The sequence below is a fragment of the Stegastes partitus genome, unplaced genomic scaffold (genome assembly GCF_000690725.1).
Source record: "Stegastes partitus isolate 25-593 unplaced genomic scaffold, Stegastes_partitus-1.0.2 Scaffold109, whole genome shotgun sequence".
Taxonomy (NCBI): domain Eukaryota; kingdom Metazoa; phylum Chordata; class Actinopteri; family Pomacentridae; genus Stegastes; species Stegastes partitus.
The window spans coordinates 751,356-814,037 of record NW_007577840.1 but is presented as its reverse complement, the minus strand read 5'-3'; the positions used below and the strand labels follow the sequence as shown (position 1 = coordinate 814,037).

Sequence of the window (62,682 nt, the reverse complement as noted above, 5' to 3'; positions counted from 1 at the left end):
CCTTGAATAAATCCCTCTTTTCTACACACCTAACCCTTTGTTGCATTTTTGGATCCCTATCAGACTGATCCGTAGCACTTTTCTATTTTCTGTTAGAAATACACTTTGCTTTCTACAACACAGAAACCATGAAACAACAATGCCTGGATCAGCGTCACATTTTCTTATATTAACAGTTTTGATTCTATCACAAAATTTCAGTTCTTCTTTTACTGAAAATGTTATTCTATAATACTGGAGAAGTTAATATCTGTACCACACTGTGCAAAAATTTTAGGCACTTCACATGTTTAGATATTTATCCATCAGGGATGCAAATAACCCCAAACATACAGCCAGAGTCAGTAATAACTATCTTTACAGACAAGGTGACCATGATCGTTGTAAGAGATGGTATAGGCCCCAGAGCCCTGATTGAAACATCATTTTATGCCAGTCTGGGATCACTAAAGGGAGCAATTAAGACTAGCTGCATTTACAGAAGAACAAGTTCTACGAGATTCGTGGAACAACCTCAAATTTTGGAAAACTGTACACCTAAAAGAATTAGTCCTGTGCTAAAGGCAAACACCTTTAATACGCACTGGAAAAATAAAACTACTCATGGCAGTAGGTTTGAAAGGATATTTTCTTTATATTGGGTACCTAAAACTCTGCGTAGTACAGTAATTGTTAGCTTGCTTCAGTGGAGGGGACATAAAACCCAGTTGTTCCAAATATTCTTCACTGACAATCCTCTTTAATCAATGCTCCCTTACAACCAGCGATGAAGGACCAACCTGCTGAAAGACTGAGTGGTTGCTGCTGCTGTTTGCTGCACATCTGGAGGTGTTTCCAGAGATGGGATATGTGGTGTTTGTCAGCTGTTGCCAGAGCCTCCGGTACACGTACTGCTGCACGAGCGGATAGATGAGGAAACTGGAAAAAGCGTAGAGGGCCACCACAGGCTCCACAAGGGAAAGACGCTTCATTTTGAGGGGCTGAAAAACTCCCTGAAAGAAAGAGACGCAGAGAATTGATTTAGAGATGAACATGAACAGAGATTATATAAAATACTGCAAAGAAAAATAATAATAATAAGATTAAAGTACACACAAATGAGGTTGATCTCTAAAGTGTGACTGTACATTGATGTGGCACAGCCATTTTTGTTCTACAGTTAAAACAAATTCTGAATATCAAATAGTTCAGTAAAGATTCCTCTATTGTTGCAACCTTCAACAATTAATCATAGTGTGTAGACTGAGCAGACAGGACCACTCTACTTCGTCCTAAAAACTGCAGAATTAATAAGTAATAACAAAGAGTCTACGTGGAAGTACAGATATTTGTTTGGTTGTTTTTCTGGTGACCATCAGATAGTATGCACTAAATTATAGATGCAACATTACTTGACAAGTTGAAACATAACGCAGAATGTAAGATAAAAACCTTGTTCCTGGAAATACAGCAGTTGTCTTGCAGGATGAGCAAGGTCAGGTCAATATTTACAGAACCCACCGAAAGACAACGGCTCAGCATTCACCTTATTTATATCTAAGATGTTAGAAAGGCAACACAGTGTGGCACCTACCTATTTAAATAGTCGCATGTATCATGTTCTTTCAGTTAATTAAAACCCGGACAGTATTGTGTTTACGAGCCGGGTTGCTTCTCTTGCTTTATACCGAACTGCGCGACGTTACAAAACGACTTAGACCCCGCCTCCTGTTCATCTGATTGGACGATAGTTTCTCAAGGAAGCGCTTATTCGATCAGACCACCTGTCAATCATGAGTAAGAGTGGATGAGAACATTCTGTGACTTTCTGCATTGGGCCGGTATTACTGCTTAGTAACATGTTTTTTAAATGTGTTCCTTCAATTTCCACTGGGATCGTTATGCAGAATGTTTCATTCAGGTACTTTAAATGAATATAAAGTGTAATAAATGCTCCAGTTTTTAAATGGTATTACGGTAGCGTGAGGAAGGCGTGCTTTGCGTCGGAATGTACCATTATGCCAACACACCGGGAAGGATTTTGTTGTGACAGCGGAGTAAGAACCCGGCGGGGGAGACGGTAAGACGAGATACGCTGTCCTTCTTCTGTTTTTAATTTAAATAAAATCGGCGGTTGTAAGATAAAGCAAAAATGCAAATAAATATGCAGGTGCATATGTTTTATATGGCCGAGTTGCTCATATGTATCCGCGAGTAACTGACAGTTTATCACCCCGGACGTACAGGTAGAACCACCATCAAAATATTGTAAGCTAGCGAATCATAGCCGTCTCTGTGATTAATCTGGCTAACTTAGCTAACGTTACCAGCTAGCGTTAGATAGGTGAAAGACACTAAGCTGCTTTCGATTTGAAATTTGCATCTCTCTTGTTTTATTTGCTGGTGTCCAATCGCACAAAATGTAGTATTTGATGCTAACTGACGGTTAAGCTGGCTAGCGTTAGCTTCTCCTTCTGCAGTTGCAATATGAAGTCGTGACTGTCCGAGTCAGGATGGATGATATTTCAGTCACCCGGCCTGGCTGCTAACTGTCGTTAACGGTCGCGTTGCCCTGATGCTTATAATCTGCAGTTGCTTGCGATATTCACTTTACATTGAGATTGGTTTGTCCTAGGTGTGGGCCTTAGCTATGTCCGCAATTGATAGCGTATTAGACTTTGGATTTCGCAATGTAAGTTTCCCAGTCGTTCCGGATCACGCAAGGTATTGCTTAATTAGTTGACAGATTTCCTTATTAGTAATGCTAGTGGATTCTTTAGGAAATATTGAAATGCAATCTAAAAACCGTATTGTCTATAGTCAGAGTGGTGTGCACTTTTTTTGTCCCTAAAAATCTTTAGGAATCCAAGCTATGCAATACAATATGTATTCTGTTTTAAACCAGTCATCCAGAAAAACGCCTATTGATTGGGTTTTTCCCTTTTTGTAATCTCTCCATCAATAATAAACAGAGGATCTGACTCTGTTGTTTCCATCACATTGCAGATGTGGCATGTGATTGAGAATATCGCTTGTCTGATCTGCTGTCCATCATTGTTTTTGCTTTCCAGGTCATAACATAGTTTTTTTCATCTCGGAGCAACAATGGCCTTCAGCAAGGGATATCGCATTTACCACAAGCTGGATCCACCACCTTACAGTGTCATAGTGGAAACTAGGACCAGGGAGGAATGCCTCATGTTCGAATCAGGCGCTGTTGCTGTTTTGTGTAAGGCATCTTGTCTGATTACACTGCAACAACATGTTAAATGTTCTTTAAACCCTTACCTCAAATAAGGGTTCTGCAAAGGAGATTCACTACAGTAGACTAATTCTTGAATATTTAGTGATGAATATGAGTCTGTACAAAGATGAAGTCACAGGCTATATTTAACTTAAAGTTCAAGGGAGAACACTATCAGTAATATTCCTACATTTTGTTACTTCTGTTCATCTTCTAGCCGCAGCAGAGAAGGAGGCCATTAAAAATACATACAGCAAGATTGTTGATGCCTATGGAATTCTGGGTGTCCTTCGCTTGAACTTGGGTAAGTAAAAAAAAAAATTTTAAATTCAGTTTGTTGCCTCTTGACTAGGTCCAATCCAGGTTTTGATCTCTATGTTCATGTGACTGTGAAGACCCTCTGGTTTGTGGCCCTGTTGCTGCTTACTTCTAAGCTGCTTTTCCTGCCCTCGATACGACCTTGAAGGTTCTTGTTATCACAACAAGGAAGAAGCAGTTTAAAGACTAAAGCTCAGTGTTATAGATAGCTGAGATTTGACTGGTTACTTTCTATGAAGGAATGGCATCAAAGTTTAATGAACCTTTTTTTTTTTAATCCTGTCTTCTAATAGCTAATGTTTATTCTCTTAATGCTTTTGCGTACTACTTGCTGTCCTCCTTTTTTCTTCAGAATAAACCACACATAATCATTTTTTGTTTTTATATGGCACTTTTTTTCTGCAGGTGACTCCATGCTTCACAGTCTCGTGGTTGTAACAGGATGCAGCTCTGTGGGCAAGGTGCAGGACTCAGAGGTTTTCAGAGTCACACAGACAGACTTTATTTCTCTGAAGAATGACCCAGGAGATGAAGACCGGATTGCTGAGGTGCGAAAAGTCCTTAACTCAGGACACTTCTACTTTGCCTGGTCTTCCACTGGAGTCAGCATGGACTTGAGTCTCAATGCACATCGCAGGATCTTAGAAGACACTACAGATAACCGCTTCTTTTGGTAAGGGCATGTAATTATCACTATTCCAAGATTATATAGACACTAGTAGGCAGGATTTTGATTTAAATGGTGTCTGAAAGAGTAGATAAGAACCATGTACAGTTTTACATTTGAGAAATATTAGTTTCTCTTGAATGCGTGATGTGGGGGATTATGTGATTTGCAACTAAAATTTGTGTGTTTACTGTTGTGTCTGTCTGTATGAATCAATAGGAACCAATCTCTGCACCTGCACCTAAAACATTACGGAGTAAACTGTGATGACTGGCTGCTGAGGCTGATGTGTGGCGGTGTGGAGATCAGGACCATCTATGCAGGGCACAAACAGGCCAAGGCCTGCATCTTTTCCCGCCTCAGCTCAGAGCGAGCCGGCACTCGATTCAATGTCCGAGGAACAAATGATGACGGACAGGTGGCGAACTTTGTGGAGACTGAACAGGTGAATCACATTTTTTTACAGTTTATTTAGACCAATCGCGCTTCAAAGATGTAATGCTGCCACAGAACAGGAGGCAGTGATAAACATATTCTTCACACTAAAAAAGCTTTAGCCATTTTTTTTGTTTTTTACATAATGAATCATATATATTTATTCATAAAGTCACATTGTTAACACGGTATTGACAGTCCTAATGCCATTACAAAATTACATTCCTTCTAACACTGGAAAATGTTGCATAATATAGTAAAGGGTAATATCAGTATGGTACTGTGCAAATGTTTAGTCACTTTAGATGTTTAGATTGTCATCCATCATACAGTACCTTTTGAGAGGCGTCTGATTAGTCTTAAATTGATTTTGCGATCACACAAATAACCCCAAACAGAAAAGCCACTGTCTTTAAGTACTGTAATCAGTGACAAAAAGAACAAGGATTCACAAAACAGATGGAATTGACCTCACAGGGTCCTAAGAGTTTTTTGTAACTATAAAAAAATATATATATGGTAATGGTAATAATATATCAGTTTAAAGAATGTCTCACAGGTGAGTATTTTTTATTGCTCTGTCAGCAAATCGTCCAAAGACACGTGCTTATTTAAAAACGCAAGCTTAACTTTCAGTTCTTCATCGTGGGAAAATAACTTAGTTGACACGTTCCCTTTTTATAGTTCCCGTTTAAGTAAAAAAGGAGGGACACAATAACTGGAAATACTGCAATTATAATGCAGTTCAACTACACTATTTTGTTGTTTTTAAAATTAGCATAAAGGTCTGTAAATGTCTGAATAGAAGTTGAACGTTACTAGCTTCAGACATTTAGTGGTAATTGCAGGAAGTTTTGTATTAGAAAGTATTGTATTGTCACTGGTTAGTTTGGCCAGCCACAGTCAGACACTAACCCTAACCCTAACCCTAACCCACATCTGCATTTGACAGCCAGTTAATCTGGACCCATCCCATACCTTGTGTTATGATACAAAATATTACGATGTGCAACATTTTCTACTTTAAAATAAAATTACCTGTAGATCAATACATTTTTAGTGATGTTGAATATACAATATTGCAGGAGACTGATAACAGTGATTCTGTCCACAGATTATTGTGGTCTGTTCTGTTCCTTATTTCCCTTTTATTGACATTGCTGTCATGGCAACAGTGTTGTGTGTTGCTGCTGCAGACCTCATGCATTAAGTCATGCATGTGCTGCAAATATGTCTGAGTCAGAAATCATATGGATTAGCTGTCTGAGCTGTGTCTGCTTCAGTTTGTGCAGGCCCAGTCACAAGAGATGTGACATTTCTGGTGTATGCACAAGTTCAGAGTTCACACTGATGCAAATACCATGTCTCCCTGTAGGTTAGAATGTAATGTGACTATCCTGATTGTCTTGTACTTCAATGCATATTGCTTAAAATTTAAAAGAGCTGGTAGCTGCTCTACATATGACACAGTGCCTGTCATTACAATTTATCTTTTACATTTCCTTTTGTGTTGAAATATAGCCACAGATGCGCACATGCTGACACAGTTTGTAGCCCAGTTCTGTAATTACCCTGTATTGCATTATTCAGCCATAGAGATCGATGTTTTCCTTCTAACTCACCTGTTTAAATTGTCATTTCTTTCCTTAAAACGTGTCTTACTGATGTATAAATCAGTATTTTCGCACATTGCAAATAAACGTAACCAAGTTTTTTTGTGTTTTGAACAGGTTATTTTCCTGGATGACAGAGTTTCATCCTTCATACAGATCCGTGGGTCTATTCCTCTTTTCTGGGAACAGCCAGGAATCCAGGTAATGAAAGCTAAATCTGTCTCATACAGTTTGCCTTGAATTGTGAATGTGAGGTTTTCATATATTAAGCTACATTATATGAGAATCTGAAAGTAGTCCTGATGCTTTTGTAGAAGCCTAATTTCATTTATTCTGCAGGCATAAACGAGACTCAGTCAGCATCAGTGACCAAATGATCAACCTTTTTTTGAGAATGTGCGAGTTAAAATTTCAAGTGGTCGCATTGGTGCGAATGCATGATGATCATTAAGCTGCATTAGTGTCGCTGTAACCGATGCAGACAGTTACTCTGTTAATCACAGTAGTAGAAACAAGTACTTTTATGACTTCAGTTTACTGCAGTATTCATGCTTAAAAATGCAGTCTTCTCGTGAAAAGCAGAGCGAACCTAAATGCGCTGTTTATTCCGCTCATAGAAAAGACCGCATGTATAAAAAAAATCACTCGGTTTCATCTTGGACAAATCTGACATTAGAACGCCCTAGTTTTGAGGTCGCACACCTGTTTGAGCACACCACAGCCACCTCGCAGCAGCTACCACAGCTTGCAGTGTGCGGTGTTTAGGGAACATCGGTAAATTGTAGAGTCGATCAATAAGAAAATGTGCAGTCATATGTTTTGCCTGTGACAAGGTGGGAGGTGCGACCAAATGAGAAAGTTGGTCGCACTGGTGCTACCAGTGAAAAAGTTCATCTGGAGCCCTGTGCTGGCTCAGCGTGTGCATAAATAAGGAACAACTGATGATGCCAATGTGGTGCTTTTGCAAAAACAAGAGAAAAACTTAAAATAAACTGTACTTGGCATTGTGTCTGTTAAGAGAGTGTGAAGGGATGAAAAGTCTCCTTGTCATTACAATAGATCGCTTTGTACTAGTTTTAACTCATTTTGTTGCTGTGTTTAGAAAAAGTCCATTAAGGGTGTTTTGTTGCAACTGAATGAGAATCGGCACCCTAATGGACTGGATGAGAACCCCCACCTGGTATAACCTTTTTTTTTTTTTTTTTTTTAATGGGCTCTGCTGGTGCTGGTGCTTTCATACTGCAGCTAGAAATTTCTCTGTGCAATGCCAAAGGCTATGGCTGAAAACCAAAGGAATCTCCTTATGGGTTTTAATGTAGTCCCCCTCACAGTACCTGTGCAGGAAATACCATTTTGGTTAATTGAAGCATGAACAAGGATTCCCCTTTTAATTCACACTACAAACAACCTCACTGGTATTCTCCTGACCTTGTCCTGACATTGCACAGACTAAAAAAATTAAATCAGATGTGGGGAAGGTTAAAGATAGTAATAGTGGTTGGTAAAGGGCATTTTTCTGTTTTCCTCAGCTCCCAGACTTCTTTGGTCAGGTGAGAGCCTGGTCTGAAAACATCCCCCAGCCGCTTCCCTTCATTTAGGCTGCTGATATATCCGGGGCAACTGGATAGGTGTTGATAGATAATATGGACGACTGAGCCATTTGTTCTGTTGAGGCTTTGACAAGCCAAGACCATATTAGTCACCTATTCAGTCCACAAGGTCTGTAGTTATGTCAAATCACAGGGTAGTGGGCTCGGGGTTGTTTTCAGACAGAACCGTAGTCCTGCTTTTAAATCACTGTTTTAGCTCTTAGCCCTTTCTACCAGTTGTGGCTTGTAGGCTCTCCTCCCCATACTCTCCAATGCATTCCCTGAGCCGGATATATAATTTTGGTTTTATCCCAAAAAACAGTTAATGAATTTTCCCCAGGTAGTGTATAATATAAATAGTGACAAATTAGTGTCTGAATCATAACTGTAGTGTAGTGTCATAAAATCTTCCTGGAAAAGATGCAAATCATTTAAGAGGCAGGGCAGCACCTCTTAGTGGAATAGCTGCTGTGGTCCTGGCTGAAGATAAAATCGTTGTTTTTGTGGCTGTTTTGAGAAAAGAGCCATTGAGCTGGTTATTAGTGGGAAATGATCATTGAGTAATATTCCCAAATATGCTTTTGTCTTAAAAAACACTGACGAGATAAATCCCTCTGAAAGACTGCATTCAAACGTTAATACAGTAGTTGCAGGAATTGTGAAAACTGTTCCTTTTGTCATAGACAAAACTAGTACATGACATGATATATTTAACCTTGAAATATATTGGGGATGATCTTTTTTAATATTATTATTAGTACAGAAAAATCTAACTAAGTTGAATAGGCGAGTTGCCTCTTGAGTTGACATATTCCATTAGTAAAATGTATTTAATGCTCTAAAGTGTGAGGAGGTTTTGGTCTAGCCTGTACAGCTGTAACCTGAGCAGCTTCAGATGACATCTCAGGAAGTTATTAAATATGCATAGCTTAGACGTGCACAACAGTAGTGGAAAACAGGAGTGACAAATGGCAGCCGTATGGAGCAAAATGTTCAGCCTATTCAGACTCAGCCAAAATGGGCATATACAAAGTAAGCTGCTAAATACAGAGCAGAGGAAAAGATTAGTTGACAGTGTGAAAGAGAGGGGAAGAGGGATCTTAAAGAAGGAAAGGCTTACAAAAACACGTCAGAAGTCAAAGTGCACACGGTAGATCTTAGTAACATCCCCAGAGAAAATGCAGTCTTAATAATGAATAGCTGGTTAAGACTCAGAATGCATGCGACTTGTGGCCTGAAGTGAGGGAAAAGAGAGATTTTAAAAGCAAGAAAAGATGCAAAGTGAGAGTAGGGAACATTTGTCCACAAGCAGAGATGAGAAGGGAACACAAAGGAACAAGTAGGGGCCTGCTGTGTAGTGTGATCAGATTTCCACAGGACTAGCGTCTTGCGAAGTCTGTGCTGATGTACTCGTGTGGTCATGTTTGCTTGTAAGATTCTGACTATGGTGTTTCTCATGACTCAGCCAGTGCCAGCATACTCTCTAAGTGAGAGTGTATAAAGGAGGATCAGTGAGAGAGAAAAAAAAGAGGCTGAAATGTAGAACAATCTATGAGAAGGTGTTGGTGTGATGACAGACTCCAAGATTTCTCTGCTGCTCAGCGTCTTTGTCTTTGTATGAACAAATCTCCCTGTACTGCCCTCTCATTTCCCTATTTTCAAATGTCTCAACTTCTATCCCAAATCATCAGGTTTTCTGGCCATCTGCAACATGTGTGTGTCTGCGCAACTCTCACGTTTTTTTTTTCTTTTTTAATCTTTACCAAAGAAGGACGTTGTGACTTGTGTCTCGGCAGGTTGGTTCTCATCGCGTCAAACTCTCAAGGGGATTTGAGGCAAATGCACCAGCATTCGAAAGGTAATTAAAATGTTCTGGTAGCATGTGTGCACAAGTGTGTATGTGTGGAGCAGTCTCCTGCTGCTTTATCTGGCCTCCAACAGATTAACACACCATAATACTATGTCTCCTGCACTTACTGTCTTAGCCACAGTAGAGAACAACTCTTCAGATTTGTCAAGGAGAAGATGTTAATTGAAGTGTGTCCTCAGAGGCTGCTTTATTGCAGAGTACATAAAGCAAACATTAGTAGCCCTTGATTAGCTGTTGACCCCAATAACTTGTAGTTTATTTTCATCCCAGGCTGTTTCCATTCACTCCTTGACTTTTTGCACATCTCTTTTGAAAGACAGCTTATAGTGTGTGTTTGTGTCTATGTGCATGTGTGTTCAAGGTTTTTATAAGTCAAGTCCTGAACTTCCTAACTTTTGCATTTCATTCAAATCCAGAGCCTGTTTTGTCATTGCAAGCCAGTTGTACCTTTTGAGTAGTTGTATTCCTCCAGATTCTACTTGGAAAATTGAAAAACAGCTATGCTGTAACAATGAGTTGGATTTGTGGTTACTCCACGTACCCTTCCCTTTATATACTATTCGTTTTTTCATAAACACATGGCTGTGAAGATTTTCTCTACATTAGTGTAGCTTTATCTTAAACATTTGATTTGCAGACAACCATTGAACTTGCAGACAAATGCAGGATTGATCACAGTACAGCACCCTTTCAAGATGCTAGTTTGCTGAATGACATATAAGCCGGATGTATGGTCACTGGAGCCTAAACCCATTGAGGGGAAAGATGATCACCCTAATCACTAAGCCACACCTTGATAGTACCGACTACATCCTTATCAACCATTCAGCAGCCACCCTAACAGTCTCAAATTTGCCATGCTGTGCACTATGTTAAAAACTTTTCATGGAAAGCTATGAAGGCTATTAGTGGTTCTTTGATTCCTCAGAATGTTGGGTCCTGCATGATAGACTCAGCAAGGCTAGGCCCAATACTGCTCTCAAATTTTCAGTATGCATATATTAAGACATATCAGATATCAGATTTTACACCATGGGTATTTTAGAACAAATTAGTCATTGTTCACACCAAGTAGCTGGCAGTGCTACTCGTCTAATATATGTTCATATCAAGATGATGAGTCATCCTTTGTAATATCTGGCCTTTTTTTTTTTTTTTTCTTACTGTAACAGCCAAGTATACACTGATCAGCCACAACACGAAAACGTGATTCATCAGACCAAGACCACCTTCTTTCACTTCTCCATGGTCCAGCTGTGCAGCTTACATTGTAGGCAGTTTGGTAGACATTGGGCGCCGTGACCGATCTGCAGCTACGTTGTCCTATACATGGCAAGCTGCATGCAGTGTGTGTTTTGATACCTTTTATAGGCACTAACCATTGAACACCCCAAATGATCTGCCCTTTCAGAGGTGCTTTGACCCACTTAAAACAAATTGGCCCTTGTCAAAGTTGCTCAGATCTTTAAGCTTGCTTTAGCTTAGTTTAGTTAGTTTAGCTATTGGGACAAAGTGTGATGTTTTTTTAAATCAAATTAGACATAACTGCTGTTGGTAAACCTTAATTTATGCATGTACAGTGTTTATTATGTAAGTATATGTCTTTTTCCAGACACTTTACCGCGCTGCGGAGGTTGTATGGCAAGCAAGTGATCATCAACCTGCTTGGAAGTAAGGAAGGAGAACACATGCTCAGCAAAGCATTTCAGGTGAGGGGAACCATCTTTGTCCCTTAACACTGACAGGCATTGTAAAATATTTATCTGATGCTTCCAACAAGACAGACAGTCCAAAATAAACTGGCAGCAAGTGATGTGTGTCAAAACAGATTCCGTCTTTGTTCTCATTGTAAGCCCACACAATAATGACAGTAAGGAATTCTTTCAAGTGGGTGGACGCTGTGGCTCCAGACAGAATGCGTCACTTTCCTGCTGTATTTTCCACCGGAGGAGTCAGTGAGCAGTGTTAGAAAGCAGTGGTTTATGTTTTTCTCTTTCACTCTCTGGTTTGGTAAACATAATTTACTGTAATTTGATCTGTTATCAGTTGACCTCAAACCACATCTTCTTTTGTGGTTTTGTAACTGTCATAAAACCACAGAGGAAGATTACTATTGATGTATTAACCCACATTGTATTTATTCATCTTTAAGACAGGCTTTCTGCTTAGCCCTAGCTGGATTAGTTAAATCATCAGGTCAGGATTTAATTGTCTTGACTGCACTATACATACAGTGTAGTATAAATAAATTATACAGTGGGCATTTAATTTTTACTTTATATGCTGTATATATATATATATATAAGCTGTGTTGTTCTGTTAACATCTGCAGTGTGCTGTGGGTGTTTTTGTATCATAGTAAAATATACAATACAGTTCACTTTGTTGCTAATATTTTATTTGTTTAGAAAGTTCTTTGAATGTCAGTCTTTTCTATTAATGAGGAACATAGTTGCTAGTATTACCAGAAGTCAGCTCAGCACTTGTTCCTAAAACATGGCCTGCATGTTCGCGGGTTACTATCAAAGATATCCTTTGTATCCTTTATATTGTAGGTAACACACCACGTAAGCTCAACATTTGTAGATTCTCTTTAAATTTCTGGAAATACATGCTCTTCCTCTCTGGCACTTTCAGAGTCACTTAAAGGCGTCAGAGCATGCATCATCAGTGAAAATGGTGAACTTTGACTACCATCAAAACGTGAAGGGTGGCAAAGCAGACAAACTCCACAGTGTCCTCAAACCCCAGCTCAGCAAATTTGTAGAAGAATGTGGGTTCTTTTACTACGCTGGAGACATAGGCATTGCAAGGTGAGAAATAAGTACAAATATGTATACGAAAGGCGGAGTAAATGTTATTTTTGTTATAGCTTCTTTCTGCATTTTAACAGACTTGTGATTTTGCATGTTTCTGCAAAAAAAATTACCGTCCACCTACACCTTCCATTACTGTCAGTCATTTCCCAAAACATGCAACCACAATTTTGCTTTCATAGAAATTTTCAGTATTCTGGAAGCTCAAATGTTCAGCTGATTCACCGACCTTAACATTTAGAATTTACAAAATACACATCCTCAGTTCAACGTAATCATTATTTTGCTTGTAAAGCAATCTTCTGAACCGGGTCATGGTGGAGTTATACATTCTCTCTGTCTAGTACTATGTCCTTCCTTTGAGTAGTTTCCATTGGACTGGCTCTGTGAAGTAAACTCCATTTATAACCCAAGAATCATTGGCTGGATTGTACACACAGCTTTGCCAGGAAAAACATTCAGTCGTGGAGTGTTTTTGTGCTATCGTGTAGCTAAAACTGTTCTCCATACCGTTCACATAACACTCAATACAGCTGTAAAAATGATGACAACTTTTTGTACTGCTTGTGTCTGAAAAGTATTTTTGTCAGCAGCTCAGTCTTCACTGCAGCATGTCAGTGCATCACCATCAAGGATTTACAGATCACACAGCAATTTTTACACTAGTAAAAATTCAAAATGAACAAAAAACATTTCAAACATGTCTCATTATGAGTATTATCATAGTTGAGTTGGTTTCAAAGATCTGTGAGTAGATTTTGATGAAATGAACCATGAGCCAGTGGACTCAATTAAAAACAATAAGACCAGTTGCATTATGGTGAAATGACTGTCACTAAAGAAAGTTTTAAGTTCACAGGATTTACTGGACTGATGCAAAACTTTTTGAACGGTCCTTTACAATGTCTTTTTAGGACTCAGGGAGGGACCATCAGGACCAACTGTCTGGACTGTTTGGACAGAACCAACAGTGTCCAAGCCTTTTTTGCTCTTGAGGTAGGAGCCCATAATGCTCTTGTCTTTCTCCGTCCAAGTTTGTAGTCTGCAGTCTAATCCCCTCTTCCTCCCTACCTTAGATGCTGCCTAAGCAATTGGAACAAATGGGTTTGACAGAGAAACCGCAGCTGGTGGCCCGGTTCCAGGAGGTTTTTAGGACCATGTGGTCAGCCAACGGTGATTCTGTCAGTAAGATCTACGCAGGCACAGGTGCCCTGGATGGAAAGGCCAAGGTACACAATGTGGACAATAAATGCACACAAATTCACAAGTTCACAGTAATCCACAATTGAACCATTTATGCACATTGTAATGAACAGCTGGCTATCAAAACTTTATTTAGCATAGGATTTCTTTGAATTTGGAGGACTTTAATCAATTTTAGCACCAAAATACTGATCCATGGGTTACATGAGGACCAACACCTGTAGCTATATTGGTATGAGCTAAGGCAAAATGTGATAAAATCATTTAGATATTGAGGTTTTGCTCTCTTACAGAAAACATTTCTGCAAATTCTTTTGTTATTTTTTATATAATCCTCTTACAGTTTAACAGTGAGGCTTACAAAGGTTTAAAGTTTCTCACAAGCGTTGACCCTCACAACCTACTATTGCCTGTTGGATGACCAGTTCCTTATAGATCAGGCATGCTCACAGCAGCCTAGTATATGAGGTTATGGACAGGAAAAGATAAAAAAGTGGCACAGATGCTCCTACTGTACACTGAAGCCTGAAGCCCTCTGCTTAATGTCGACAAAATTAAATTTACTTTAATACTAAACCATAAATTGTACATTTTAACAACAATATATTGACAACTTATGCATTGTGCATGCAGTGACAGAGTTCTGCATGACCAGTTGGTCCTGTGTGTGTGTGTGTAGAACTGTGTGCTTCTGTTTCTTAACTCTTGTGTGCTATTTCTTTCGGCTGTCCTCTGGACCTCTCTACCTGTGTGGTAAGTTAGAGCGCCAGTTGATGTTGTTATAGCTGTGGGTCTATTTCCGGTGCATTGTTGATTTCAGTGTCTGTGGGTTCAGTAAGGATGATGATGGAGGATGGGATAGGTGGGAGTCGGTTTGTTTTTTGTTTTTTTTTTCCTTCTTTTTTTTGTTTTTTTAAAAATAAAATCTGGTTTTGTTTCCCTTGGGGTATCCCTGCAATGCATACTGTCTTGAAGGCTCCATGGAGATCTCACTACTGATCTGCAAAAATATATTTGTAAAGAAAACAAAGAAAAAATAGCGATTGATTAGGTGATAATTTTCTTACCATACTATCAGTTGTGATTGTTGCCTAAATTACCAGCCAGATTCTGTTGTCTTTGTTGAAAACTGGAGGAAGAAATCAGTCCAGATTATTGCCACGTGGCCACAAATCAAACCGTGCTGCACATCAATCACTGACATTTTGAATTTGCACCTTGTCAAGCAAATTTGATCGTTCTCTGCCAGTTCATAAATCTGTATCAACTGGATCTCTCTGAAGCGTTTCTTTGCTTCTCTTCATTTGCTGGAGTGGGAAGTACAGACTTTCTGTCGCACCAAGTAAAACTAATACTATGGGAGGTGTTTTTTCTAATTGTTTTTAATTGTGTTTGCATGTCTGTCTTTATTGTAGGCGGGAAAGCTAAAAGATGGAGCTCGGTCTGTGACACGGACCATCCAAAACAACTTCTTCGACAGCTCAAAGCAAGAAGCTATAGACATCCTGAGGCTGGGCTCTACACTCAACAGTGATCTGGCAGACAAAGCTCGGGCCTTGCTCACTACTTCCAGTCTTTATGGTAATTCATTAGAATATGGGCAAAATACGTATTATTTTAATGAATAAAAACGTCTTGTTTGAAATATTCTCGTGAATTGTTTAACTGAAGTTTTACGCCATATTACAAATTAAATGTTTTATATTTCTTAATTGTAATTTTGAGAATGTGACTTTGTTTTTGCTCGGTTAGTGGAAAGCAGTTTGAATATTTTGATGAGTTTGGACATGTGTCTGTTGTAGCCAGAAGCTACATTGCACAATACAAGGGTTTGCCTGCCCTTTGTCTGTAAAGCAGGGAGAGTAATCTCCGTGTGTCAGCTCGCTGTCCCAGTTAGATTAATACTGACCGACTGCTCTGCTAGCATTATCTGTTAAAGCACTGGTTAACCCTCCCTTCTCTCCCTTCTCTCCTCCCTGCTCGTGCACACAATCTTAGTCACTGAGCCTGTCTTACAATCAGGTATAGTAACTGACAGACTGCCACCAGTGGATGGATTTTGTCCTCCCCTGTCACATAGTTGTCCTATCATTTGTGTTTGCTACTCATTATTTTGCATTCATTTACAACCCAATGTTGGTAGTGGTTTAATCCACTGTCTATTGCAGATAATCAGGCTCGTTAAAAGAGGATACCTCGAAGGGTTCATTTGCAGTAACAGTCATCTCTGTTTTGATTTGTTTTCCTAATGCACCCCAGGCAACATTAGTCAATCTGGTGTCAAGTTGTTTTGTACTCTCGTGAAATCATAGTTTATTCATTTGAAGAATGGCTTTTATCTGTAGTTGCAAATGAAGTCTCCATTGGAATTTATAAAATATTTTTTCATCCAATGAAGTTGAATTTTCCAGACAATAATGAACCACTACCAAGGTTGATTATGTGAATGTTACCTGTATTTCAGCAAGAGTTCTGAATTACATCTTTTCTCCCATGCCCCATGTTTTAGAACACTGTCGTGGACTTCCTCTGTTGTATTTGGATACTATCCCATTGGTTTTGTTGGTTGTGATTAGTTCTTCCTTACTTTTGTTTTGTTCCCCTGTATGCCACCCCTCCATACATGTACCCACAAAACCTTTTTGCACTCTAATCCTACTCTTCTCACCTCTTCAGCCTCCCCAAGAGTATTGCTGGGAATGTGTCAGAACTACCATAAATACACAAGGCCCAAGCAGATCCGGGTTTGTGTCGGCACCTGGAACGTTAATGGGGGTAAACAGTTCCGCAGCATTGCTTTCCGTAACCAGACACTCAACGACTGGCTGTTGGATGCCCCAAAGAAGGCCGGCCATCCCGAGTTTCAGGGTATGTTGATATTTACAACTCTGTATTTGTTGTCTTTGGAAAACAAAATTAAGACAACACCTCAAGGCTCGTCATATAACACATTATATCTCATTTGTTTAATCACTACAACCATTTTATGTTTGAAAATACCCTGTTGTGGTTGAACAGGGCTTATGTGCTTGGCTGTGCCTGACTCTTGTTGTCAGTGATGGAACAGTCTGCTGGTTGCCTCACTGTAATGATTAGGCTTTAGAAAGTTACTCCCAAGTGTAGCAATCATCTCCTCTATCTGTTGGGAAGGAACCAAGTGAGTGTATTACCCAAAATGCCAAAAATGTCAGGCATTGGAAGTTTGAAGTTTGCGGGTGTCTGTGAAATTCTGGAGAGAAAGAAGAGTACAAAAGCCCTTCATTCTTCTATCGTAACTACTATTCAGATGTTACTTGAGGTCTAGAGAGCTAAGTCATTAACCACAGTTGACATTGCTCATACTGAGCATTTGTTAGGGGGATTTGTTAAGAACTGTGAACAAAGGTAAAACAATGAGAAAAGAATGATGGAGAAAAAAGAATCTGAGTCATAAAAGATGGAATAGGTGATCTTAAGGAACGATGGAGGTATTTTACTGTCTTATTTTACAGCTAAAATTATACTAATAATGTCATATTGAGGGCTGCAAGGTGGATCGGTGGTTAGCACTGTTGCCTTGCAGGTAGAAGGTCGCCGGTTCGCGTCCCGGTGAGGACACCTGGGGTCTTTTTGCATGGAGCTTGTTCTCCCTGTGCAGCGTGGGTTCCCTCCGGGTTCTCTGGCTTCCTCTCACACTGTCCAAAAACATGTTGAGGTTAATTGGTGATTCTACATTGTCCGTAGGTGTGAATGTGAGTGTGCCTGTTTGTCTGTCTCTAGGTGTGATAGACTGGTGACCTGTCCAGAGTGTCCACTGCCTTTGCCCTAAGTCAGCTGGGATAGGCTCCAGCCCCCTAGTGAGGATTAAGGGCTGTATAGATAATGGATGGATGTCATATTAAATCAAATTGCTGCAGTTCATACAGTAATAGTGCATAGTGCAGTGCTATGCTAACCCACAGTTTATTGGCCAAAAGTGGAAAAAATGTGGGTGGCTAGAAAAACTATGTATATATTTTTATTTTATTTTATTTTTTTTAAAATTAAAATTAAATTTTTATATTCCTCACAAACTCCACTGATATAATGTAATAGATTATTTAGTCAGTCATACTGAACATAAATGTAAAAATGTGATTTTTCCTCTTTCTTTACAGACACCAAAGCCAACCCCATAGATATCTTTGCAATCGGATTTGAGGAAATGGTTGAACTGAATGCTGGCAACATTGTCAGTGCCAGGTATGTGTGTAAGATTTCAACCTAAGATAAGACTTTTGTCACACAAAAGACTTAGAAAAGATCACAAAGGTATATCACTGGTGGCCTATAGGAAGTATGGTATTTCCCTGTACTTCATAAAACCCAATCTGAGAACCAAGATCTGTATGGTGTCTTACTTTCAAAAATGAACTGAATATTTAAATGCACTGATCGCATTAAATCAGGCACAAAATAATGGTGAGCAGGGATTTGCAAAATTAATCTGCATTTCCAAGTTAACATTTGGAAACAAAACATGATAAAAAATCACTGTGACTCACTTTATTTCTTGTGTTTTTTGTTTCTGTGCTGTAACACAACTTTCTGTTCTTGTCTCAGCACTACTAACCAGAAACTGTGGGCAGCTGAGCTCCAAAAAAACATCTCCCGGGACCACAAGTATGTGCTACTTGCTTCAGAGCAGCTGGTGGGAGTGTGTCTGTTTGTCTTCATCCGCCCACAGCATGCACCATTCATCAGGTATGACCTGCACAGATTCTTAGTAGAAATGTTATCATAACTATGGGTGCGTGGTAACAGACGTCATCTTGTCACTCATTGTATTCTAGAGATGTAGCTGTAGATACCGTAAAAACCGGAATGGGTGGAGCCACAGGTAATAAAGGAGGCGTGGCCATACGCCTGCTGTTCCACACCACCAGCATCTGCTTCGTCTGCTCCCACTTTGCTGCCGGCCAATCGCAGGTCAAGGAGAGGAACGACGACTACAGCGAGATCACACGCAGACTCAGCTTCCCCATGGTAATAACCATAACATTAACAAAGCAGTTGCAAAACACTCTGTTGTGTAAGTTGCTTGACTAAAAGCATCTATCTTCTCCTCCAGGGTCGTCTGCTGTACTCACATGACTACGTGTTCTGGTGTGGAGACTTTAACTATCGAATCAGCCTCCCCAATGAGGAAGTGAAAGAGCTCATCAAACAACAAAGCTGGGATGCCCTGACAGCTGGGGACCAGTTATTGGACCAGAAGAATGCTGGTTTGGTATGACCTACAATACCATGCATAATTACATTGTTGGTAACTGTTCAAGAGGTTCTTCACAACAGAAAATCGTTTATTTTGATGCAAGAAATAAACCAATAGGGGGTTGATTTTTTTTTTATGTCTGGAGAAACACTGCAGAAATATACTCCTCAAAAACTGACACAATATATTAGACTTTTAATGATAAGAGCAATCTTGAAAAACCCTGAAAAGTTATGGAACTTGAAAACTCTGGTTACCAGATTTTGGAAAAACCTGAATTGCTCAAAGATTGTGGAAAAATCATGGGAAATGTTTGATCATGCACATAGCAGACATAGACACATTTTTCTGACTAGTTGCCGTGGACTGTGGCCATATAGTTGCTGCAAAGATGTACAGTGATGCTGACTTGTTCAAAGACTTGTGCATGCCTCCTTTGCCACCTAACAAAAGTTATTTTCAGATGCTGCTTACTGTACAGCCTTTTTCAGCAGTGTTTTTGTTTATTCCAGTTGTCAACAAATGTGGCCTGGTATTTATTTATTTTTTAAAATCAGACTATTTTATTTGTAAAGTGGAAGTTACACAATATGAGAACAATACCACAACAATATTCTATTTATACTGCATATGGCAAATCTATGCAAAACATTCAGATTTATTTTCACTGCGATGAACTGTGTTCCACTGTTATGTTGCCATCATACCAAACCTACACTTCAATGAGAAGAAGAGAACTTTGAGTGAGCTGTATCTAATTTATATATTGATCACATAATGTGACCTCATCTTCACAACCCACTGCCGCTATGTTATTGATAAAGTACGTTGCACACTCCTTTATATAAATGTTGATAAATAAATCCATCAAAATATTTTGTTTTCCAAAGTTTGTACATATACATAGAGACCATAGAAGATTCAGTCATGAGAAGCTTGTTTATAATCATGTAAATCCACGAACTAAAATGTTTACGAACTGTTTGACTATAGTATTCTCTTAAAATGTCTTCCACAGGTCTTCAGAGGTTTTATTGAGGGAAAGTTGGATTTCGCCCCAACCTACAAGTATGACCTCTTCTCAGAAGATTATGACACCAGTGAGAAGTGCCGCACACCAGCCTGGACTGACCGCATACTTTGGAAGAGGAGAAAGTGGAACTTTGACAAAACAGGTTAGATGCAAAGCCCCTACATAAATCTTACTCCAAAATAACCCCCTTTCTTCTGATCTCAGATCTCTTACTTTAAGAAATCATGGCAGCATTCTATATTTAAATATGTTTTAGGTGTGGAATTTAGGTTTAGTGGGTTTGGAGGTTTGTGCTGCTGCTATCCTACTTACCTTCTTTTGTTCTATAATGGTAAATGTATGACAGAATAAAAATGTCTAAAGCATAAGAGTGCTGAATTCACATGTCTGTTTCTGTGCACGTTTGTGTGTTTTTTTTTACAGCTGAGGAGATGAATGTAGTAGGAGCAGCTTCTACATCTGTGGAGAATGAGGACGATCCAGACAATCCCTGGAGCCCTGGCACTTTAAAGTACTACGGCAGAGCAGAGCTGAAGACCTCAGATCACAGGTAATTAACCAGCTATATCTATGAGTAAGTGAACAAATGGCATTACAGATTCAAATTTGTGATGTAAAACCATCTGATCACATAGATTACAAATGTGCTGTAGCAGTAGTAAAAAGAAAACAACAAACATGTGGTGTCTCTTTTTAATAAAGCACCACTTTCATCAAAGGTCACTTGCCTTCCTTGATGTGTGTCTCTAGGCCTGTGGTGGCAATAATGGATGTAGACATCCTGGAGGTCGACCCGGAGGCCCGTCACCAAGTCTACAAAGATGTCATTGCCCTGCAGGGGCCTCCAGACGGTACCATCCTGGTGTCACTCTGCACCTCCGGCCCTGATGACTACTTTGATGATCCACTCATAGACGAGCTGTTGGACAAGTTTGCTAATTTTGGAGAGGTCATCCTCATCAGGTTAGCCTGACATCCTAACAGACAAAGACATAAATGTTATTTACCTTCAGCAGTCAGTCTGCATTGACAGTGTCCTTGTTTTTGCAGGTTTGTTGAGGAGAAAATGTGGGTGACCTTCCTTGAGGGTTACTCTGCCCTGGCTGCACTGTCTCTCAGCGCTTCCACTGTAAGTCATTACTGATTATATAAATTGCTTTAAAACTAAGTCCTAACATGAGTAATTTAAAATGTGCCTCCATCTCTGTCCTCGATCTCATTTGAATCCCCCCCTTGCCACAATTCAGGATGTGTCTGAAACACAAACATCAGTTTTGCAATATTTCTTTTTCTGGTTGCATACTTTGTATCCAACTTCTACTTCTGTCTTGTCTATGTTGTGTGTTTTACATTGTAGGTCCTTGGCAAGATGATTGACATCCGTCTGAAGAGTCCAGGCTGGATCAAGAGTCTGGAGGAGGAGATGAGTGTGGAGAGGATCTGTGGAAGCATTCCTACATCAGCCAGCTCCACCCTGCTTGCCGAAGACACGGACATGGGTGACGACGATTACGATATGGAAGGTGAGGATTGGCAACCAAGAAACCCTAAGCCTTATCCTCAAAAATGTGGATTGTAAATGTAGTTTTCATTTTGTTTTTGACTGCAAATGATATAAGACGGGCTGTAGAATTTATTGTTTCCAAGCAAGAACTCACTCCCTCTTATCTCCTGTACTAGGTGATGTAGACGAGGAGGTGGAGGAGATTCTTCCCCAGCATCTGCAGCCTGGAGCAGGCTCTGGCCCAGGATCCTCCCCTCTCCCTTCTCCCCGCGGTAGTCCCTGTCCCTCCCCTACCCATGGAGAACCTGCTGCCCCCAGCAGGCCTGGTCGTGCACCACAACCTTCCCGACCATCACAAGGTAAACACAATATACAGTGCAGCTTTGGAGACATATTTTGTAGTGCAATAATAAAATGTGTGCAGGGTAAAACTGCATCATAAGTCTGTATGTGACCAAGTTATGGGATGGCACAGTCTGACACAGAGGTGTTTCAGATTTAGATACATGTTTTAACAGTGTGTTTTGTCAAAGAAAACGTTTACATTTAGGACTCAAAGTCATGCGCTTTCCATCGTATACATTTCAGGAAATGGCACAAAAAGTGCATGTTCTCAGTGGGAAGTCACACTGTTTCCAAAAATAATTGGAAGAATGGTCACATGAATCACTCCCTTTTCATAAATACATTTGCCCTATCTTATATATTTCTCCCTTCCAGGACCACCTGTTGATTTCCAGCCTGGTGCCCCCACAGCTCAAGGCATGGAGCCAAAACGCCCGCCTCCCCCTCGTCCTAACGCGCCCCCAGCTAGACCCGCACCACCTCAACGTCCACCACCACCTTCAGGTACAGTACCATTCCTAATCTTTTTGACTAAAGCCTGATTTTTTTTTTTTAGCAAGAGCCTGTAACCTTGGTTAGCGAAATGAAATCCTACATTGGAAGTTTGGATATTTAATTTTTCAGCATGGTGCAATATGAGATATTTTAGGCAGGTGTTAACATTTTCACCTTTATCCCATTGTTTTGCCTCATCCATGAAGGAGGCATGAGCCCTCTACCAGTTAGAAAGGACTCTGCAGGTAAAGTAATTGCTGTGGAACGATGTGCTTATGTGCTTACATTGCTGAAGCATTTGGTCTAGCGGCTGCTATTTTCCATTTGAGCTACACGTAGAGAAGCACAATAGATTAGTGCTGCCTCAGTGACCTGTTACAAAGTCTTTGTGTTGTATTCAAATGTTCATTTCAGTTCAATCAATGTGCTATAACTCACAAAATGTCCATAACACATCATTAATGCCAATAATGTCCCACTATAGTTTTACATAAAAGGGTTAGTGCCAGATCATAACACTACAGCTTTTCTGTGGGATGAGGGTTTTCTGATTGGAAGAAATGCCTGAAGTTCTCATGTAAACTGTTTCTTCCTGGATGCAAAGCTACAATGGCTCTGCAAAGTATATTTAATTCATAGCTTTGCTGTCATAGAGATGTGCTTGAGCATGTCCAACCGGACTTCGGACTTCATGTATGACTACTAACAGTTTATTGGAGTATTTCAGACTTTTGACTTTACATTGTACAGCCAGCCCACCAATTTTTCTTTTTCTCATTGCGCTCCCTTCAGCCCAGCAGGCATTTTCTTTGGGTAGTGGCATTGCCACAAGGCATAGAACACTGAAGAGTTTATTGTATTACACTTTAACTATTTGTTTCACTGAAACATCAGTATAATCTAAAGCCTCTCCTACACATGACTAAATGTACACATAACTGGATGGTATGAGGGCTTAGCTTCAGTTTTTAGACGAATTAGATTAAGTTTGCATTTGTGAGGTTTAGGAATTGAAAAGTGGTGAATGACTACTTAGGTCATTCAATATACGGTGCTGATTGTGCCTCATACAAGTACTCCCCATAGTATGTGATTTTGGTTGGTATAAATTTGTATTTGGTAATATAGAACTATCCTTCCTTTGTGTTTTCCTTGTGAGTACTATGAAAATATTGTTAAGTTTTCTTAGACATTGTTGCTTGTATTTAAATTAATTCAATGTGGATGTAACTGGTAGGCCATGTATTTTTTTATGTTGTAGCACCAACACTGCAGCTAAATGTTTTATTTTTAATCTATTGTTTTTTTTATGTTTTCTGCTGTACCTTACTTTGAAAATATTATGTCCCTTCTTTGGCTTTAAGACTTTGGCCCATGCCCCAGCCCACTGCTTGGTAGGAGAGGCAGTGAAGGTAACTGGCCAGGAGCTGTGTTATTACATGTCATCTGATCCCTGTAGTCTCAATACTGGGTCATCAATGTTATTGATGCTTTTTTATCACTGGTGGTTTACCTTTGACAAATTCTGCTTTCCTATTAGCCCTTTTAGTCTTGTGCCTGTGTGTGCGAAAAAGATGTGTTTGGTAGCCTGTTGCAAAGAATATTTAGCTTATTTAAATGCAGAATAAGGAAGGAATGCTGTGCCACTGGACACAAATTGTCTTTTCTTGAAAGAAAACTATCTTTTTTTCCTTTACGTGTAATATTGAGTGATAGTTGACTGCATATACTACTTTTATTTTACCATGTTAGTGTGAAGTGTCTCTTCCTCAGGGAGACTACAGTATAAAATTTTGGGGGTTTCTGAAAGTAAATATTATAACTTGTGAAAAAGGGAGAACATAAAAAAATAAGGCTACTTTGATCAGTCAGTATAACCAGCACAGATATTGCAAGTGTGCACCTTATCATTGTGGACTCGTACTGGCCTGGTCATTATAGTCTTTTCATAACGAGGGAGATAATGTGATTTAAAGGAAAATCTCTTTGGTCCCGACTTAAAAGGGTCTTTAAGTCTACTTGACTACAGTAATCCATTATGATTAGTGGAGGAAATCCTTCTCAGGCAGGTAGATGGTCAGATCATCTCGTGCTTCTCTGCTTTGCTGCATTATTGCCATCATATGCTTTTCCCAGTGCTTCTCGTGAAGTGTCGTCATTGGGAGCACCTGCTTCCTGTGACTAGTATGCCACTCTGTGTATAACAGTAATGTGGTTTGGTTTCCTTTGTGCTGCAAAGGACCAAAAAGCCCTGCTCTTCCTCGACCAGATTCCCCTGCAGGTGAGTGCCACAAAGCATGACGTAGTCTCACTTGGCATTAATGTACCAAATGAAGACAAATGATTGTTAGTCAGTTATGTAGGTTTGTGTTTGTTCCATGAAAGTCAATCTTTGTGTGGAGTTTCCTTCTCCTTGTGATGTGGTGGTGAGATTATCCCTCTGTTTACTATAATCATGACACAAAATATGCCTGTCCTAGGGTGGAAGGTAGGGTTTGGTTGCGCAGCTTATTGATGACTTGACCTGTCTGCACCTCACCTATTTGTATGGTGTCTGTGGTTAGCTGAATCCCTCTGTCACAGTAAGGGTGTGTGTGGTAAGCAGGGTTGACTTACGTTTGGTGACTGTACAGTGAAGTATTACACAGAAGCAGACATCTAAGTGGCGTGGGAAAATGTTCGCAGGCTCTGAGAGGGGCTCAAAGAGAGAATAGTGAAAGAAGAGGAGTATGCTTGCTGTGTGGTAAGCAGTTGGCTCACAGAACAAGGCCTTGCCTCTCTTCTAGACCTCCTGCAGCTCAGGAATGACTGAGTCATCATTAATAATGAAGTCAGCCATGGGGAATTTGTTCTGTCATAGGTTGGGGTGGGTTGGCAGTGTACTCGTTTGGGATTTAGTACAGTAAGCTGAAGTTGTAATTTCATCTGCTTGAACCTCATCTTAAATGCTCCTGCTGTTTCTTACATCTCTACCGATAGGGCGCAGCCATCGTGATGAATATTTAATAGTACCAAATTTGTCTTAAACAGTTGTGTGCCTGGCTTGTCTCTTTCAGGTCGAGGCCAGGCAGCCGGAGCTCCTGGACCTGGCGGTGTTTCCAGACCAGTGAGTTTAAAATGCATCATTTATACACAGAAGTTATTATTTCACAGTTGTATTTTATTTTTATTTTTTTACCCAACCTCTTAATTGCAATTCTCTATTCATTCTTCATCTTCCAGAATATTCCTCCTCGAGCTGGAGTGATCAGTATGCCCCCTCAGGCTCGCCCACCACCTCCCGCTCACCCTGGAGCACCCAGGCCCATCCCAGAGGTGCATCCTGGGGCCCCTCGGCCGATTCCAGACACCCACCCCGGTGCCCCACGACCTGTGCCCAGTGGCCAAGTCAAACCAACAGACCTGCCTCTGGGTAAAAAAAAAAAGTTTTCATGGAATGCAGTACACCATTATAATAGAGTTATATGATATAATATTACTAAAGGGAGATATGAAGCTTTTTGTAAATTTCTCTGTTCTTGTTTTTGTCTTTATTCAGTAGGTACAGAGAGTAAATGTGGTACAGAGAGCACAAGAATGACATTCAGTCAGGCTAGGAGTCCTGCAGCTTTTTGGGAATTATTTTCATCTATGTACTGTTATGACTTCAGAAGTCTGTGTTATCCATCAAAGTCCAAGTTCTCAAACTTGTAGTGAACATATTTGTTGATGTTCAGTCAGTTGTTGTCCACATGCATGTTTTAGAATAAAGTTTGAAGACGTATAAATGTATTCGAAAAGCTGATGTGTTGAGTAATTAAGAACAAAAAGCAATGAAATCTAGCTACTATTGTTTGTTTCTGTAGCTGAGGCTAATTTGAGGGGCCATGAAATCATGAACAGATATAGGCCTAGAAAATATACAAGCTTGTAAATCTTTAAACATAGAATTTAAGCATTCTTTTTCTTCTTTCAGGTCCCCCTCCCTTAGGTCCTCCACCCTCAGGACCTCCTCCTGCAGGCCCTCCTGCTGGGAAACCCCAGGTTTCATCACCCATGCAGCCACCCATGCAGCCTCAGCCAGCTGCCCCTTCATCTCAGTCTCAACTCCCACCACCGATGCAGCCCACACTTCCAGCTCCTCTCCAGCCACAGCAAGCTCCTAAAGCAGCGGCTTCCCCCGCTGTTGCTGCTGCCGCCGCCGCCCCTTCTGGGCCTCAACAGGGTCTAGCCTCGCCTAAACCCCCACCACGTTCCCGCTCCTCTCATGCTCTGCCGCCTGATGCTGCCAAGTCTGATACAGCCCCAGCTGCACAGGTTGGTGCCAACTTCCTTTTCATTAAATTGTCGGAACTTCAGTTACTGAACAAAGAACACTAACATAATTATTGGTTGAGTGTACTGAGATTTTCTCTGCTTGCACTGCATTAAGATGTGCTCAACAGATTTTTGTTTAAATTCTGCTGATTAGACAAGATGTTGCAGCACTTAATCATGACAGATGTAGGAGGTGGAGACTGCAACAATAGGGAAAAAAGCCTCTTTTTCTTCTTGTTTGTCTCACATTAGATGCGCTTAGTTGTCTTTGTTATTCTTCCTGCTTTTGTCTCTCTGATACATTTGTTTCTTTCTCACAAGCTGGAGAAGCCCTCAGGGTGACAGGTACTTGATATTAAACCACTTTTTTTTGTCTCATCCTCCATAGCACAACAATCCTCTACTCTGATTTTTATTATGTCTCATACATTACACACAGTAACCTCCTCCTCTTATTTTGTAATTGATTGTATTACCTTTCACATCAAGTTATTTTACCCTGGATATTTTTAGTCAATTGCAAGGCCTTGCATTTTTTGTTTTAGCCTCATAAAATGGATTATTATTTATTTTCACTTCTATTCTTTCGTCAACATATCAAACCATAAATGACCTGAAAATATGGATAAAAATGCAATGTTGTATTTTTTGGGCCATTTCCCTTCACTTGTCCTTTCATATGGGCTCGCTGTGCTTCTGGTGTTGACAGTGAGCACATATGCAATGACCTCATCATTTGATTTTACTTTTTTTTTTTTTCATTCATTTGTATTAGATATAGTGTGGTTGTATGTGGACTGTGATACATACACACGTTGCCAGCAGTAGTCAGTTTCGTAAATAAACAGAATCGTGTCTCTAAATGATTAAAGGTACCCAGTGGAGGGCAGTAATGTAAATGGGCAGTGTATGCAAGCCATAAAGAGAGAAATAGCAACATCTACAATATTTGGATCAACGGCCATACATGTTTAATGAGCTGCTAGCTAGGACTGCATGTCACTTGTCAGTTGTTATAAAGAGTGAAACACCTCAAAGATTGTCCATTTTTATCAAATTAAAGGGCGGCGAAAAAGGTAACTGCTCATAGATGTAAACATTGATAGAAACAATGCAAATGCTTAATTAGCACAAAGGTGCTTTCACTAGGGTTTGTGATGAATGAACATGCTGTTTTAAGAAACTACGAATGGAAATATGTAACTTTTTGTTGACAAATATGCTCCAAAGGGTATCTTTAAACTTTGTTTTAAAACGCGTGGTCCATTAGTTAGTCAGATGAACACTGCAGTAACAGCACATGGTTGATATAATGACAGAGCATTTGTTATGATTACTGAATGGCATTTTCTATGTTTTGTCCCTCTTTAGACCAATGGACTGAATGGAATCCAAAGAGAAGCACAATGGAAGCCCGACCCCTTTGACACACTTGCATCTGACTTCCTGTCCTCCTCAACCTCCTCCTCATCTACCTGGCACACCACCCAGTCCCTGACCAGAGGCTCTTCTCTGCGTTCTCCCCCCTCCGTTCCTCCATCTGCGTTTTCCTCCACCACGCTCCCTTCATCCTTCTCTGCCCAGTCCTCTGCTCTATCAGACCTGCAGGCTTTCGATTCCTCCTCCTCTTCCTCACTCTCCACCCCCTCACCATTCGCTTCCTCGCTGCTCCCACCTCCCCCGGTCCCGTCTCGCAGTCGCTCTCAGGAGACGCTGCGTGCCTCCCCTAGCCCCCTCCCGACTGACCTGCTGCCCGCCCGACCCAGCAGCACCAATCCCTTCACAGGCCCACTAGCGCAGCAGCATCAGCAGCGGCGAGCGCTCACCCCAGACTTCAGCTTCCAGCATCAAGCCCCAACAGCAAACCTTCAAAGAACCATGTCTGCTCTCAATCCACCACTCATCCCCACCCCTGCAGCTGCACCCACCTCCCAGCTCCACAGGACCACCTCCCTGTTTGGACCATCATCCAGTCTTAATCCCTCACCAGCTCCTCTGCTCCCTCTCGCCCCTGAACTGTCTCCCGCCCCTGCCCTGCCTCTGGCTCCGCCCTCCTCCACTCCACTTGCCTTTGCACCTCGTCGCCAGCCACCTCCCCCAGGAGGGAAACCAGCTCAGCAGTGGGTCACTTTTGATGATGATTTGGATTTTCCACCTTCAACCAAAACACAGCAGAACCCTGTCTTCCCTTCCAGTTCTCTACTGTCCCAAAGTCAGACTCAGCCTTCAAGCTCTGTGTTTGACTCAGAGCCCAAGTGGTTGTCCTCTGCCCCTGCAGCATTCCCTACGCTCCCTCCTCCCATCCCAGATAGAACTGCAACCAGTAACAAAAGGCTCCCAGAGGGACCCAGTGACAACTGCTTGTTCCCAAGGGAGTCGACGGAAAGATAGGATCACCCTTCACATATAAAGGGCATATCCAGATATGTATAGATCTATGATAAATGTGTATATGTGTGTGTGTATGTACAAAAGAGACAGTATTTAAGAAGAATAGACCAATCCCCTTCTGAGTCACAGGAAAGGATTTATATCTGGAGCAGTAACGTGAGAAGTGAGTGAGCCTAAATGTGTGTTCTAACTTTACGACAGAGATGTTTGCTTGTTCCCTGATATTAACACTTATTTTACTATGAATCGTTCTGACGTTTATTTTTATTTATGGCAGCAAACATGTGCCTGTGTCTTACCATATATTGTTATATAAACTATATCTATACGCACAAATCGTGTGTAACCACCTGTGCAATATCAAGACACGTTTGTGTGGCTGTGCAGCACGCTGCATTTGCTTGCAAGGTTTCACCTAAATCTGTGTACCTTCGCAGTCACTACATCTGCTGACACACTGTGGTTCATATCCCTCATTCTGACGGATCTGTTCATCAGAGTGGAATTCTCAGAGGTCAATGGTAACCTTCTACTTTCTTGGTTTTGTCTCATAGCAGGAGGCTACACACTGCAGGTTTTGCATTTGCCCCCACATTTGCTGCTGCATGCAGCAATCAGGTTGCTTTGACTTGCGAGGATGCAAATTTAAAAGTGACATTGTGTGCTTGCTTTTACCATGAATGTACTTTACTTTGCACTGGGTTTTGTCATCGCCTCGCTGCTGACACCACAGTGTCAAATTGAACAGCACGAGTCCAAGTCAGTCAAACTGTTCACTGCCACAGGACTGATGCTCTGTAATATCTCATCCACATGACAGTAAGGCATTACGTATTTTCTCTATTCAGTCATCTTTTTTTTTTTGTTGATAGGTGGTTATGCTCAGCTGGAGGTATTTTGTAGCTCTATATCAAAAACCTATACATAGTGATTATGTATAAATGTATGTTTTCAATATGGAAACTACTCGCTAAATGTGTGTATACGTGATGACCATGTTAGTGGTTTGCACAAAGTAACTGATATGCACTGAAATGCTGTGTGTGCTCTCCAGGTTGTATTGTGTGTTGATGGCATCAATTGAGGGCCTGCAGATTGAACAGATGTGAGCGCTGTTTAATTTCCCTCCACTCTGCAGTGTTTGGATCCTTCTAGATTTATCCAAAGCATCCAACCATACTGTTGTAAATTCAGAGAATGTGGTGTGCTTGTGTGTGTACTGTTGCTCAGAGTACGAAGACGATGTGATTCTGGTCTGTGGACACGGCAGCGAGCACCTGCCATCCATAATAACAAGAGGGCACTTTTTTTTTTTTACTTCAACGTTTTGTTTTTTGGAAAAAGTCATGCTTATCATTTCTAATAGCATTTACTCTAAAATAATCTACTATCGTTACTGTGGTGAGAAGTGATGTAATGTATTTGAGGTGCATATCGTCCTTTGTCGTGTTTAACAGTGTTTGTGTTTGGATGTGGGTGTGTGTACAGAGTTAAGAGTGGAATACCAGAGTTGTTCCCTTAGGAAGTCTTCTCTTTTCAGTACAAGCAGTGTATTTCCTTACAGGTTCTGAACTAACAGCCACTGTATTCACTCGCTCATGGCTGTAACTGTGTATTTTCTCTCTTGCCTGCCAGCGGCTACGGAAAGGCTTCACTGTATGCGAAAATGCTAACAATACAAGGCAGGACTTTTTTTTTTCTCAAAAAGCACGCACCACCTAAATGAGAATTCCCTTGTAGCAACACTTAACAGATTATTCACCACCTTGACTGAACTACACAGTATGCTCAGGCGCAAATGCATCACCAGATAACATTTCCAGTTTACTGTTGTCTTTCTCAGGCGCAGTGTGGCCTCAGATAGTAGTGTGATTTGAATGTTGGGTGTGAAACTCTTCTCAGCGTTTGCAGATCCACTTGTGATATCTAACCCATAGTTGTTTCCTCCAGTTGAGGGTGTTTGTTACTGAAACTCTCTGATATCTTTACCATTCTTGAGGTATGTGTGTGTGTGTATGTGCGTGTGTGTGTGTGGTATTGTCAGAGGTGATGTGTCAGTATTTCACCCTGTACTACCTACTTTCACTGCTGATGGTCGGCATTCATGTTGACAGGGCAATAGATCAGCGGTCGTACCATCCTCCCCGACACAACACACGCCAGCTGTTGGAGTCTAAACACACGCTGTTTGCCCCAGCCCTCGGAAATTATTTTACCGGCTTAAATGTCTGAAAAGCAATTTGATGGAACACGGAAGAAGAAGAAGCATCAGACTTAAGAAACTCCCAGCTAACTAAAGCTTCTACGCTCTGTTTAAACACATGTAAAATAAGACAAAAAAAAAAAATCTTCATTCACTGCATCAGAAGCAGTAGCTATCTATGTAAGCAAGTGTATCAGGCTGCCTTTGCTTACATGTCAGTGTCATCTCTTAAATGCATTTATTGTGTTATCCAAATGTGCGCAGTAGATACTGTATCTGCATTAACAGTAGGTGACTAGCCAGCGCTTTGTGTCATGTCACGGTTCAAGATGAGATTTTATAGGCAACAAAATTGCTCCTTTTGTGAGGTTGGTGTCCCTTTTTATGGCTATAATCCATAGTAAATAAGAGTCTGTGTTGTGGAACATATTCTGTATGTATTAAAGTGCAAAACATGAAGCTGTAATTCATGTTAATATCCAACGTTCCATATTTTAAGTGCACAGCAGATGGCACATTTATGTATGAAGCAGTTTATGTTGTATGTATGCAAAATAAATGTACGTTGACACAAGTGTTTGTCATTTTTGACTGCAGGCTGTAACTTGATTGCACAACATATAATTTATACACAGTCCTACCTGTAAATGGATCTTACACGACTCAAAATTCAGTTGTGTAGACATTTTACCATCCATTTGTGAATGGAGATGTTTGTTGCTACAACAGAAGTAGGTGCACAAGCACTGAAATCCTTTGTTTTGGCATCAGTATTTTAATCTTTTACCTCAGATTTTATCAGTATAAAACAAATATTCATTAGATATCTGTATTGCGTAACCATATCGAATACCAACCTAAATACTGAGTTTACTCTTATTTGAAAATATTCTAATCATATAATCTGGTCATAATATTTCCTAAATGCTACTTATTTTTTAGAACGATCTTGTTTTTTTTTAAGACTAGTGTCAGCAAATGTGTTGAATTACTCTGGATATTATGTATATATGGTATATCCCTTACCAGATGATGCAACTTCATTTTTCCCCTTAAAAACACTGTAAACCAATAAAGAAATCCAAATAGACATTCTTTCTTTTTTTTTTTTTTTAAATCCATTAATCTATCAGTTAACTATACCATTAAAATGTCCTTAACAATAGCTTAAAATTACTGTTAATAAGTTAATACAATAGCGAAGATTTAAAAAAAAAAAACAAATAAATAAATAAATAGGGTCTTTGTATAAGAAATTGTTTATAGAGATGTTGCTGAAACAAAATTAGGTGTGCATGTACTGAGCATCTTTTAGTTCAGATTTTCTCAGTAGATGACAAATACAGTTGAAATCAGAAGTTTACAGACACTATAAAAAGACACATAATCTTTTTTTTCTCACTGTTTGACATTAACTGTGACTAAACTTTTCCTGTTTTAGGTCAGTTAGGATTACCTATATTATTCCTATTTGCTAAACACCAGAATAATGAGAGAGAGAGAAGTTTTTAGAGAAATTTTTATTATTTTCTCTAAAAAAATAAAAAAAAAAAGTTTATATGCACTAAGATTACTGTGCCTTCAAACTATTTGGGAAAACCGAGATGATGATGTCATGGCTTTGTAAGCTTTTGATAGGTTAATTGACAACATTTGAGTTAATTGGAGGCACACTTGTAGATTTTATGGTTGGTTAATAGAACAATTTAGGGAGTCAGTTTCATACAAGCAAGTCCTTTTTCTTCATTGCACAAAATACTGTATTACCACTGTTTGCCATTAGGGGGCAGTAAAGCAACACTGCGTTAATGTAACCTGTCTGACGGAGCTCAGTAGAAGAAGTGAGCGGACCTCATTGAGGAGTCATGCCACCGGTTGTAAACAAAGTATGAGTCCAGTCTGAACAGTAGAAGAAACGTGTTGTGTTTGTCGTTTTACCACACAGGTTAGTGTCTTCACTACTGCCTCTGTGGAGAAATGACATGTTAACAAGACTGTGCCAGTGAATGTAAACATCTGCCTCAGCCAGCTAGCTAGAAGCTAATGTTAGCTTGATGTTTTCTAGAAGTGTCCACACACCTCTGTTGCTATGGTTACTCTGTTTCTCCAACGTTCCCGGGCACTGCTTTTATGCAGACAAAGTCGTCGTGTATTAAGGGGTGAACTTACATCCTTTAAACGTCTCTTTTAGCAGGTGGCAGGATGGTGCAGCTGCATGTGAAGCGTGGAGATGAAAGCCAGTTTCTTTTCAACACCACAGTGGACGCGCCTCTGGAGACGGTGATCCAGCAAATTACAGCCATTTACAACGGGAGACTCAAAGTGGACAGATTGTGTTCAGGTGAAAACATATCCCCAGTGCTGCCTGCACTCGCTGTAAGGAGGAGAAACTTCAGCAGGCTCACATTTCCTGCTTATTATTGTTTACAAAGAGAGCTGCTTATTGGCAGAGTCTTACTAGCCTAGTTATGCTATTGTAAATGAATGGCTAAGACTTTAACTCTGCACATCAATATTGGTACAAGAGCATTTTCGTCCTGCACTAACAACAACAATACAATCATTCAGTCTTGGAGGATGCAGTGACATAGGCTTGCTTGTTCCTCTGTGCAGAGATCCCAGAGCTGGCAGACCATGGCATCGCACTGCCGCCCAACATGCAGGGCCTGACAGAGGAGCAGGTTGTGGAGCTGAAACTGAAGGATGAATGGGAAGACAGTTGCATCCCCAGTGGAGGGCCAGTATTCAAAAAGGATGAGATTGGGAGGAGGAACGGACAAGGTGAGGCTCGGGCTCTTGTTTGTAAATGTCATCGTTTACCAGTAAATACAAGCAAATGCATGTTTAATGTTGTCAGAAAAACCTTGACACCTGTGGTCCATTTTTTGGCCATTGTTTGGGGTTTGGAATGGGAATTGCAAAATCTAACATATGTGGACATAGCTTTACTCTGCTTACACCTGTGGAATAAATAAATAAATAAATAAATAATTAAAAACATCTTTTGGAAAAACATTATCTTGTCTGACACCGTAAATCGTATCAACTTGAAAATCGCACAGGAGACAGAGAAGGCCTTGATGTACAAAAGGTCTGAAGGGATTTGGCGTTTCTCAAACGGTTTTCGAATGGCGAGCCGTTAAAGTTCATGAGCTGCCACTGCTCAGTGCAGCTGCTCATGCGACTCACTGACAGGCTGAGCAAAGAGAAAAACATGGCTCCATCAACTTAAAGCAGGTTTAACTTGAAGAACGGTCAGACGGGCATGAAGTTGCAACGCAGACCAACGACCCGACCAACGCTGCTTGCAGCTTTAATTTTAGTATTTCTTTTATTTTATATGAATACATGCCATTAAAAAAATCTCTTTACCTTCCACCAGCTCCAAATGATAAAATGAAAGAGGTGTTGATGCGAACAGTGGAGGAGGCGAAGGCCCTGATCTCCAAAGTAAGTGTTTTAAAGAACAGTAGATCATCACTTCTTGCTGTATTCACCAAAAGAGTCACAAATTGATTCAATCTCTCTTTTTCCTCCTCCTGCAGAAACAAGCTCAAGCTAGTGTTTGTGTCACTACGGAGATGGTAAAAGAAGCGCTAGATCAACTGAGGGGTGCAGTCATGATTGTGTACCCCATGGGGCTTCCTCCTCATGACCCTATCAGGATGGAGTTTGAGGACCAGGAAGACCTTTCAGGAACACAGGTAAACAGCTCAGACAGCTTTTGGACGCTGGCCACAAAACATAGTTTTGAGTAAACAATAAAGGCTTAGATTACAGTTTCTATTGTTTTTAAGAAGATTATTTACATCTTGAGTCACCAACAGGATCATTAGAGGTTTTGCTTCTTTTCAAATGGTCTCTCTTTTTTGTCTTTCGGGGTTCGTGAAGCTATTTTCACTGTCTGCTTAATTCCTTTTGCCCTCATTCCTCTACCTCTGCCCTCACCATCTGTCTCTGTACCTCAGGCTTCTCTGCAGGTGATCACGGAGGACGAATGCCAGCTCTGGTGGGCTGCCAAAGAGATGCAGAGGGGGAAGAAATTGCAGGACTACATTGGCAAAAATGAAAAGACAAAGCTTGTGGTCAAAATACAAAAGGTAAGTAATTTCACCAATCTGAAACGAGTATGTTTTGTCTCCTGGGAGAGACAATATGTGTGTTGTTTTATGTTTTAGTTGCTTTTGAGGGTAATTTTTATCTCGTTGTTGCTATGCACTTCAGAAAGGACAGGGGGCACCAGCGAGAGAGCCCCTGATCACGGATGAGCAGCAGAAACAGATGATGATGCATTACCACAGAAGGCAAGAGGAGCTCAAGGTGAGGAAAGGCAAAGCAGTACTCTATGTTCCATGTTCCTGTTTGGGCTGGAAATGCCATCTCACCTTTTCCTCATTACATTTTCAGAAACTTGAGGAGGCAGACGATGACAGCTACCTGGACTCAGAGTGGTCAGACAGAGGGGCTCTCAAAAAACAGTTTCAAGGCCTCACAAATATCAAATGGGGACCAAGATGAAGGCCAGTACCACTCACAATACCGACCGGAGCTGCTTACGGAAGAGCTCTATATGCAGCTGGCCAAGATGCCTTATCGCAATCCTAAAATCAGCTTCCAGTTGTTGTTATTCGAGGTCTTCCAAAGAAAATTATATGTACAGCTGATGTGATCTTATTGCAGGAAGTACATGTATTTCTAGAGTAAACAACTGCCATACACTGTAACTGAGCTGCACGTATATATATATATATATATGAAAGAACAGGTAATAATATCACATAGAGGTTGATGTCATAAAAAACCCAATTTATTAGAAAAAAATTTTGATCCTCGAATTGCTTTACTGTTTTACACATTTTTATTGAAGCTGTGCAAACAAAAGTTAGAAAAAAGTATAATCTGTAATTTTTTTCTGCGTGTAAAAAGAAAAATAAAACTTGACATTTTCCAGTGTAATCTATACACAGTGTTGTTACATTTTGTAATAATTATGTATAAAGGTCCCATGACTTCCCTTGGAGTGCAGGGACAAGGATGCAACACCTTTCCTCTCTTTGTCTCTTATTAGTGGCACACGCATCTCTGAAAGTCGGTGCTGCTCTGAGGCAGGAAGGTGCTACGTAGCAGTAGATGGTCACCCCAGCAGGGACGAGCAAGCTGTAGAGGTCAGACTGTTTCACACACTGGAAACTGTGGGTGGCGCTGGTGCCGTGATTCAAAGAGGTGTGGCCAGTTTCAAGGAATACTGCATAAAAAACCTTCAACATGTAATGCGAGGATAACTCTCACTGCTGTATATTCAAATCTGACGCCTCTTTAAAGAGACAGTTATGGCAGGTGGAACTAGATAGTCTCTTTTGTAAATAGCTGCCAAGTTTAACTACCACTAATGTAGTTATACTACAGGGACTAAAAACATTGTAATTGCCTATTTTTGTCTGTCAAAACAAATCAAAATGACTTTTGCCATTTTTTTTTAAAATGAGCATTAAAAATTGTTTACCACAAATATATAAAAAAAAAACATTTATTTAAAATGTGTTTAAAAAACATCTTCTCTGATTTAATCCTGATTTTGAAAGGCGGTTTTGGATTAGAGCTGACGCTGTTTTCATGGTCCCTGATATGTTCTTTGGTTTATATCACCAGTACAGCTGCTCTGAAGCTGCTTGACAATGAATCAGTAATGTTCTTTAATGACGTGAGAGCTTCATGGCCACTCACCGGTGATTTTGCTCTTTTTGTAGTAAACAACATTTTAGCCTAAAATCTGAGCTTCATTTAATGATGAATAAATGCACCACGTTAATGCCCAATGCCCACCCTCTTTGCAGCATGAAATTGCAAAACACAACAAAACGTTTCTCGGGGCATCAATAATCCATCGCAAAGACCTGCATCATGAAAAAAAAAAAAGTCCTGAAGATGCAGAATAGCATCCATTGGTCCATGATGGATTTAACATGAGCTGCCGTTCAGATAAGAGTTCATCCAGATCTCCTGCATGATCATCTCTCTCCGCTCAATCCTCTCGGCCCGTTCGGCCGCCTCGCTCACATAAGTCACCTCCTCCCAGCCGTGCAGCGCCTTCCTGTCAACAGCTGAGATTAAAGAGTTTTCTGTTCCCTCGCCGTCATCATCATCATCATCTTCATCATCGTCCTCATCGTCATCCTCCTCCTGGCTAGCAGACTTGGGTGCGAGTCTTTGATCTCTGAGCTGCCGCCCTCTGCAGGTCACTCGGACAGACACGGCCAGCAGCGTGATGAGAAGACCAACGCACACGCTGGAGGTAAACAGTAGCGCTGCCATTTCTGGGTGCTCTGTGTGGGAAATATGGCGAAGAGTTGTAACAAAACATGGATCTGGATGTGTTTGCGCAAGTGTATGCATGTAAAAAAAAACATTACCTTTGATGTAGGCATAAGTCAGGAGAGAGTTGCTCATCATAGCTCCTGAGCTGTCGGGCTGACTTGTGGAAAAAGGCTCCTCCGGATGTGCAGTAGAGGCTGTTGTGAAAATGACAAGTATGATGTGGAGAAAAGACCTTAAAAAGATGGAATTACCACAAACTTCATGATGGCGTTACCTTTCTCTGTATCCACGGTGGGAGATGAGGTGGAGCTGAATATGTTCGGGTCTGCTTCCCTCAGTAAAGTCTGTGGTACTATTTGAAAGAAGACAGAAGAGTCTTTGTGTTGCTGCAAACAAATTGACTCAGTAGCTGTGTATTGGTGAATCTACAGCAAACCATTTGTCAGCAAGTTACCTCCTCCATCCAAACTGGTCCCACAATAGCACTACACTCTCCAATCATGAATACTTTCTGTCCGATTGTATTAATAACCGGCCTACAAGGTTACCACGCATTGTTTTGCTCTAGATCAAGCCAACAGTGCCAAAGGAATTCTTTCAACACCAGGCTTAAGTCACAACTACGAATTATGATACATGAACAATGTTGCTGGATGACCTCACTGGCATTTGTGCCAATTGCAGGAAGTTTACCAGGATGTCAACTTTAGCTTGCAAATCTGAGTCACAGCTTATTATTCCTTGCTACTGTGTTGTTGGGTGTGAGAGGATAGGAGCAGCTGATGGCTGGGATCAGCAGATAAGAATTCACAGTAGGAAGGTACAAACGTTCGCTGAAGGAACTGTCACATAATCAAAGAGGCCAAAACAAAAGCACACATGACGTGAATCATCAACGACAGGCGGTTCCCATTTTGAAACTGATTCGTCACTTGTAATTATGCTTTGTGAATGAGGAAGCAGAGAGAGTCCTACCACAAGAATAGATCACACTGAGGTACTTCCTGGTTCCTGGAAAGCAGGGGTCTCTAAAGGTCTGGTTGCTCACGGCAACGGCGCACTTCTGTTTGTTGTAGCAGGACTTGGACACCAAGTGTACAGCCTCGTGGTTCAGACACTCTGTAGGGAGGAGCAAAGAGACACATAGAGATTCATTTACTGAATAGAAAGCACCACATTTGTGTGTTCACTGATGTGCACGTCGGCTGCAATAACAATGATTCAACGTTTTACAGGAGTTTGGTTGAAGTTTAGCTACAATAAAATTCCCTCTTTCTACAGTCGGCCTTTTGTTTTTTGTTTGTTTAATCCAGCAAAGCAGATAATTAACTTAATGCATCTATGTTAGTTCAATGTCATATTTAATCTTTAAATTGTTTTTATTAATTTTAAATAAGGAAATGCCCAGATAATGAAGTTACCTTAAAGCATTGTATCATATTATTGTAAAGTTTCATTGAATCAAATCACAATGAAATTTAACTACTGTCTCAGACCACACTCTCCCTGCATTCCAGATCGCATATGTTTTTATTTTCCTTTTAGTATGGACTGCAGCTGCCACTAAAAAGTACATATTATTACACTCAGTATGCATACAATTGGAAATTTTTTTTTTTTTTTTTGCCATTATATTGCCCCTTCAGCTTTCACCATCTTGCTCATGTATCCGTCACAGTCTGCAGTGTGACATTAGCTCTAGTCTGTCTGTGAACTCTTGGCAGCTCAAGCTCATTACTTGAAGGAGACACTGTGACATATGTGAGGTATCCTCTAATGTGCAAAGGATTGTGGGTCAGAATAGCCAGAGAAGCACGCTGCAAAATGAAACCGTGTGTAGTAAGACATCCTGGTATTTTTGGCAGACTGCATTTTGACATGCTATGTATTGGGACTTACTAAATCTTTTTCGGGCGCACTGTATAGGACGGTAGTCTGGATATTGGAACGCATCCACTGTTTGAGTTGCAATGCCAGGAAAAGCACAGGTGTAGCCACTTACACTGACACTGGCCGAGACAAATGGAATGCAGCCATTATCGATGTCCTTACTTACACACCTGTTTTTTTAAGGCATGTGAAAATGTGTGCCATTAAAAATAAAAATAAAAAAAACAATACCATGTTATGTTTGCTTGTGTGTATAAAGGTCATGTTCCCCATAAATCTTTTTTTATTTATTTTTGTATTTTAAAGCAAATTTCAGACTTTACTGAACAGATTGGCGCTGACATTTCCATAGGACTTCTATTCATGTCACCACCTGCCATAATTCTATTGATAAGCCTCAGCAGGAAAAGTAAAGCTGGTAAGTGATACAATTAAAGATGCCAGAATACCTTTTAGGGTTTTAAGGTTCTGTCTCACCGTCACAGTATCAGTGTCACATGAGGCCACCAGATGCTACTAATCAAAATAGTGATGGTTGTGCTTACTTACACTAATTAAACAAGGAAACACATGTGAGAGCCATTAGTAGATGTTACCAGTTTAACTGTTTGCTAAAACTTTCTGTCATCTCTCACTATGTAAAGTAGTGAAATAAACAGAATTCCCATTGGTTTATGAAGACTTTTTTCAAAACTTGTCTGACAGTATAAAACTCACATCAACTCACCAAATGGGGGTGGTCTTGTCAGGTGTGAAGGGCAGGTGTCCGTCTGACCCAGACTTCGCCCGTAGACAGCTGCGTAGATGTTCAGCACCCTGGGGGGCTTACAGCGCAGGACCATGGTCTCTCCTTCACATACCACATGTCTTTTGTGTTCAGCTGAATGAGGGGGGAAAATAGTAAGGTTGAGGAGGTGGAGGGTCCGATGGGTGTGAGAAACCGTGTGTAGGTGTGCAGCTATTTCACGCTCATTCTCCAGCGAATGTGTGAGAGAAACTGAAGCTGAAACAGCAGGGACAAGTGAGATGTGAGCTGCTGAACTCACTGGGTTTACACTTGTAGTGCACATGGAGGTATTTGGCTGTGCCGGGGCAAGGGTCCTTCCCAAACAGCAGGTGATTGACAGGCAGCTGGCAATCTCTATGGCTCTGACACTCCGACAACAGTTTCTGCACAATGAAGAGGCGGTCAACAAATACACAGGATCTGATATGGCAATCCAGAGTGAGGCAAGGGCTTAAAAAGAGAACCAAATCAGATGCAAACAAGGAACGATGCACTAAATGGTTGACAAATGGAAGACAGCAGGCTGTGCCTCTATAAACCTGCATGACGGCATTCACTCCAAAGCTAAAACACACATGGAGACAATTCAACTCCATTACATCATCTAAAACTAGTGCACACCCACCTATTAAGAACTGACCCAGTAAGAGTGCAAAGTGCTGCATATCCCATACACATAAAATGCACCTGTAGAGCAGTAAAAGCTGAACAGCTGTGGTTGTGGCCTCTGAGTGGAAGGTCTGGGTCTGCTCTGCACAGCCGCACCTCGCCGCTCCCGTAGAAGGCCGACTGGACGGAGATGGTGGAGTGACGTGGACAGTGGAGTCGCAGAGGCTGTCCGTCACAGGCGTGAGCAGAGTGGCTGGTGATGATCCTGGACAGGTAGTCTGATGGGCAAATCGCACTGGTTAGGCTGTAATGCACATGGGAATTTACTGATGATGTATCTGAGTTTTCAATAAAGGAATGATCCATCAATTTTACAAATGAAGCTGAGTTTAGTTGTGTTCTTGCATCTCCAAGATAGTTTATTGTGTAACCAAAAGGGGCAACTGCTATACTTAACAGGGTAGACACACAGTTAATACTAAAAAATTACATAATGAAAAAGAAATGTGACCTCCTGAACTCCACAACCTACCAGTGGGTTTAGAGGCATGTTTATGCTTAAAAATCACTCAAATTACATCATGTGTCACAGCCAGAGATATTAGATTTTCAACTTTCCGACTGCAGTAGAATACATGATGCACAACTTGCAATTCCATTAGAAAAATTAACCAAATCTGACTCAGCTGCAACCAACAGACGTGGCCAAAAACTCTGGAACTATTGGGCTGACATGCAGGCTGTGTTTACACAGAGCGTATAAGAGACAAGCACAGTGACAAACCAGAGACTGAAAGGAAAATAAAACATATGTGAGCAATGATGTAACTGCAGCATGATTCAAAAGTGGTACCAGCAAGTTGTTGGAGGATACATTCTGCACGGTGAAATATCTTTACAGATTTGAGGTGTGCAGTAGTGTGAAAAACACCCTGTTTGTAGAAATTGTAAAACATCTATAATATGTAGAGTCACCATTTTCTTCCTGTATTGGTGACACGTGTAATGCATCTGTGGTTGCGGATCAGATTATTTGACCTCCCTGGCGCTCTCATTGGTGTCTCATGTTGCTTTTGAAACCAGTACAGTGCTGCCTGACTGTCTGTTCTTTTTCCTGGGTGGCAAATTCCACCAGCTGGCATTCAACAGGTACGACCCATCTTTGTGTTGATAAATGTGACGTATGAGTTGTTTATCTTAAGAGTAGATGAGGCTACATTGTTTGTCTTAAAGAAAATGAATCCTGCAAGATTCAGAAGAGAGTTTAGATAAAACATCAAAATATCATTTTCATTATACAAAAAAAATGCTGAGAATGGCTATAGTCTTGATCTAATGACATAAAGAGATGGATGCTCATCTGTTAATCCAGTGTAGATATATGTCTGTTGACAGCCACTGCAGAGTGCAAAACAGGCATGTATGTTACTCATTAGTTTGTCTTTTACATGATCTCATCTCAGACAGGTGCACAGCTCAGTGCCGCACAACAAAAGGGATCTTTGGGTATTTTATGAGCCACCTTATCTGTAACCATACATCAGCATGACAAACAGAAGTTTATTTTTTAACCCCTGCCCCCACATGCAGCTATTATTACACCAGCTAGAAGAGTGTGGTACCACAGCACACCTACTATAAGTGACACTTTCCTACAGCTTCTAAGGACAAAACCCCTTCCTGGGGTCTGTAAACATTCTCATCCTGACCTGACAGGACCACCACCACCATCATCTTACTTGAGAAGTCAGCCAGTCCATTCATGCGTCTGGTCCACAGGAGTAAAGTCAGACAGATGAGGCTGTGGCTCCAGTCCAGTCCGTGGCAAGGACGCGTCCAGCTCATGACTCGCATCCCCTGTTCTTTTGATCATATTAAAGAGACTCGAGAAATTCACTGTAGGACTTCATGAAAAAAAAAAACACACAAGAAGGTGAAATGATCCTGCGAGGCCGCGGCATGGAGCTTCATCTCTCTTATAGGCCTAAACGCACCGAAACTGTGAGAAAGTCACCGCTTCATCCATCTCACAGAAAAACACCAGGAGCCGATGGAAGCGCATGAGAGCGGCTGTCGGCTGCTGAACAAGAGCCGCCTCGCTGCAGTAAAATGGACCACAGAGGAGGCTGGGAATAACAGCTGCGCAACAAGTTGCTCAAAAACTGACAGACGAGCTGATCAATCCGACGCGTGGTGTTGCCGCTGGTGGTGGTGGTGGTGGTGAGTCTCCAAATCCGACTTTTCCTGCTGCTGCTGCTGCTGATCAACGATTTGTGAATGGGTGCATGTGGAAACTGAGAGCGACTTACAGTAACAGCTGAGTGGGAATCATGATGTGGGCGTGGCAGATAAAACTATTTTAAAGGGAAGAAGAGGGGCGACACACTCACTGGTATGACGCACTGGAGGCGCTTTGAGTTTTTTTTTTTCTTACTCCTCCATGAGGCACATGTTTACTTTCTGGATTATGGCAAAGTGCTTTCATTCTGCTCATTTCCTCAGAGCCTTTCATTCTTTCACTTCATGCTTTTCTCTTCCTTCTGCCTCACTAGGCAAAAGGCACCAATCAGTTTTTTTTTTTTGTCATATAGATTTATGTCATCAATAAACCAGATTTCTCTTTATTTAATTTTGTGCAATTAAAAAAACTTGTATCAAAGTTTTATTTCAAACACAAGCATTCTGCCCTCTCTGTTCATATTTGTCAGATTATTATATCTCTCCAAAGCAAAATTAATAATATATATAGAGAGAAAAGAAGAAGAAATGGAGTTCACTTGCAAAAACAGACAACTCTCTTTTTGTAGATTTTCAGGAAACTTGTTTTGTTGTTGTTGTTGTTTGCGTGCGATAACATCAATCAAACTGGAGTGGATTTGACTCAGTGACAAAAACAGATAAATGACAAAAAATAGATAAGTTTGATTGATATTGTCTCAGGTAGACGACGGAAAAGTGGGGTTTCTGAAGCTTTCTGAAGATGAAGTTATCTGTTTTTGTAAAGGAACTCTTCAAATGCAGAAAAACACTACGAGAGCACATTGTCAAAACATTTCATCAAGACAGCAACCCTTGAATTAGATCACAACGATGAGATTAAATGCCGATTGCTTGTTTTTTTCTCCCCATCAGTTTTTAAATGAGTGATATTTTGATTCTGCTTTTCATAAACTATTCATGCCCCACGCATGGTGCCTTTCAATAAAGCTGGGGGCCTACTGGGTAAATTGCTCCCGGGCCCATGCACATCCATGACCCACTCCATGGTAACCGCTCAATCTCCTTGTCAGACTGCAGAGCAGACCTACAACAGTCAAACTGACAGAGACCGTTGGGGTCTCCACGCTCAGCTCCGGGGAGGGAGGGCTGGCAGGAGGGGGAGGAGGTGGAACTGCAGGGTGATATTTTGCATACAAACTGGACAAGTTGGTTCCATTCTCTGTGCCTTAGCTTTAGGCACCCAGGGAGTGGCTCCCAAACCGCTTTCATGTGCCGTTATCCCTCCAAAGCCTGTGGAATTCTGTTGTCAAACTCAAAAGATTTCCTGCACTTTGTTTTTAAGACGTAATTCAGACGTGTAGGCCAGACGGAAAAATAACAATTGCACTTGAGCAAGTATAATGATGGGTGATGGGTTCGTGGTTTGAGGCATGATGGAAAAAGCTGTTATTTAAAAATACAGAAATAACCTACAAATAAATGAAGATGTCAGTTTTGTTTCGCCACATTGTCGGCAATCTCCAGGAGGCCGACAGGTAACATAAAGAATTTAAGAATACAGTGGAATTTATATGTTAGTATGCGCATAAAATAGATTATTGTACATTCTTTAAATCTGTAAGGTGTTTCTCCAAGCATATTAGTACTGAATCCTCATTTAACATTTACAACACGTTTCAAAAACATGTCATCTCCCTGTGTTTGGGCAGACAGATGGACAGATGGTAGTTAAACTTGATCAAAGTAAAACTCTCACGACATGTTGCTAATAGTAGTTCAAATTGGAAACAAAGCCCCTCAATTAGATTGCAGCGACCAGAAAATAAAGACAAAACATTTGATTAGGGGTAATGATGTTTGCAGCAAACAGGAAGATCGTGATTTACATTTTCTCCTGAAGAAGTCTTGTGATTAGTTTGAGGGTTGGTCACAGCTACAGGGAACTTTAATACACTTTTTTTTTGTCTTAGTCAACTGTATCTGATATGCCTGTATATATCAAATACAGATAAAAAGATAGATAATCAATAGGTCTTACTGGCCTCAAATGAAATAAAAACTTGACCTGCTGACAGTGTTTCGATGCACTAATTAAAGGAAAATCTAAAATTCTGACCCCTACAGTGAGAGGATCCACTGGTGAGGAGCATTTTTGTGGCATGGTTTGGGTTTAAATCCATATATAGTTGTTCTGAGTGATCAGCTTTACCCTACAATGAAACATCAGAAGTGACCTCAGTGCCTCATCAATTGTTTTCCTTTAATTTGTCATCTGGCTATAGTTTTCACAGTCCTAATAACAGAATGCAAACAAAGTCTTAACTTTTTATGTTACAAAAAGATTCTGTAGGTTTAGCTTGATTATCACACTGAACAGCTCGGTTGCATAAAAGCTATATTTTTAACAAACCTTAGAAAACTTTGATCCTAATTCCCCATTGAAAAAAACCTTAAGATTGACAGGATCTTCAGCAGTGGACAAAAACCAGCTGCCGAAACGCATCACAAGAAGCCTCACCAGTTTCTCATTGTTTCTAAATGTTCCACAGTGTTTGCTGTTGTTTCTAAGTGTTCCAGAATGTTTTGGAGTGTCTTAGATTCCTTGTCATGGTTTCTAAGCATTCTAGACTACTTCCCTTTGTTTGGCATTATGCCAGACTCTTCCCCATTGTTTCTAGGTGTTCTAGATTTTTCCCACTTTGTCTCTAAGTATTCCAGACTATTTGTCATTGTTTCTAAATGTTCCATTGTATTTGTCTTTGTTTTTAGGTGTTCCAGAATGTTTTTTCTTTGTCTTTGACTGTTCCAGATTCTTTCTCATTGTTTGAAAGTATCATGTATTTTTTTCCCATTGTTTATAGGTGGTCTAGATGTTTTCTTTTTCTTTTTTTTTCCAAGTATCCCAGACTCCTTCTCAGTGTTTCTAAGTTTTCCTGATTTTTTTCTTTTTCTTTTTTTTTTTGCCTTTATTCAGAGAAGTGGATTGAGATAGGAAAAGGGGGAGAAGAATGGGGAGAGACCTGCAGCAAATGGTCATGAGCGAGATTCAAACTCACGACCGCTGTATCGGGGACTATAGGCCCTGCTCATGGGACGCAGTCCTATCCGGTTGAGCTCCTGGGCTGTCTCTTCCTCAGTTTTTCTCATTCTATCTACAGTTGAAAACAGAAGTTTACATACACGATATAAAAAGACATAAAACCTTATTTTTTTCTCTCAATATCTGATATGTAATCCCACTAAACTTTTCCTCTTTTACATCACTCAGGATTACTAAAAGGATTTCTTTGCTAAATGCCAGAATCATGAGCAGGTAATTTTTTTACTGCTTTATTCAAAGTCAGAAGTCTACATACACTAAGATTACTGTGCCTTCAAACTATTTGGGAAAGCCCAGATGATGATGTCATGGCTTTGGAGGCTTCTGATTGGTTAACTGACAATATTTGAGTTAACTGGAGGAACACCTGTGGATGTATTTTAAGACACACCTCAAACACACTGATTCCTTTTGTGACAACATGGGAAATGTAAAGAAATCAGCCAAGATACCAGGAAGAGAACTGTTGTGTGTTTCTAAGTATCCCAGACTATTTGTCATCATTTCTAAATGTTCCATTGTGTTTGTTGTTGTTTCTAAGTGTTCCAGAATGTATTTGTCTTTGTTTTTGAGTGTCTTAGATTCTTTGTCATGGTTTCTAAGCGTTCGAGACTATTTCTTTTTGTTTGTAATAATCCCAGACTCTTCCCCATTATAGAAATGACTATTTTATTATTTTTCAAATGGAATAAGTGTGCAGCTTCAAAACAAAATGACTGCGTCATTACATACATCTTCATTTAAAATCAACATTCATCTCAAGTTGGGAATCAAGCGCAGCCTGTAATTGAGAAAACATTCAATTAAAATTAAAAGTACACAACCAAATATAGCTCATTACTGAACGAACTTTCAAGATACTCACCAATTCTCTTTTTGCCTCTTCTATTTTCACCTGAGCAAGATAAGGGCTCTGTAGTGGTTTAGAGGAGAAAAACATTGCGTAAAGCCGGTTACATTATTCGCTCCCAAATGTCTGAACATGGTTCGACCATTTCTGTCAAATTAGTTTATGGAAGCCAGTTTCACACACATAATAGCAACAACTTCTCAAAGAATAAAACAGGATCATGTGATAATGTGTTTTTGGTTGTAGTTATGGAGACGTTGAAAAGTCAGTAGCAAACTGAAAACAAACATACTGGGCTCAGGTCCATGTACGGCCCCAGTTTCTTTTTCAAGGGGATTATTTCTTTCTTCAGCACATTGACTTCCTGTAGAGAGAAAAATAAGATGACACATTTCAAACCCTGAAAGCACAGACAGTGTTACGTCTTCATTTCCATGGTGATGACCGGGGTGCGTGTGGAACACTTGAATTACCTCAGAGACCTGCACAATAGCCTGATGGGTAATAGTCTTGTCCATGTTTCTGGATACAAGTTCGGCCTGTAGGATTGAAGGAGCAGAATAAAACAGCAAACCACTGAATTAATATTTATATTATGTGATTGGATATGTCTGCAGCAGTGCCGTCTCTGAACATGAGGCAGCAACATGACTCAACCTTTATTCATGGGTCAAAATACAGTTTTATTTAACAACACAAAACTGATAATACCACAGAGGAAAACATTTTGTCCACATTTTTTATTTATACTTATCATTCACTCAGTTTTAGAACCCTACAGTTTGTCTTCTTACTGACTGCTAGTTTTTCACACGGTTCTCCAGAGGACTTTCATCATCTTCTGCATCTTTCATCCTTCTAAATGAATATTTTTATGCCATTGGTTTGTGCATACTATTGATTTTTTGGGGAGTTTCTTGACTGCCATTTTCACTGGCTGGTGGCTGAGGGCACCAATAATCTATATCGGCATGGCAAGATGGCAGTAGTGCAGTTTTGTTTAGTTTTCTCACCCAGAGCAAAACCCTTTGACTAATATAAGAATATTTAATAAGAAAAAGAAAGAGATGCAAAAAGAGTACTTTTAATTATCTGGATGATTTCTGCCGTCTCCTAAAATGCTACAGGCACTGTTACCACTAGCCCTTCTTTTTCACACTGTCTCGGATATAGTAATGTACTGCAAAATGTATTAACACCTTAACTTTAGAACTTCCGTTAAGCAGCTATTACATGTGTAGGTATAACACCACTACATACCTCTGACCTCTCCCGTCTATTGCTGAGCTCCTTAGCTTTTGCCGTCACAAAATTCATGTCGAGCAGCCTCTCCTCTGCTTTAGCGCTCTCCACTGCCTGAGATTTGGCAGTTTTGTTGATGTCCCTGACAATTAAGAACACAGATTACAGATGCAGCAGCAAATTGTTCATTTCACAAACTGTTCACTTATGTGCAGATATACAGTATGTGATCATTTTTTTTATTTCTGTAAGAATGTAGTAGTATCAACATGCAAATGCCAACAAGTTCTTACTCTTGTAAGTTGCCCCGCAGCACCAGCGTAGCACCAAGTCTCTTCCTGAGGGCCCTGAGTTCTCTTTCAAGTCTTCTGTTTGACTTCTCTGCTTCCATAAGTTCACCAGTGACGTTGTTCACTGCTAGCATAAAGCTACACAAGACATATAAAAACCCACGTTACCCACCGTTTTGTGACATCCTTTAGGAAATCTGTGAAACTATTCCAAGGAAAATAGTAGTAAAAAAACAGATAAGAACAGAGTAATGACTGTGTACCTCCCCAGTGATGTGTCTCTCACTCCAAGCACCATAGCATTGTCCACTAAAGCAGACAAGTAGTCAGCAGCGGGCTTTGACAAGCTTGCAGAGGACAATCCAACACCTTGTAGAAGAACATCCTGGAGATGAGCACCTAGTTGGAGAAAACATTGTTGGGTTCTGTGAAATACTGTCGTGTGACTTAAACAACAATGTTTTCTCACATTTGACTAAACAGCAAACAGTAAAGTCAATCAAAATTAAAATACAATTACTATTGTTGGTTTATCAAAACCTTGATCCTACTTCTTAGTTAGGGTTAACCCTTGGGCTCTGAATTAAGGAGTCCATGGAGTTTTTTGTAAACTTTATTTACAGAGTTTGTTGACCATGCAGGCTCCGTATGTGCTAAGCAAAATGAGAGAGAAACACGGGAGAAAGACTAAAAGAAGATTTTGTTGCAGAAAGAAATGTAAGTTGTATGGAAGTAGTTTCAGTTACAGGAAATCTGATACTAACCAAAAACAGGCACTCCGTTGGTAGTGTCTGGCAGATGTTAGTATTGCATAAGGCAACGCAACTAGTTTGTTTGATCGTTCAAATCAGTACCACAAAGGTCCATATGTCAAGTGCAAAACTAGATCTGAGTGCCAAAGCAAAAAAATATTTTGAATGCCTTTGCCAGTGATACACTATGGCAGATTTTTTTTTCAAATTGCTTTTTCTTTCAACTTTTTTTTCTTTTATGTTTAAAAAGAATAATAAAAATATATGTAGATGCACTTCCCTTACAAAGTCATACACTCTTTCTAAAATGCTTAATTCTTTCCAAAAAATGTTTTTCAAGTCATCTGGTGAAAATTCCTGTATTTTTTTTTTTATTTTGCAGAAAAACAAATGATCACAGTGTCAGTTCTTTTTTCCAACATTGTGCAGTCCTAGTACTGTGCAAGAGTTTGAGGCACTTTAGATGTTTACATTCTTATTCATGACACAGCACCATCAGACAGGCATCCTTTTGGTCTCGAATATATTCTGCAGCATGACAACAACTGCTCACATACCGCATGACAGAATCAACTAAGAATCCTGAATCTCAAAGATGCTTGGTGCTATCTGTCGGTCTATCAAGGAGACATGGTGCTGTTACACCAAACACTGATATATTTTCTTCTATGTTTACAGCACTTTGGTGCTTAGAAAATTCATAAACAAAACATATTTCTGGCATTGTTTTTGTTTACTTTTATTCCCGTAAACTTTTTGCAGGACAATGAAATATGTGTATGCAGGTATATATGTGTGTTGTGCAGTATTTCCAGAAATGTTTTCATTATAATGCTAATATGGCCTTTTGGTAGACCAATTCTGAGCTAAGAACGACAAAAGAAGTAGCTCACATTTAAACTGTTCTTTATAAATTAAGTCTAAAATACCAATTTGAGTGCAAATTTCACTGTATTTACTCACCCTCAGCCTGATACTCTGATGTTTTCTGCTTGAGGTCTTCTACGAGGAGAGCTGTGTCACTGCACCGGGCTTCACTGGACTGTGCTAGCTGGTACAGTACGTCCACCGTTCTTGTGTTTACTTCAAACTGTGGCACCGGCTGATCGCCAAACACTTTGCTGAGCCAGCTGTTCACCTGAAGAAGCCATGTCATTGAACAGAAGGATGTAAACAAGAGACAACGACGACAGTCAAGTTATGCTAGCGAAAGACTGAACATTACCTTATTAATCTTTTCGCACATAGCGACTGAAGAAGCCGATAAAAACAAACAAACAAACAAACAAAACTAAATGTCTGGCTTCCTAATAAAACGTTTAGGTGCTCCAGCAAACCAATTGAAAAACTACAACACTGTTCGCGCCACCCAAAATCATCCTAATAACTTCCTGGTTAACAGCCAATGAGAGGATGGAGCAAAACTATGTTTGGGACCGTTACTATTTATATTTTTACACATACTAAAAACGCAGAAAATTGTATTTGATTTAAATACATGCAAACAAACAGGTATTGAAAAAAAATATTAGTAAATAAAAAAAACTGTCAGTATCAAAAAAAGTATATGCTGCTTTAGGTCGTCGCTAGTTCACGCTTCCGCTTTGCTCACAAAGATAAAAATGGAGATGAGATAGTTCACGTCGGTTCGCATGAAGGAACGACTTTCAATAAACTGAAAAAGCCTAAAACAGAAATATGAATACAGAATTATGTATATGTGCCTCACTTTCATAATTTCAGTCAACATTAGGATATATTAAATATAAATAAAATAATCAAATTAAAGCACAAAAGAAAAAGGAAACACAAATTGTATCGGGCGATAAGACGAAGGCGAAATGACAGACAAGTGTAAATCTCGCGTTGTACACTTCTGGGGGTGTTTTCCTTCATCGTCACAACCCGCCGAGTTCGAAACCCAGTAGAAATGGCGACCAGAGAAAAGTCGTTAAGATACCGACAGAAAAGTGCGAACAGCACATTTCAAACGTCCAGTGTGGACTCCACCGCCGTCGAAGAAAAGCTGTTCCATCACGTCGAGGTGGACGAGGACGGCGACGACAACCCGGTGGTCTTCATCTGCGCCAAGTGCAGGTTGCCTGTTGGAGATTCGCTGTCCTGGGATGGAAGTGAAGACGGCCAGAACCAAATACGACTGAAGCGTGAGTCAGAGTTTGAGATTGTTTTTGCGTCCAATATATGCTTTTCTTTTCTTTTCTTTTTTTGCTTTCAGCACTTTAAGTTGCTAACAGAGAAGTTGCTGTAAAAATAAATACGACTAAGAAGTGTGATGGAATGATGCGTTTTAGTGCCATTGTAGAGGTGTGTTTACAATACTGCATTGTACAACATGCGTGTTTGTGATGTTTTGGTTTTAGGGGTCACTGACAACGTCTTGGTTGGAAAAGAAAGTCGCCTGTATGAAGCAAGCAAACGCTCTCTCTGGTAAGATTGTGCCCAGTAGTAAATTAAGTATTCAATTTAAGCACAAGTACCAACACAACAATATAATACTTAATATAAATACTGTAAAAAACTGGCATTTAGTGCGTATGAATTTAAATGGGAGAAAAATAACATCAACAAAATCTACTTACCAAAATGTGAATTATGTTTCATGATTGCCCCTGTTAATGTTAGAATTCTTAAACTTGCAAGCAACACTTTTATTGAGTAGAATATGCTAGTGACTAATTCTTCATGTTCTAGACATTGTTGCATATTTTAATATACAGTAATGCTTTCTTGTAAGGTATTCATATTTTTTGTGTGAATTCTTAATCTCCAAAGTAACTAGTGACTATTGCTGTTAGATAACTGCAGTGGAACTGAAAATAGAAGAACCTCTAAACTGTGTTTAAGCACAGTCCAAGCATACCAACAGCACTAATGCTAAACATAACTAAAATTGACCAACAGCCTGCTGGTATTTTATCTTGTGTGTGTGTGTGTGTGATTTGGACTCAACTGTTCTGTTTGCTTTTGTGATTTTTTTCCTCCACAGCCTCATTGTTGATCTGGTGTGTCGAGGCTGCCACTCTGTTCTTGGCATGGTTTACACATCAACACCTAAGAGTCTGGACCACAAGAGGTTTACATTCTGCTTCAATGTAGCTGACATCGACAGGTACGTTGAGTTTTTTTGATAATTCAACATTGTTACAGCTAACCGATTACACTAACTCAAGGACATTAGTCCAATTTCAAAGTACTTGTACTTGAATGTTTTCACTTTATGGAAATTTAGTGTTCTTTTTCGCTACATTTCGCAGGAACATCTTATACTTTCTACTCCGCTATACTAATTTGATAGTTTTAGTTACTAGTCACTTTTAAGATGATGATTTTACACAATGAGTAGTATAACATGTTTTGAAATCCAACACATTGTTAAAGTTAAAGCTCGTGATTGTCAACATTTTTGGCTTCTACAAATAGCACTTTGTATTGTTGGGGTCACATTTCAGATATTTAGGATTAATTAACGTCACCACCACTATGTAGTGATTTTCCCTCTAAACTCCTCACATGGTTTAATTTCAATAAATGTTCAAACAATCCAAAATCTCACCCAAATCAAAAATGAGTTTAAAAAAACAATGAACTGAAAAACTGAAAACAGATTTGTGTTTCAGAACTTGTTTTTTCTTCTTCCTCTCCCTTTAATCATCTGAAACCTCCTACATTTATCTGCTGACCATGTGTGTAAAACTGTGTATAAAGCAGTTTCATCAGCAGCAGCTACAACAGCAACGTACTGCTGACACACTGATACTTCAGTATTGTATACTAAGGATGTCATACATAATAATATATCAGTCAAAGGGACCAAAGCAGTAGTTTATTTTGATACTTTAACTGTATTTTGCTGCTAAAACCTAAGTAAGTACTTCTACTTAAGTAGGATTTCTCAGGCAAAACTTTTACTAATGATGAAGTGTATATACATTGCTGTATTGATACTTTAGTAAAGAACCTGAATACTTCTTCCACCAATCATTACTAATAGAAGTGTTTAAAGACACATGCATGAATTTACATTTGTTTTATGTGATGCACTGGGGGTCGACTACTTGGATTTGATTCTGATTTCTGAGGAACAAAATGTGAGTTTGTTGTGAACGATTTGTACAAAATGTTTGTACTGTTTGATGATTTTACTATCTTGTTTGTACATACAATGAAATTAACTTAAAAGCATGGAGGTGCTTTTGCATTGGACTCAGATCTTTACATTATCTTAAACAATTAAAATGTGTGACTATTACCTGTATGTAGGAAAGTAAGCATGAATAATATTGTTTTGGTCTCAGGCTTAAAAACATGGATCCTTTTTTCTAGCATAGTATTGACAAAATTTATCCAAGTAACTTTAGCATATCTTTACAAATAAAAGTAAAAATAAAACTTAAAAAATAAAGATTGTACAACTTTGAGGCCAGTCCACATGAAATAAAGGCAATGAGTCTGTTATCTTGCTTCACAGAAGTGTATTTTCTGTTATTTTTGACAATTTGATAATTGAAGTGTTTGCTATGCCAAAGTAAATGAAACCTCAGTTGATAAAATTGGTTAATTTTTAATTTTAATTTTTTTTTTCCTGCCAGTTCATCCTTTTTGGTGCTGGTAACTTTCCTTTGAGGCAGGATAAAACGTCTTTGGGGCTCCCAAAATCTCTTTGGGGAAAGCCAAAAATGCCTCCGTGTCAGAAAAATCCTGGCGATTTGTTAAAGGACACAAGCAACTGAAAACCAAACCCAGTATGTCTGCAACGACAAACTGAAAACAAGATAACATTGTGTGAACTACCACACCAAAGAATGCTACTGCATGGATTCACATGTTGTGTTTGCTGTCAGCGTATATTGTTAAATTCCATTAGTTGCAAAGGTGTTCAGAGATGAGGTGTTGTGATCACATGCACCCCCCCTTTACCAGTTCTTTAGCACCCTAATATTACACTGTAAATCTTTTTCAGCTACGTGTTGGGCTCTGCAAACCAGATGTTGGCAGCAGAGGGCCCCAAAGAGCAGCCAGTCACACTGGAGTACAGTAACATTGTTGAACAACAGCTTACAGAGGTAAATTACTGCTGCTGCTTTTCTTTGTCTGGTTTCTCTGATGTTGTCCTGCTGTGAGATACAATCTTATTTCACTGAGCAGGTTGTCTGTGATTAAGCTCACTGCAGTTTAACCTTGAGTATCTCTTCAAACACTGGTTGATTTAGACTTTAAAATTTATTGCAATTTTTTGTAATTAAAAAACACTAAAGATCTGACCTACACACTAAACCAGCTGTAGCAGGGGTTACTGTGTTCTGGGTTGCGATGTCCTACAGACAGAGCTTTCTCATTGCTTTAGGACGGCTCTCTCATTGATTACCAATGCACAGGTTGTACTTAGGATGACATCAGCTCAGTTCTGGGAAACCCTTACCGCTATAACGGGCAGACTCTTATTTCAGACATTACCTCATCTGTCCAGGTCATCTCCTGCAAACAATTTAATTTTCTATGCCATTCTGACAGACTGAAAAAAAAAAAAAGATATATAATTCCTTTTAGATTCCTTTGTAACATCTAAATCAGTTTTTTTTTATATATATATATATATATATAGCTGTCTATGTATTTACATTTTTAATACTTTTCCTGTTTTAATTTCATACTTGTACATTATTTAATTATTCTCCCGTTTTTCACCAGAAAAGTGTAGTGATTCCCAAAGTTATTCTTAATCACCCTTTGTTTAACAAATACCCATTAAACCACACATTGGCCAGTAGGTGGTGATAGCGTGCCGGAGTACCTGCCAGCCCTCCCACACTCTTGCACCAGGGACAATAGACATGATGGGGAGCATGTTGAGGAATCTTTGTTATAGGAAAAACATGTTTTCAGCACGTTTCGTCTTTGTCACGTTTGCTCAATGTATGTGTGGCATTTATGGCTTTGTTTTTACTTGGCAGCAAACTCTGGGGTTTAATCTCAAGGTGGTTGAACCGTGGTATTATGAGATGCTATCAGCACTATATGTTAAACAGGTTATACTGCCTCGAAGGCAAGAAGGAATAAAAGGCACGGTGTATGAGCAACAGACCATAAGATACGCAACAGCCGTTAAATACCATGTCAGTACTCTGGCTGTCACGTAGATAGCTTTTATGCATAATTATCTTTTCACTTCTGTTTCTATTTTGTGATCCACCCAAACAATTGCGTAAAAAAGACTGATCACGCATGTCATTTATTGAAACCTGTGTCACTGGTGTAATAATGTTTGCTTCACTTTGTCACTCCAACAAAGGGATGCAAAACAGGACAGCATACAAGGAAATGAAAACACTCGCCTTATCGTGTCTAAATAAACGTTACTACTTAAATTTATCCCATCAATGACTGAGTTTAGTGCCTGTCTGTTTAAGATGAAGATTATTCTGACTGGGTAAACACTGATTGTATTAATTTTCAGTGTTTTATAGCCGTCATTCATTGTCAGCCATCGGCGCATTGTAACAAGATAGTAAAGGTCTTGGACTATGTCAGGAATTCAAATCAGCGCTTTCTGTCATCACATGCCTGTCGGCATACATTTCACTAAATCATTAAGACTCACTGAGATGCTCTACTTTAATTACTTTGGACAACATTTAAAGTAACATTTCCCCTCTAAGCGGTATTTAACAGCTTTTCCTTGCAAAGCCCTGTAAAATTTTTCTTTAGCAACAAGTTTCAAAAATGGAAGACGTTTTGGATTCAAATGAAAAACTTTGACTGTATTTTATGTCGACACAATTCTTGTAGCGCTACTACTTGTGTTTAGATATTTAAATCCTGTGCATGTTGAAATACAAATTTTAGCTTCTTTTTATTGTTAAATGATTAGTGATTTATCAGCAACTGTTTTAGATGATGATTGATGCAAAAGCATAAATGGACCTTGCCATCGGCTCTTTTATAGACATTTTATAGGCTACAGGTTTCATAGATTATTCTGAATTATTATTAACAAATTAAATAAATGATTAAATAAAAAAGATGAGAAAAATAATTTCAAAGAAATCACTGCTGGAACAAAAAAAATATTTTCAGTGCTTGAGACCACAATGTTCCCCTACCAATTGTACACAGAAAATATAAAGATACACACAAAATATTTTATTTTTCTAGACAATCTGTAAAATTTGTTGAAATAGATTCCATCCGATAACTTGAAATACAGCTACATGCCTTTTTTTTTCTATAAAAACATTTATATTTCTCAACGTGAGATATGAGACAAACTTTCATTGGTATCAGTAGTTGAACTTTGACTGTTAGATATTGTTTTTAGTGTCTGAAATGACACTCCGCCCAACTTATTTAATCTTTAATGCATTAAATGAGTTCCCTTTCAACCCGACTCAGATGTTTTTAATGCATTTTCTTCAGCAACACTGTCTGACGACGATGTCCCCGCTGCCATCCTTAATGTATTCTGTCTGTCTGTCTGCCTGACTTGTAGACACTTGTTTGGGTTTTTCATCTTTTACCCCCATTGACCTGTCTCCCCACCACCACCACTCCTACTCTCACCCCTCCTCCCCCCTCTTCATACCCATCCATCCCTGACCACTGCCTCTCTGGGTTTTGCCATTCTTCCCCACTGTCTCCCTTTTCCAATTATCTTTACTCCTCTTCTCATCTCTCTTCTTCACTGCTTCCTGCTGCTCCCTTCATTTCCCACCTGTCCATTTTCTCCTTCATCTCTTCCCTCTTCTGACTCCTTACATCCTCACTCTTTACTTATTTTTCTGCCTTTGCTGTTCATCTTTACATCACCAACACTGTACAATTTCAAATCCGTGTCCTTCTCTCCTGCCTGTCCACCCCACCCATGCATCTTTTCTAGATGAAAATGCTGGTCGTGTCCATGGCACAGAGGCTGGAAGAGATCGAAGTTGGCCTTCAGGACTGATGTGATTAGATGCGACAGAGATGGACGTCAACTTGTCGGGGTTGGTGATTTGTTCAGGTGTTGAATGTGAGGATCTAATATCCACGCTCCTTGCCCCTACCTTTACATTAAGCCTTCTAGGTTTTATATCAACCATGTTGCTTCGACAACACTTTTTGTCCTTGCCTCACTTTGTGCTCGAACACCTATACGCACACTCACACACACACATACACACACAAGCTTCCACTCTGCTTTGTCCTGATTACCAGTGGTGAAACAAAGACTGCCTGCACTTGTAATCAATCATGTTGCCAGCTCTGCTCCTGCGGCTCATGGCACCGTCTTCTCTGTGGGTCTCAGTGCAGAGTGAATGTGCGCTATGAGCAGAATGTTTATTTGTGCAGGATTTCATCAGGCAGGCTGCACACTCAGCACAATGCTGTATTGATCTGGCCTCTCCAAGTCACACACACACACTTTTTCTTTGTTCTTGTTCTCACGTGTGGAGTCTAGAAGCCAGACAGGATTGATGTGTACATGTTTTTTTTTTTGTGGTCTGATGTTGGAAAGAACTCAAAAACATTAGAAGAATTTGTATCGGTTTTCACCATGAAAAACACACACACACACACACACGCTGCATTATAGAGAGGTACATTACTCTGTAGCTCTTAAGTATAATCCAAGAACTTTTTCTTTGTTTTTTGCAAATATTGTCAGATTTTTCCAAAATATGCAGCAATTTGCATCCCTTCATTTGTTGTTGTTTCACTAGCTCATAGGTTTGTTTATTTTTGTTCTGTTTGTTCCCAGTTGTATGAGTTTATTGTTGTCTTAAAGATTTTTGTACAATAAAGTATTCAGCTGTTTCCTCGACTGAAGAAAATGTTTTTAAAATTGTATTTCCGGACTGTCAGTTGCACATTAGAGATTAAACCAAACGAGGCAACTTGAAATTATCAGGATAATCTTTTTAAATGTTTCCTTTGCTTTTGCACCAAGATCATTGGGGATCAGTGGCTCATCCTGCTTTGTAATTAGAAGTAACTCTCGGATTTAAGAGTTAAACAGCAAGTTTAAGGTCTTTGGGTTCAGGGATGGAGGGCGGGGGGGTTGATTATATATTAAAGCCTGACTGTTTGTTTACCAAAACTGACCTCTAATGTGCCTAGCAACACTTTCTACCATGCAGGAAAGCAGCTCCATGCTGTACTGCTTGCCCTCCCTCACCCACGAGGTTTCATCAGCCTCACAGAACAACAACAGTTAGAAACGGCCAACCAGCACGCTGTATCCAAGGGCAGGTTGCGATGGCAACTGAGAGCACGTGCTATGCTGAGTGCCTGTTGCCATCTCGTCATCGTGTGCACTGCCGGAGGAACAGCCAGCCAGCTCGCTGGCCGGCATGCCTGTCAACAGACGTTATCCCCTTCCCATGCTCAGACGCACACGTAGGGGAGGAGTCCTGAACCAGCATCCCCCCAACCCTAATCTCAGTGTGATGTTTTTCTCTCTCTCTAACCCCACCCTCGTCTCTCTATCTGCCTCCTCCTCCTTCTATCTCTCCCCACCCTCAACTGTTGGTGGGGGGGGGGGCAGTCAAAACAACAACAAACAAACCGCGTGGTTGTTGTTGTTTTCTGGTGGTCGTGGTGGCGGTGTCGTCTTAATCCAGCTCTCGCTAACGGATCAGGCACCTGCATGCATCCTGCGAATGGATGATGGATGATGTAAGCCAGCCGGCTGTCCAGATGTGCGCTGCTGCGCCCTGTAACACACTAATTTTGGAGAATATGTCCCAGTTTGTTTGTTGTTCCATTCGGAGCAATAAAGCTTATGGGCTTGTGGCTGGATTTGAAGGCAGTGTCTCAGTGAATGGCTCACTGAATGGCCTCTGAACTCATTTAGCCGTTTTATATATAGACACGGTGTTGCTGGATGCATTGCACTGCTGAGTGCAATTATTGCACCGGTTTCACCCCGATCACCCCGTATGTCTCAACCAATCATTCCCACCCAAACCAAGACCAACACAGAAACATACACACTCACATCAGTCAGTACATCTACACACATTCTACAAGCACTTGGGGACAAAGGATGAATAATGCAGAGGTAGTGTCTGAGCGAAAGTCGCCTCCCCTCTTTCCCTCCTTTTCACCTTCCCTAAGCAATAAGGAAGCAATGTTGCCATGGAGGCAATGAAGCCTCGGCACACTGGCAGCCAATTACAGTCTTCTCTGTGTGAAACAACGGACCAATGGCTGCTCAGACTGGTGCTGCTATTGCCACGGACACTGAGATCCTATTGGCTGTTCTCTGCTCTTTGATTGAATTTCTGATCTTGTTTTTGAGAGGAAAAAATATCTCAAGGAGTGCCACCTGTGTGCCAACTTTGAAAAAATATGCATGTTTTTTTTCTCCATGCAGTAAAAAGGATTACTTTGTGAGAGGGGAAAATGTTTGTGTTTGACTGGTTTGAGGAGACCTAAATTTAATGCCATTTATGGCTCTGTAATGATGTGAGGGATGAGAAAAGTGGCAATGAGATGCATGTGTCTGGGGTTTTGTTAAGTAAAAGGTGAAAAACAACATTACTCCAACACAGAATATTTCAATCAACACTTGTTTCTCTCATTGAATCCTAATTTTCTGCTTCCCCATCGTAATATTTGGTTTTTCTCTGACAAAGGGCCACACCCCACCAGTTGCTCGTAGCAGGATTCCTGGTTTAACTCTTGATTTTCCGCAGCTTTGTGCAAACCACATGTCCACTGTGTTCCCTAAATGCCTCATTGTTTGTCAAAATGTATTTGGTAATATGCATTTATTTACAGAAGGCTCATGTAAATAAATAATGTGCTAATATATATTTTTTAAAATATGTAATCATCCCCATTTCTGTTTAAAATATGACAAGAAATATTAAAATTTTTTTTATCTACTTAAAAAAGAAAATAGTACAGAATCCAGACTTTTTTCTTTTTTCTTTTTTTTTTTAAAACTTGATTGATCACCACTACTTTTTTTTCCATTGTTGATTCTCTAACATATGCTTGACCAAAAGTCATTAAAGCAGCCTGACGTCATCTTTGTCTTTGTGTCGCGCAGACTAGATGGCAGGTCAATTAGTATCAGCTAGGTTGAATATCCCAAGTTAATCTCAGGAATCAGCGGGCATAAGACGAGCTGGAGTCTTTGTGAAACTTAACCCAGTTTTGTTTTACTTGTAGTACAAAACAGACACGTCTCTGAAGAGCAACGGCCTTCCCTGTTCATTAATCACCTTCATCCGTGTCTGCGATCGAACGGTGTAGCCGGCCGGTCAGTGGCTCGTCTGACGGAATAACCCAAATCCCCTCTGAGTGCTCAAAGCCTCCTACTTCATTAGAAACATCTGCTTGTTTATTTCCCCGTACGTCTTTGTGTACACCGGCGTCTGCCAGGTACAGTCTGGCTGTCTCTCACTCTCTCCTCTGCTGCTTGTGTGAAAGCTGCTGAGGAAGGCAGTACTGGTCCGCGAGGCTGAATCAGGATGCTCAGAGTGTGTTTGTGTACGTGTGTGTTTGTGAGAACATCCCCAGGGTCCGTCACTGTGTAGCAGGTTAATCGTCTGTTTTTCTCAGACACAAAGGCTCGTCCCATCGCCACTGACACCCTGGTGTGAGTGTGTGTGTGCGTATATGTGACGAGGAGTGGGCTGAAAACAGGATTAGTGTCATCAGGATCTAAGCCTGAACAGATTGACAGAAATAAAGTCCTGCTGGACACTAAGTGGTCCATTTGATGATTTGAATATTCAGATATGTATTTATTTGTCCCAAGAGAGAGTTGATAAACAGGTACTGTTGTGATATATTGTGAATACCTCCAGCCTGGTTTTCTATTTTTAAGTGTTCCTCTTCTGTGGAAATCTGGCAGGAGCGGCTGCATTACATTCAAGGTGTGTGTGTGACCAGAAATAAGGCTTGGTGATATGGATTTAAAAAACAAAAAAAACAAAAACAAAAAAGCAGTCATAAGACCTCCAATTCTAATTTATCTAAATATTTGTTCTTCGTATTAATTCATGGTAAAGCTTTACTCAGTAACTGCTTTTTATTTCTCTCCAAGATAGCCGCGTGTCAACAGTCGGCATTGTTAATATTCCCCTAAAATGATTATGATGAAAAAAAATCTACTTATTTCCCAAACCCCGTTGGGATGGTGAGGGCAGTGTTTGTTTACCATCATTGTTACTTGACCTCTTTACAAACAGATTAGGTTTAAAATAATCCGGGTGTCAAGGAAAATGATTTTTTTCCTCCTTTATCTCATCAGTATGGATTTCTTACGCTAATGTCTCCTGAGATTGTATGTAGATTAAAGACCTGCCGTCCACTGCATTTATTGATTTATTGCAAATTTATGACTGTGAATTATCGGTGCCCAGTGACAGAACTTTTTATGTGTTTTATTATTCTTGCCAGCATTACAGGTTATGTAACACTGGCATCTAATAATTTATGACCATCAATTATCAGTCCTGCGTGACAGACAACAGTCTAAAAAGTGAGTATGACTCTACTCTTGGTACCTACGGCTTTTTCGGTGCGTTGATTCTAATGGCAACGCTTAGACACTGCAACGCTGTGGTACAATCCACACAAGCATGTCACGATTGACTGCCGTTATACATTAATGTATGAATAATGCAGTGAGGTAAAAGATGGTAAACACCATTGTAACTATAGGTTTTGGTTTTCAAGAAGAGTGCAGTGAGCTTCTTCCAATCAAAACCTCTGAAAAGGCAATCTGAGGCTGCAACTAACTTCCAAATACTTTTATTAAACATCTTGTTACTATTCCTTTGGTCATTTATATGATTCATTTTGAACAAGACAAAACCAAAATAAAGGACATTTTTATTAATATCAGACAGAAAGGTAGCAAATGTTCAGATTTGAGTGGAACAGCTTTTTTTTGTTTTGTTTTTTTTGTGGCATGTTTTGTTGATGAATTACTTAGATACTGCAGTATTTAGTTTTTAAAAAATGCTACCAAATCTGACATTCCTTATCGCTATCTCCCATGTGACTGTTACATTTAATTAAAAAATACATTTTTAAAAGTGATCATCCATAGAGTGAAAAATCACAGGAGGTGGCCTGTCTCTATCAGTGATTACTATTGCACAGGTGTCACCTGAACAGTAGGCACAGGTATTACCCGTCCATCGTCCTGTTATATCCTTTCAATGTGGCTAAGCCACAGTTTTTATGATCATAGCCTGTTTGTCTCATCAGACCTCCCACGGATTCCGACTAACTGTCAGCCTGTCTTTGGTAAACAACGGCTCTGGCTCTAATGCATTTTAGGGCCACTCTTGCCCCTCCGCTTTTATCAGCTTAGCCACGCCGATTTAATCGGACATCCCTGTTTGTGTTGTCCAATGTATGTGCATGTTTGTCT

General features: G+C 40.1%; 5 protein-coding genes across 8 annotated transcripts; 3 read left to right on the top strand and 2 right to left on the bottom strand.

Moving 5' to 3' along the window:
- The first annotated feature begins 2,018 nt into the window (after positions 1–2,018).
- On the top strand, positions 2,019–31,808 carry LOC103354501 (synaptojanin-1). 2 transcript variants are annotated; one of them, XM_008277891.1, is made up of 29 exons: positions 2,019–2,059; positions 3,051–3,208; positions 3,441–3,527; positions 3,947–4,214; positions 4,428–4,653; positions 6,374–6,457; positions 7,359–7,436; positions 9,642–9,703; positions 11,328–11,424; positions 12,353–12,528; positions 13,446–13,527; positions 13,608–13,760; positions 15,150–15,315; positions 16,411–16,602; positions 17,871–17,955; positions 18,316–18,456; positions 18,546–18,738; positions 18,824–18,982; positions 19,986–20,142; positions 20,424–20,550; positions 20,751–20,963; positions 21,051–21,129; positions 21,358–21,523; positions 21,681–21,863; positions 22,225–22,353; positions 25,401–25,450; positions 25,567–25,756; positions 26,300–26,640; positions 28,012–31,808. In XM_008277891.1, exons 2-29 carry the CDS (start codon positions 3,085–3,087, stop codon positions 29,029–29,031), a joined length of 5,028 nt encoding a protein of 1,675 aa, XP_008276113.1. In that variant the 5' UTR covers positions 2,019–2,059; positions 3,051–3,084; the 3' UTR covers positions 29,032–31,808. The 2 variants fall into 2 exon arrangements, with proteins under 2 accessions (XP_008276113.1, XP_008276114.1); XM_008277892.1 differs by lacking the exon at positions 7,359–7,436.
- A 1,269-nt stretch (positions 31,809–33,077) lies between these two features.
- On the top strand, positions 33,078–37,150 carry cfap298 (cilia and flagella associated protein 298). Of its 2 annotated transcripts, none has more exons than XM_008277886.1 (8): positions 33,078–33,179; positions 33,426–33,575; positions 33,848–34,015; positions 34,617–34,684; positions 34,780–34,938; positions 35,203–35,334; positions 35,459–35,554; positions 35,642–37,150. In XM_008277886.1, exons 2-8 carry the CDS (start codon positions 33,437–33,439, stop codon positions 35,750–35,752), a joined length of 873 nt encoding a protein of 290 aa, XP_008276108.1. In that variant the 5' UTR covers positions 33,078–33,179; positions 33,426–33,436; the 3' UTR covers positions 35,753–37,150. The 2 variants fall into 2 exon arrangements, with proteins under 2 accessions (XP_008276108.1, XP_008276109.1); XM_008277887.1 differs by having other exon boundaries at positions 33,086–33,179; positions 33,429–33,575.
- eva1c (eva-1 homolog C (C. elegans)) lies at positions 36,020–43,132 on the bottom strand. Of its 2 annotated transcripts, none has more exons than XM_008277888.1 (8): positions 42,575–43,132; positions 40,914–41,113; positions 40,486–40,609; positions 40,167–40,319; positions 38,525–38,668; positions 37,824–37,901; positions 37,645–37,743; positions 36,020–37,557 (listed from the first exon to the last, which is right to left on the bottom strand). In XM_008277888.1, the coding sequence occupies exons 1-8, from the start codon at positions 42,687–42,689 to the stop codon at positions 37,193–37,195; spliced, it is 1,278 nt and encodes a 425-aa protein (XP_008276110.1). In that variant the 5' UTR covers positions 42,690–43,132; the 3' UTR covers positions 36,020–37,192. The 2 variants fall into 2 exon arrangements, with proteins under 2 accessions (XP_008276110.1, XP_008276111.1); XM_008277889.1 differs by having other exon boundaries at positions 37,335–37,557; positions 37,824–37,935.
- A 3,702-nt stretch (positions 43,133–46,834) lies between these two features.
- haus1 (HAUS augmin-like complex, subunit 1) lies at positions 46,835–50,665 on the bottom strand. The gene is made up of 9 exons (XM_008277884.1): positions 50,515–50,665; positions 50,253–50,427; positions 48,801–48,936; positions 48,541–48,675; positions 48,266–48,389; positions 47,479–47,544; positions 47,298–47,369; positions 47,021–47,068; positions 46,835–46,936 (listed from the first exon to the last, which is right to left on the bottom strand). Exons 1-9 carry the CDS (start codon positions 50,533–50,535, stop codon positions 46,892–46,894), a joined length of 822 nt encoding a protein of 273 aa, XP_008276106.1. The 5' UTR covers positions 50,536–50,665; the 3' UTR covers positions 46,835–46,891.
- Positions 50,666–51,189: 524 nt separating this feature from the next.
- On the top strand, positions 51,190–58,112 carry mis18a (MIS18 kinetochore protein A). The gene is made up of 5 exons (XM_008277883.1): positions 51,190–51,454; positions 51,671–51,737; positions 52,297–52,419; positions 54,271–54,373; positions 57,184–58,112. Exons 1-5 carry the CDS (start codon positions 51,220–51,222, stop codon positions 57,247–57,249), a joined length of 594 nt encoding a protein of 197 aa, XP_008276105.1. The 5' UTR covers positions 51,190–51,219; the 3' UTR covers positions 57,250–58,112.
- Positions 58,113–62,682: the final 4,570 nt, after the last annotated feature.

Bases quoted from the DNA above. Each gene is read 5' to 3' on its own strand.
- eva1c (XM_008277888.1), bottom strand. From the start codon at position 42,689: ATGCGAGTCATGAGCTGGACGCGTCCTTGCCACGGACTGGACTGGAGC. The intron at 37,902-38,524 runs GTAGGACTCTCT...TCTTTCAAATAG, and splicing joins CAGTGTGATCTATTCTTGTG to TACCACAGACTTTACTGAGG. The intron at 37,744-37,823 runs GTAACGCCATCA...TTTTCACAACAG, and splicing joins CACCGTGGATACAGAGAAAG to CCTCTACTGCACATCCGGAG.
- cfap298 (XM_008277886.1), top strand. From the start codon at position 33,437: ATGGTGCAGCTGCATGTGAAGCGTGGAGATGAAAGCCAGTTTCTTTTC. The intron at 35,335-35,458 runs GTAAGTAATTTC...TATGCACTTCAG, and splicing joins TTGTGGTCAAAATACAAAAG to AAAGGACAGGGGGCACCAGC. The intron at 35,555-35,641 runs GTGAGGAAAGGC...TTACATTTTCAG, and splicing joins GAAGGCAAGAGGAGCTCAAG to AAACTTGAGGAGGCAGACGA.
- mis18a (XM_008277883.1), top strand. From the start codon at position 51,220: ATGGCGACCAGAGAAAAGTCGTTAAGATACCGACAGAAAAGTGCGAAC. The intron at 51,455-51,670 runs GTGAGTCAGAGT...TTTTGGTTTTAG, and splicing joins GAACCAAATACGACTGAAGC to GGGTCACTGACAACGTCTTG. The intron at 52,420-54,270 runs GTACGTTGAGTT...AATCTTTTTCAG, and splicing joins AATGTAGCTGACATCGACAG to CTACGTGTTGGGCTCTGCAA.
- haus1 (XM_008277884.1), bottom strand. From the start codon at position 50,535: ATGTGCGAAAAGATTAATAAG. The intron at 48,676-48,800 runs GTACACAGTCAT...TGTCTTGTGTAG, and splicing joins AGAGACACATCACTGGGGAG to CTTTATGCTAGCAGTGAACA. The intron at 47,069-47,297 runs GTATGTTTGTTT...AAACCACTACAG, and splicing joins CGTACATGGACCTGAGCCCA to AGCCCTTATCTTGCTCAGGT.
- LOC103354501 (XM_008277891.1), top strand. From the start codon at position 3,085: ATGGCCTTCAGCAAGGGATATCGCATTTACCACAAGCTGGATCCACCA. The intron at 9,704-11,327 runs GTAATTAAAATG...GTCTTTTTCCAG, and splicing joins AATGCACCAGCATTCGAAAG to ACACTTTACCGCGCTGCGGA. The intron at 20,964-21,050 runs GTTAGCCTGACA...TTGTTTTTGCAG, and splicing joins GGAGAGGTCATCCTCATCAG to GTTTGTTGAGGAGAAAATGT.